We start from the raw sequence: 72,089 nt of genomic DNA, 5'->3' as shown, positions 1-72,089 counted from the left end.
AAGTGTTCCACATATTCCATGCAGCATCACACCATGCATTACATATACACAGCCAGTTGTGGGCTTAGTTCTTTTCAGTTGCATGCTCATTTTTAGCATATCTGACAATTGTGTGCAATTGGTATTTAGTTGTCTTTGCTGCAGAACTGCTTAATTTGCCTGTATATTTGTGATTTAAACCAGGCATAAATGTAAGAGTATAGTTCTGTGAAAAGTTCTGTATGTGGGCCTTTGCCCTTCTCATCCTAGAAATGTAGTCCAAAATAACCTTCTGTTAGACTAACCATCACTGTATATCATGTATTCAAGGAATCTCCCCCCATCTGGAAATGTCATGTTATGGGATTTGTATACTGTCTAAGCATCTTTCAATAATAAAAAATAAACTAATGAATATTTTACACTTTACATTAAATCTTCAAATTTTCACATCTTTACTGAAAGGTAGGACGAGAGAAATGGTTGAGGAAGAAAATGGAATTCCTGAAAGATATTAGTTCAGTTATCTTGTTTAGAAACCCTAGTATAGAATCTTCCATGGTTTAAATGTAATTTATCTGAAACAGGCCAATGCAATAGTAAGTAAAATTACCATTTTAATGTAACTTTTCTTCCACATAAAATTCACACGGGATCTTGTATCATCTTGGATAACCCTGCAAGAGTCTCTGAAATGGTAGCCAAACATTATCAGAGAGCTGTCATTTTATTGGCATACTAGAGTTTATGTCATCAGAACAACAGCATGAACAATGTCTACAAAGGAAATCCCCATTCTTTAGCATACACTAGTATTTCATTTTGTGTCCTTTCTTATGGCTCTGTAAACTTTGTTACTTAGCACAGTAATTCCCTAACAGATCTATAAACGGGCCTGGAACCATCAAGAGACTGAAGGTAAAACCAAGTTCATGTTTTTGATTTTTGTAAAATGAACTGGTTTATTTAACATGATGATCTTGAAGAAGAAGAAGAAGAATTAATAAAGTATTGTCCTCCATCATGGATATGAATACTTATGATTTCTGCAGAGGTTTTTTAAGATTTGTTTTTTGTCATTTTTGAAAAATGGAAAAACAAATTGGTTCTTATTATTCACAAATGATTGAACTACTAGTATACCTACCACAATTCAGAGCATGGCACATGCACCCAAAAATGTTACTAAACCTGAAAATTCCTTTCATTCTGGACAAAAATCAAGGGTCTAAATTCACAAGTTACCAGTGATTTTGGGACAGCCGGGTGGTAGAGTTTGGAACTGATTCCCCTATTTAGAGTAGTCTAGATAACATAGTGTTGCCAGCACAGAGTGCCCGAGGACAGCAACAGCGGGGTTCGTTGCCCGGTGTGCTTCGCGCCAATAAACACACCAGGGGAAGAAGCAAACAAAGTTTATTTGGGATCTCAAAGCGGTGCTAGGAGACAGGCACGTCTCAGATCAAGCACACTAACAGAAACAGTTTTTCTTCTTTTATACATTTTGCAGTTAAGCTTTACTCTTTTTTTCTCTTTCTTTCTACTCGTTTTTTTTTTTTTGTAACAATTACTAAGCAAATAACGATTACATTTAAGCAGTTAAGTCATTCTTGGCATCTATGAGCCTAGCTTGTTAGTAACTTCTTTAAACCGTTATCTTGTCCTTTTTCCCTTCAGCTAGAAACATGCAGGCCTCATTATTACCGCTTGAGCAGGGGGTTGCACACAGATAACTGGTTGCTTACATATTCCAATTGCACCTGGCTTTTGAGGTTGATTAGAGTTTAAACATAGAAGGATAGAGTTTGGTTCACTTAGGCCTAGTGCAGGAAGGCTTCACTTAGTGGCCTTCCACCCTCCCGAGTTACCTAGGGTGATGCCTAGTGACGTCAACAATAGTAAGGGGTTTTAGTAAAAAAAATACCACATATCGAGAAACAGTCTATCATGGATATAACAGTTATTTAGTAACAATAGTAAATACTTAGGGCTATATTTGCAAACTTTATTTAAAGATAGACAAACATAGGTCCTTTAATTTTTAGCAAATATTTGGATAATCAATTTTTGTTCATTAATACTTTGCATGATCTGGTTTTGTGAGGATACCTCTTTGGTATCTCAATGACTAGGTACAAGGAGGCTTGAAAATCAGACTCATATGACTTTTTATTTTGGGAGTGTAGCCGTAACCCTGATAATTTTTTGCACTGAATATAACAAAATATAAGGTTTTTGCAGCCCTACAAATTTAGACAAGAAGAAATAAAGAATACCATACCCGATTGAAATTAGTTGCAAGATGACCACAATGTAGTTACCCAAAGCAGAAATGAGCCCGGTTACTTCTATACTTGTTATAAGCCTTGTGGGAGCTAAGTGGTTTGTCCAGAGCACAGTTTTGAAATCTGGCACCACTAGCTGCACTTTCTCAGATACCCTGCCTGTCCATCCATTCAGAATTAACTCTGCAGGAGTTAACACTATCTAATAAATCACCAGAACCATTTCCTCCAGTGTTTTGTGTTTTCTTTTGAGGTCTCTAATCCTTACAACCCTGATGACCCATGCTTAGGCTGTGATATCTGAGGAAATCGTTGCCCAAATTAGAACTACTATGTGAGCATGTCATTTAGGGTTTACAGCTTTGTGGGGTTCTCCTAGCCCTAGTGGAAATCACAGTTCATTTCAGCATATGGTAGAATGCAGCTAACTCATTGGTATGTGGTAGCATATTGTACTATTCCCAAGAAGGAGAAGGAGGTAGAATGTTTGGGCTTTAGAATAAATCACCTTAGCATTCAATCGCTGCAGTCCTTTGGATAGTAGTTATGTTGGAGAATGCCTTGCTTGCTCTCTGGGGGAATTAGGGTATTCAGCCACACATCACTATGTGAATTTGTTTTTGTTCTGAGGAAATACAAGATACACTAGATGGATGAGCTAAAAAGAGCCCTGGAAAAACTTGGGTAAGCTACACAGACCAGAAAGGATTGAAAACTATTTGACATGTCATTCACCATTGGATTGATACAGGCTGCTGTAATGGCTGCTGCTACTGAAAAAAAATATTGAAAGACAACAGTGTACAGTAAAAAGTATACTTGGTGGACCACTGCAGCTGATGCACAAGGAAAAAAAATAAACAATGATGAATTTTTTATGCTCTAGTAATTTAGACATTAAATTATCGCGTGATTTTACTCACATGGAAATATGTCAGTATAAGTAGGGTCAAACTTTTATTGAATGTCTGAATAAAACCCATGCTGTTTCTAGGAAAACAAATTGTAAAATTCCTCTCCCAGTTTTTCTCAGTAAAGTCAGACAAAACTTTAGTCCACATTTCTTTATTAATGTCTGTTCAATTAGCTGGTTTTCAAGGTAGCTCTTAAATGTCCACAAGAATGTTCTCAAAGAAAGGAGATGGACATTTAATTTCACACTGTAATGCTAGTTTTAATATTTGCTCCATAAGTAACAGCAAATTATTCCACATTAACTGGGAACAGCTTGTGTTCAGAGTGGGCAATGCTGCTCAAGCTTTCATGACCACAGCATATGTTGCACATTGTGGAGCCTGCCCAATGACCTCACATTTCTTGGACTTCTACTGCAGTAAATAACCTGCAATCCAAGAGCAATGTAGCATATAAATAGATGAGTGGATCTGATTAAAAAGCAAAAGGAATATCAGCAGTGGACAAATGCATGAAGTGCATTGCTAGCTGACATAGAATTGCCTTTATTAGTTGAGTTATTTTAATATGTTTGTCAGTGCAACCCAGTGATTCTTCTGGATTTATATTCAGGTGCAGGCTATTAAGATGATCAGGGGAATAGAGAGCCTAAATTACAATGGAGACTAAAAGAGTTTGGTTTGTTTAGCCTAATGAAGGCTGAGAGGAGATACAACTGTGCTCAATAAATACATCAGGGGGTAAAAAACAGGGAGAGAGAAGAGCTTTTTAAGCTAAAGGACAGTGTTGGCACAAGAACAAATGGGTACAAACTAACTATGAATAAAGTTTTGCTGGAAATTAGAAGAAGGTTCTAAATTGTCAGGGGAGTGTGGTCCTGGAACAGCCTCCCAATAGGAGTAGTGGGGGCAAACAGCCTGACTGTTTTTAAGATAGAGCATCATAAGTTTTATGAACAGGATTATATGACAGGGTTGCCTGTAATAGCAAGGGACTGAACTCAGTGTTCCCTTCAGTCCTTTGCCCAGTGAATAATGCTGAATATTTTATATGAACTCACATTAGGGTGACCAGATGTCCCATTTTTATAGGGACAGTCCCGTTTTTTGGGACTTTTTCTTATATAGGCTCCTATTACCCCCCACCCCTGTCCCGTTTTTTTCACAGTTGCTATCTGGTCACCCTAACTCACATACAGTCTAAAATTTAGAATCTCTTGTGAAAGTTACTAGAATGCTATCTCAAAGCTGCAACTTTCCTGAGAATGTATGGGCAGATTCTGATACCCTTACGCATGTTAAATAGCCTCTCGCTCCACAAGTGATCCACAAGTGATCCTGCTGAATTCTGTGGGATGTGTTATGGAGTCCTGGCAATATTCAACATGAGTGAGGATGTATCAGACTCAGTCATTTATTTTGTTTTCAGTGTTTGCGTGCCTCAATAGTTACAGTTTTCATCAAGGATCAGAATCAGAAATTACTAGAGAAACTCATATTTCCTGCCTCAATGACATTAGGAAACAATGGGAATCTCATGACAGAGCCTGATCTTTTAATCTTTTGATTTTCTGAACAGAGGTTTGGAGGTTTAGGTTCAGCTCCTGTAAAGCATCTTTTGGAAATAATGTAGGTGAAGCTCAAATTCTGTTTTGTTTTATAGATGTGAAAAGCATTTGTGTTTTTTTTTTTAAACAAATCATTCAGGGAAAACTTATCAGAGAGAATATTTTTCTAACATCTAGCTTAAGTCATTTTACACTTGTTGGAACAGGCATCTGTTCTCAAAGCAGCTCTCAACTGAATTTCTATTTGTAATCATTAAAACATTCTGATTTATCAAATCACACACATTTGGCCACACTGCAGGAATATTTATTAAATGTACTTAGTAGTGGTACATAGTTAAAGAATTTTTACACACTCTAGAGAGATTTGTTTTTTCAGTAGAAGGGTTTTATCTGCGTATTTTTCACAATGTGCACAGTCAGGGGTAGGGAGGTATTGTATTCTAGTCTGCTTTTATGTGATCAATTAGAAGGTGTAGCCAGCAGTATCTTTTGTTTTGTTTTGTTTGTTCATCTGTTGTTGTCTAGGAGATGGAAACCTTTTCCTTTTCATATGGATTTCACTAGTTATCCATGTCTTTGCACTTCCAGACTGACTACCGTGTACTGTAAATAGATCTGCACCTAAAAACCACTCAGAAGATTCACTTGGCATAGAATCAGGCCCCACTTACTTAGCAGTGTTTCTCATAAAGCATGTTGTCAGCTGTGATCTTTAGTCTGCATTTGAGACCAGTTTGTCCAGATATAGTTTAAAGTAGTTGTTTAAATCCTTAATGGTCTGGGTCCTGAGAGATCGCCTCTCCTTGGTTTCTTCCTTGCCAGTTGACATCAGCAAGACCGTAAGCTCATTAATAGCCCCGACATTCACATTGAAGGGTCCTAAGCTCTGGGTTTCATCAGTCCCCAGCTTGTCCAAAGAGCCCGTGCTTGCTGTCCTTCAGGGTGTGATGTGATCATCAGCTTGGTAGTAGAGTAGAGAAGAATGGAGACATTAAAAGCAGAAGCTAGTTCTGGGGCTTTACACAACAACATTTTGTAACCTGTATATTATATGTGCCATGGATGTGCACTGAATACAGGGTCATGTCCATGCCTGCTGTGCTCATTTACTTGAGGCTCATTTCTTGTTTACTAGAAATTGATTTTCATACTTACATGTAGCACCCATTAATGTCAAATGACTGAAATCGTTCAGCCTGTAAATGGGCTTTGCTCACAGCTATTCCAAAGACAATGGGGGAAAGGGACCCTCCACTCACAGGCCTCAGAACATCCATGCAACACTTTGCATATGCACCAGATTTGCTGGGGGGAAGTCTTGGTAGTAGAGTCACTGGTCACTGCCAGTAGGTCTGCAGGAAAAAAACATCTTTCTCAAAGCCACATTGGTATGTGCCATGATTTGGACTATTTGGAGCAAGGCATTTAGACCCTCTTATCCCTGTGTCAATTGTTGGGTTGTGCTAACTTTTGGTCCTATATTCAGTCAGGATTTGGCCAAGTGTGTAGTGAGCTCCCAGTGAATAGCTTGCTGCTGCTATAAGTAAACAGCCTAACTTATGTTCTTTTTAATCTTAAACATATGTATAGACCCTGAGCTGACTTCTAGTCCTTCCAGTTTTAGCTAAAATTAAAAATAAACAAGATGGATAGGACTCAAATAAAAGCTAGGCAGGTGTCCTGCTCTCCCCAGTGTTATCTCTTGTTATATCTCTGTTTAGGAGCTACATCATTCATTTTGGATCCAATTCTATTTTCATTTCCAGCAAAAGTGGGAGAAGACAAAAGGAGAAATAGAGATAATTTGTGGCATTGCACTGCCACAATAACTGCAGGTGGTTGCTTCAAATAAGTAATTACTATAATTCACCTATGGTTCATGGTACTTACTATTGCCCAAAACAGCTCCTGGGAGCACTTTATAATTCCAGAAAGAGACAGGCACAAGGGCCCTTGTAAATTTACAGTATTTTTTCATGAAATAAGAAAGAGCTTGCTTGTCAACTAAAAATCCTAGAATGCTAGCTAATTATCACAAGGCACAGAGTGGAGCATACCAACTAATTGCTCTTGCAAGACTTGTTAAACTTCAAGAACACTGGAAAAAATGAATGTCATTCTTGCTGTGCTTGATTGTAATCATCCAGATTTAACAGAAAAATATCAATTTAGCTAATCAAGTTAAAATTAAAATATGCAAATTTGAGAGAATAAAACAGTTTCATCTTTGTAAATTATGCAAATGGAACAAAAAAAATCATAGATGGGGAAGATTCTGACAAGAAGTCTTTCAGTGTTATTGGTGATGGATAATACAAGTTACAGAGCATCCTTCAGGTTGGGAGACACAGTTAGGTATAAGATTAATAACTATAATTTAATTAATGTGAAAGCAAATGCCAATATTTATACAATCATACAGAAGACTTACACTTTATCATCTGAAAAGAAAAGGAGATGGTAGGAAATGTAGAAGGTCATAAAAGTCTGAGTTTCAGCAGGATTTCAGCATGGTCTTTTGCTTCTGCATATGCAATTATATATATTCATATACAGTTGCTGAGCTAACACTTTCACATACAGCTGCAAGCATCTAAATCTGGCATGCAAAGGATAAAAAAATATAATGCAAAATACACGGATAAATGCGTTGTGCTTATGAAAATTTTATCACCTATGAAGACAGGTGGTGTTATCTTTCAAATGAACATACACTGGCAGGTGAAAGAATTTGAACAAGGGTCTCCCACCTTTCCAGAGTATAGAATCATAGAATTGGAAGGGACCTTGAGAGGTCATCTAGTCCAGACCCCTGCACTCATTGCAGAATTAAGTGTTATCTAGCCCATCCCTGACAGGTGATTGTCTAATCTGTTGGATTGTCTAATTTTTCCAATGATGGAGATTCCACAACCTCCCTAGGCAATTTATTCCACTGCGTAACTACCTTGACAGGAAGATTTTCCCAATGACCAAACTAAACTGCTCTTGAGGCAATTTAAGCCCATTGCTTCTCGTCCTATCTTCAGAGATTAAGGAGAACAATTTCCTTCCCTCCTCCTTGTAACAACATTTTATGTACTTGAAAACTGTTATCCTGTCCCCCTCATCTTCTCTTCTCCAGACTAAACAAACCCAGTTTTTTTTCAATCTTTCCTCATAGGTCACATTTTCTAGACCTTGAATCATTGTTGTTGGTCTTCTCTGGACTTTCTCCAATTTATCCACATCTTTCCTGGACACAGTACTCCAGCTGAGGCCTAATCAGCACAAAGTAGAGCAGAAAAATTACTACTTGTGTCTTGTACACAACATTCCTGCTAATACATCCCAGAATGATGTTTGCTTCTTTTCCAACAGTGTTAAACTGTTGACTCATATTTAGCTTGTGATCCACTATGACCCTCAGATCCTTTTCCTCAGTGCTCCTTCCTAGGCAGTCATTTCCCATTGTGTATGTGTGCAACTGATTGACTGATCCTCCGTAAGTGGAGTACTTTGCATTTGTTCTTATTGAATTTCATCCTATTTACTTCAGACCATTTCTCCAGTCCAAATCATTTTGATTTTTAATCCCATCCTCCAAAGCACTTGCAATCCCTCCCAGCTTGGTATCTGCAAACTTTATAAATGTACTGTCTATGCCGTTATCTAAATCATTGATGAAGATATTAAACAGAACCAGACACAGAACTAATCCCTGCGAGACCCCACTCGATATGCCCTTCCAGCCTGACTGTGAAACACTGATAACTATTCTCTGGGAACAGTTTTCAAACCAGTTATGCACCTGCCTTGTAGTAGCTCCACCTAGATTGGATTTCCCTAGTTTGTCTAAGTCTTAGATTGCTTAATTATTTGCTCCATTATCTTTCCAGGTACTAAAGTTAAGCTGACTGGTCTGTAATTCTCTGGGTTGTCCTTATTTTCCTTTTTATATACTGGCACTATATTTGCCCTTTTCCAGTCCTCTGCAATCTCGCCCATCTTCCATGATTTTTTGAACATAATCGCTAGTGGTTCAGATATTGCCTCAGTCACATACTTGAGAATTCTAAGATGTATTTCATCAGGACCTGGTGATTTGAAGACATCTAACTTGTCTAAGTAATTTTTAACCTGTTCTTTCCCTATTTTAGCCTCAGATCCTACCTCATTTTCATTATGTTAGACGTCCAATCACTACTAACCTTTTTGGTGAAAACTGAAACAAAAACGTGATTTAGCACTTCTGCCATTGCCACATTTTCTGTTATTGTCGTCCTCCCAACCCTCATTGAGTGATGTGCCTATCTGGTCTTTGGTCTTCCTCTTGCTTCTACTGTATTTGTAAAATGTTTTCTTGTTACCCTTTATGTCTCTAGCTAGTTTAGTCTTATTTTGTTCCTTGGCCTTTCTAATTTTGTCCCTACATACTTGTGTTATTTGTTTATATTCATTCTTTGTAATTTGACCTATTTCCCACTTTTTGTAGGACTCTTTTTTTTAATGTCAGATCATTGAAGATCTCCTGTTTAAGACAGGGTGGTTTCTTGCTATAAAGCCTATCTTTCCTACACAGTGGAATCATTTGCTCTTGTGCCCTTAATAATGTCTCTTTGAAAAATTGCCAACTGTCTTCAATTGTTTTTCCCCTTAGACTTGCTTCCTATGGGATCTTACCTACCAACTCCCTGAGTTTGCTAAAATCTGCCTTCTTGAAATCCATTATCTGTATTGTGCTTTTTTCCCTCCTAACGTTCTTTAGAATCATGAACTCTACAATTTCATGATCGATTTCACCTAAACTGCCTTCCACTTTCAAATTCTCAATTGTTTCCTCCCTATTTGTCAAAATCAAATCTAGAACAACCTCTCCCCTAGTAGTTTTCTCCACCTTCTGAAATAAAAAAATTGTCTCCAGTACATTCCAAGAACTTTCTGGATAATCTGTGTGCTGTATTATGTTCCCAACAGATGTCTGGGTAGTAGAAGTCCCCCACCATCCCCAAGTCCTGTGCTTTGGAAGATTTTGTTAGTTGTTGTTTTTGAGTTTTTTTAAAGCCTCATCTACCTCTTCTTCCTGGTTAGGTGGTCTGTAGTAGACCCCTACCATTACATAACATGTGTTTTTTACCCCTTTTATCCTTACCCAGAGACTTCCAACAAATCTGTTTCCTATTTCCATCTCAACCTCCATCTAAGTCTATACATTTTTATATAAAAGGCAACACCTCCCTTTTTTCCTTTCCTGTTCTTCCTGATAAAGCTGTACCCTTCTAGACCAATATTTCAGTCATGTGTATTATCCTACCGAGTGTCTTTGATGCCATGTCATAGTTATGTTCATTAACTAGCATTTCAAGTTCTTCCTGCTTATTCCCCATACTTCTCACATTAGTATACAGACATCTAAGATACTGATTTGCTTTTTCCCCATATTCTCTCTTTTCCTCTCCCTTATCCCAGCTATAATGGCCCAGATTCCGACCCTTCTTCCAGCTCTCTGTGTTTTTGACTTACCTGTGGGCTTTTGTCACCTGTCCCCATCAAACCTAGTTTAAAGCCCTCCTCGCTTGGTTAGCTAGTCTGTATCCAAATATGTTCTTCCCCTTCCTTGATAGGTGGACCCCATTTCTGCTGAGCAGTCCTTCCTGGAAGAGCATCTCATGGTCAAGGAAGCCAAAGCCCTCACAGTGAGACATTCACCTCCAAGATGTATCTGTTTTTTTCCTCGAGGATTCTCAAGTATTAGTTTTGCCTCCTCAATCTCAGCAGCTCCTTTCCTCTGGTCTCTCTGAGGTCCCTCACCCCCAAGGTTGGCAGTGACTCTGACTCAGAATATGGGGGGATGATGAATTTACAGATACTTTGGGTTCTGAACTCCCTGAGAGGGGATATATGCTATTCATAGGTTTCTGAATTAAACTAAGGGGAAATGTAGAGTAGAGGTGGAAGATTGGTTTCCTAACCTTAATCTATTTTTTTATTGCCAACTTGGTATACTATGAGACGTCTCTGTGTCTGAGTTTGAGACACAGAATTGTTTCAGACTAAAAAAATCTTATGTCCAAAATGTGTCTCTCTTTCCCTATGGAAATGTTGAGGATTAATGGATATGGGAAAAGTTGGTGTTTATTATTTTGAGCTTTGGGGTAGGAGGCAGGTTCTGTGTCCTTTTTCTTATTTTTGTTCTGATAAGTACTGGTCTGATGGATAATTTTGTATATGGCTTTCTGAATGTGAATGGACACAGGTACATTAAAAAACAGATAGCTCTTTTTGAGTACCTGTTCCAGAAAACAATGGACACCTTCATTTTTGCAAGAAATGCACACAGATACAGACAAACTGATTGGATTGTTGATTGGAGCAGGGAGATTTTTCTGCGTGATATTCTGCTGCAAGCGCACGGGTTACCATTCTCTTTGTGGACAGTGTGAAACCTGATTCAATGGTTGTGCAGAAAGTTGTTCCAAGCCATTTGTTCATGGTTCAGCTACTTTTGAACATCATTTATTTTTTTTAAATTAATGTCTGTGCTCTTAGGGAAAGACAGGGTGGTTTTTTGTTTTGTTTTTGTTTTTCAGAATTTGGGTGCTCTCTTGACAAATTGCATGAAAAGCATTGTTTTAATTTTGGGGGGCAATTGTAATTGTATTTTTAGTGAGAAATTGAATAGGAATCATTTGGAAACAGATGCACTATCTATTCGGTGACTTGACACACTCTCTTACAGGCTTCTGACCTGACTGATGTGTGGCAACATTTTCACCCCAATGTGCAGCAGTACACCTGGGGGAGTGCTAATGCCAGATCTTTTTCTATGGCTTGTTTGGACCATTTTTATGTTTTTCTGGTTGTATTGTCCCTACTGGGATTTCAGATCATAGTTTGCTCTTATTTGTGTTGTCTCTTCCTTCTATTCAAGACCATTATCCATATTGGCATTTTAACATTGGCTTTTTACAGGATGTTCACTTTCAAGACTCTTTCAATTATATTTGGGGAGCCTGAGTTGCCTCAAAGGATGTTTTCTCTCTCAATGAGGCAATGGTGGGAGGTTGGTGAAGTGGACATTAAATGTTTTTGTCAGTAGTACACTCTGCAGACAACCTGGGGCTTTCACTGGAGTATGGGGAAGGTAGAGTTGGTGATTGTGGAACTTGAAAAATCTTTTTACAGAAATAATAATGCTGGGTTGCATGAGAGCTTGAAATACATATATATTGCAGAACACGTGGCATAGGAAAGTTGAGTGCACTGGTTAAGGCTTGATTTCAGGGCCTTTTTTTTCCCAAATGGATGCAACTATTTGGTTTTTCTTCACCCTGGAAAAGAAACATGCATGGAGGAGGAGGATTGGCTACTTCAAGATGTCATCGGGCCGAGTGCTTTCAGATCCAGTGAGGATTAGGAACTTTGCTGTGAATTTTTTTCCTCAGAGTTGTGTGCCCATCTGAGGCTTGGCGGGCCCTTGCAGATCTTCCTAGGATTTCAGTATTAGATGTGGATAAACTTGAACAGAACCTATGCAGTATAGTTGTAGCCAATACTAGAAAGCCAAGGTGGGTGACGTAATATCTTTTATTGGACCAACTTCTATTGGTGAGAAAGACATGGCTGGAAAGCTTCTCTCTCTCACCAACAGAAGTTGGTCTAATAAAAGGTATTACCTCGCCCACCTTGTCTCTTGAACAGGATCTGACACTTTCAGAATTGACTTCTGTCCTAAACGGCTTAACTCCAGGGAAGGCACCTGGTATTATCTGTTGAGCCTTTATAAGGTGTTTTGGACCCTTCTTGGGCCTGGCTTGCTTCAGGCTTTTCAGGAGTACATCAAAAAGAAGATATTGCCAAACAGTTGTCATCAAGCAGCTTTTCCTCAGTTGCCCAAGAATGGAGACCTTGGGGAAGTGAAAAATTGGATACCTGTGTCCCTGCTTTGCTTTGACTATAAACTTTTATCAAAGGCTTTGGCAAATAAACTGAAAATTATGATTGGATCAGTCATGCACCCTGATCCCACTTTTGTGTCCTCAACAGGTCCATTTGTTATAATCTTTTCCCATTGCCTCAAAATTTTGGCCTCAAAAATGTTTGATTTGCACATTGAGTTGATTTCTCTTGATTAAGAGAAGACTTTTGATAATTTAGATCATGGATAGTTGTTTTGCACCCTTTGCGCTTTTGGTTTTGGGTCCAGGTTTGCCTCCTGTATTCAGTTACTGTATAATGATATGTCTACTTACAGTAAATAGTGTTTTGAGTACCCCATTTGCAGGATGTATGGGAATCAAATTGGGTTGTTCCCTGACTGGATTATTGTATGCACTTTCTATCAAGCCTCTGTTATGCATATTGCAAAAGTACCTTTCTGGCCTTTCTCTGCCTGTTCCAGCTTGTACTTGGGTGAGCCTCCACATATGCTGACAATTTGACTGTGTTTATTAATTATGATTGTGATATCCAAGTTTTAACTGAATGTCAGCACTCTTGAGCCAGCTTCCTCAGCTTGCATAAACTGGGGGAAGTGCGACACAGTCCTGCTGGGGGCTTGGGTGATCTCCCACCCCCGACTTTGCCAGGGAGGGAGACAAGGGGGTATTGTGGAGCTGGACTGTCTTAAAAGCATGGGAATTATGCGAGGACTGGATGATATTTTGGGTTGAAATTGGGAGGGAGTTATGGAAAAGTTGGAGGGGAGGTTGCAAAATTGGAAATGGTGTTTGCCTCAACTCTCCTTCTGAGTGCAGGTGTTAGAGGCAATTAAATTATTAAAGACCATGTTGTGGCATAAGTGTGTTGTTTTGGATCCCCCTCCCTTCTTTTTAGAAAAAAATTCTGAAGGTTGAAATGGAGTATTTTGTATCTGTCCATTGTGGAAGGGCGTCAAGGTCTCTTTGATCTTTCGAGCAGAGTTGATACTTTTAGATGACAGTCTCCACGGCAGCTGTTTGTGGATGAGCCTGTTCCTGGGAACTGGCCTTTTGTTTTTCTTCGGCGGGTAGGGGGTTATGTTTTGATCAGAATCTTTTTTGGTTGGGTCCTGAGTGTCTCAATTTTAAGGTGTTACTGGGTTTTATCAAAACCTTTTTAACACTCAGATTTTTTTTTTAAGCTGAGGCCACAGGATATGTGGCTGGGGTTCCCATGGATACTTGCTGAACCTTTTTGTTTATAAACCTGCCATGGGGATTCCTAGTTTTGTTTCAGGAGTCTTCACTCTTCCCTTATTGCAGCAGTTGTAACAAAAATCGGTTCATTTAATTGCCTTTACTAGTTTTAAATGGATCTCAGTAGTTATCTTGGCTGCCAAGCTTGGTTTTCATTCCATTTGCTGGGTTTCTTGTTTTTTATCAAAAGTAGAATCAACTCTTCCTAGGGGCAGTATTGCCAGTCTGGACAGTTGCCTCCTTGAGCGAGCCATGGCTGATTATGCTAATGTTTTTGTGTCCTTGTCTGTTGTTCCTGCTGTGGATTGGATTGTTGACAAGCCTGGCAGCTTGCTTGCCTTCAGTGGGTCTTCAGATTTACTTTTAATAGCTTAGCCCCTAAATGACTGTATGTGCTTGTAGTAAAGATTTGTCATTTCATTTTCCAATGCTTGTTGATTATCCCAATACAGTATAGAGAAGACAGCTTCTGGTTGTGGACACCAGCCAGCCAGCCTGTAGAACTATATGCAAGTCTCTGATTGCAAAGAGGTTGGGTGATATCTAATGGAGAACTTTTCATGGAGATATTGCCCCAAACATGTTAGTGCATCGTTTGATTTTCTGGAGGTTGTGATAATCAGGATGGTCCATTTCCAACAGTGACAAGAAGGTGTGAGTAACAGTAGAGGGAACATTAGCATGGGGAAACAGTTTTTACTTTACTTTTCCCCCTACTGTTACGCACATCTTCTTGTCAATTGTTGGAAATGGACCATCCTGATTATCGCTACAAACGTTTTTTTTTTCTCCTGCTGATAATAGCCCACCTTAATTGATTAGTCTCATTAGAGTTGGTATGACAACACCCATTTTTTCATGCTCTGTGTGTGTGTGTATGTGTATATATATATATATAATCTTCCTACTGTATTTTTCACTTCATGCATCCGATGAAGTGGGTTTTAGCCCACGAAAGCTTATGCCCAAATAAATTTGTTAGTCTCTAAAGTGCCACAAGTACTCTTGTTCTTTTTGCTGATACAGACTAACACGGCTACCACTCTGAAACCTGACATTGCTCAGTTCATTTTCAACTGCCACATAAACAAAACACCTCTCCTTTGCATTGATCTACTTTAAATGTGCCTTTGATGATTATATTTTGTCTTATTGCTAGCAGTAAGAATGAGTGCAGCTGTCATGTGCTTAAGCTCACGCGTCAGAGTAGATGGAAGCTATACTCCTATAAAGAACCTTAACTATTTAATTACTACTTCTAATGGAATTTAGTTAATGCTGTGGATTAACATAAGGACATAGGTATTGCTATACTGGATCAGACCTCTGATCCATCAGTACAATATTGTATCTGCAACAGTGGCCATTACCAATGGATTTAAATTTTAAACTTGTGAACTTAAATATGGGGGCATAAAGCAGAATTAGATAGCTAAATACTGTGCTGTTCTAGGCACCTAAACGCTACAATGGAAATTGTTTTGGCTATAATTATTTCACATTGAACATCCATGCTACACCTCCTCCCCAGAAGCACACAGAGGTCTAATGGGATTCATGCACACAGGTTCTAGGAAGTCTGAGGGCCAATTTTTTAAGGTATTTAAGCATGTAAGGATGCAGATAGATGCCATTGATTTCAGGAGTTTGGCGCTAGACACTTTTTTGAAAATCCCATGGAGCATTTATCTGCCTCCGTAGGTGCATAAATACCTTTAAAAATTGTACCATTTAATTTCTTTAGATTATTTACAGTGTTTTTCATTCATAGATTCATTGATTCAAGGGCTGGAAGGGACCTCAAGAGGTCATCGTGTGAAATCCCCTGCCCTCATGGCAGGACCAAATACTGTCTAGACCATCCCTGATAGACATTTATCTAACCTACTCTTAAATATCTCCAGAGATGGAGATTCCACAACCTCCCTAGGCAATTTATTCCAGTGTTTAACCACCCTGACAGTTAGGAACTTTTTCCTTATGTCCAACCTAGACCTCCTTTGCTGCAGTTTAAACCCATTGCTTCTTGTTCTATCCTTAGAGGCTAAGGTGAACAAGTTTTCTCCCTCCTCCTTATGACACCCTTTTAAATACCTGAAAACTGCTATCATGTCCCCTCTCAGTCTTCTCTTTTCCAAACTAAACAAACCCAATTCTTTCAGCCTTCCTTCATAGGTCATGTTCTCAAGACCTTTAATCATTCTTGTTGCTCTTCTCTGGACCCTTTCCAATTTCTCCACATCTTTTTTAAAATGCGGTACCCAGAACTGGACACAATACTCCAGCTGAGGCCTAACCAGAGCAGAGTAGAGCAGAAGAATGACTTCTCGTGTCTTGCTAACAACACACCTGTTAATACATCCCAGAATCATGTTTGCTTTTTTTGCAACAGCATCACACTGTTGACTCATATTTAGCTTGTGGTCCACTATAACCCCTAGATCCCTTTCTGCCGTACTCCTTCCTAGACAGTCTCTTCCCATTCTGTATGTGTGAAACTGATTTTTTCTTCCTAAGTGGAACACTTTGCATTTGTCTTTGTTCAACTTCATCCTGTTTAACTCAGACCATTTCTCCAATTTGTCCAGATCATTTTGAATTATGACCCTGTCCTCCAAAGCAGTTGCAATCCCTCCCAGTTTGGTATCATCCGCAAACTTAATAAGCGTACTTTCTATGCCAATATCTAAGTCATTGATGAAGATATTGAACAGAGCCGGTCCCAAAACAGACCCCTGCGGTACCCCACTCGTTATGCCTTTCCAGCAGGATTGGGAACCATTAATAACAACTCTCTGAGTACGGTTATCCAGCCAGTTATGCACCCACCTTATAGTAGCCCCATCTAAATTGTATTTGCCTAGTTTATCGATAAGAATATCATGCGAGACCGTATCAAATGCCTTACTAAAGTCTAGGTATACCACATCCACAGCTTCACTCTTATCCACAAGACTCATTATCCTATCAAAGAAAGCTATCAGATTGGTTTGACATGATTTGTTCTTCACAAATCCATGCTGGCTGTTCCCTATCACCTTATCACCTTCCAAGTGTTTGCAGATGATTTCCTTAATTACTTGCTCCATTATCTTCCCTGGCACAGAAGTTAAACTAACTGGTCTGTAGTGTCCTGGGTTGTTTTTATTTCCCTTTTTATAGATGGGCACTATATTTGCCCTCTTCCAGTCTTCTGGAATCTCTCCCGTCTCCCATGATTTTCCAAAGATAATAGCTAGAGGCTCAGATACCTCCTCTATTAGCTCCTTGAGTATTCTAGGATGCATTTCATCAGGCCCTGGTGACTTGCAGGCATCTAACTTTTCTAAGTGATTTTTAACTTGTTCTTTTTTTATTTTATCTGCTAAACCTACCCCCTTCCCATTAGCATTCACTATGTTAGGCATTCCTTCAGACTTCTCGGTGAAGACCGAAACAAAAGAAGTCATTAAGCATCTCTGCCATTTCCAAGTTTCCTGATACTGTTTCTCCCTCTTCACTAAGCAGTGGGCCTACCCTGTCTTTGGTCTTCCTCTTGCTTCTAATGTATTGATAAAAAGTCTTCTTGTTTCCCTTTATTCCTGTAGCTAGTTTGAGCTCATTTTGTGCCTTTGCCTTTCTAATCTTGCTCCTGCATTCCTGTGTTGTTTGCCTATATTCATCCTTTGTAATCTGTCCTAGTTTCCATTTTTTATATGACTCCTTTTTATTTTTTAGATCATGCAAGATCTTGTGATTAAGCCAAGGTGGTCTTTTGCCACATTTTCTATCTTTCCTAACCAGCAGAATAGCTTGCTTTTGGGCCCTTAATAGTGTCCCTTTGAAAAACTGCCAACTCTCCTCAGTTGTTTTTCCCCTCAACTTTACTTAATAAAGTACTTACTGTGTGTGCATTGAAAACAAGAATCCCTGCTAATTTGTACATATCCTACCATGACTCACACCTTTCCACACTTGATCTCACATCTCTTTTGCATCTGGAGCAATATGAAGCAAGAAACCAACAAGAGCAACATGCTGAAACTTGAAAAATCCTTATTAGGGGTTGCACACTAGATTTGAAAAGGTGATCAGAGAAAAGCAGACAGGGTTATATGTTGTTGGCTGCAGAAAATTGGAAGGTAAAGAAAAAACATTGATGGATGTAAGAGAAAGGAAGTTAGATTAAGAAGCTGGCAGACTCAGCAGAGAAAGAAGCCAAGAAAGACAGATGCCAAATCTAAATACCAATTTTGCAAGGAGTTAAATCACTTATTCAGCAACCAGACATTGACTGAGTATAATAATTGGCCTGGGTACAATGCTATTGTCTGCTAGCGGAAGAGTTTTTGCATAGTCAGATTGAAATTATTCAGAAGTCAAAAATGGCTGTGAAATCAACTATTTTCTGTTCACACAGATACTACAAGGATCCAGATGTTTCCCCTTCAACAGGTCCTAGAATGGTTCTAGTAGGCCATAAACATAGCTTTTCAAAAACATTTGATCATTTAGATTACTTCCTACTGTGTGATACTTTCCATGGAGTGTGTGTGGGAGTGTGTGTGTTTTATATATATATATACATAAAGTTATTTACAATATCTATTATCTGTATGATATCTTAAAAAGTTATTGAAGGAGATGAGGAGCATTGTAAAAGTTTTGGATTTTCTAACAAGGGGTCTGATCCTGAATTCATTGAAGTCAATTGAAAGGCTGCCATTAATTGGATTTGGCACCAGTGCCCAAGTCATCCTTACCATTTGACTTTGCCATGGATTGAACTTTAATGAGTGAGGTTTGATTTCAAGACTATTATAGAAGTTTGTTAATGGATAGTGAATTATGACACCAGATCACTCAATAGATCAAATAGATTTGAATGAAATATTAACTGTGATGTTTAAGTTAAAATTTGTCTAGGTGTAAGTTAGTGAAATATTTGGGAAATTGGAGCAGTTTTAAGATTTTGTTTAATGTTTAGCAATATTTTGTGCAAAAGTTTTTATGGGACTGCCATGATGGCTATCAAGATTTTGCAGCAAATTGTTGCATTACTATTCAGATGTTGAGCTGGGTTGGTTTTTAATAACCACATAACTTGTATGGTATTGGTGGTAGTTCCTGTTTGGTTTGCAGCAATCCACCACTGGAATAAAGGACATATTGGGATGCAGCCAATGAAGATAATGGAGCGTTGCATAGTCTGCACCACAGGATTCCAATGCATTCCAATGCAATTGGGCTATAAGTCAATATTGTACAAATATTCAGGCTGGGACATTCTGCTCTTGTAATCTGGAAGTCTTTCTTTCTTAAGAGATATGAAACCAAGGCCCTACCAGAGACTTACTGTTCTTGCACAGAAACAAACTGTGCATAGTAGTACAATAACTTATTTTTTTTTCTAGATTGTTTTTATACCAGTGTTATAGAGTTGTTGTCATTACAAGTCCATATTTTCCAACAGTTATCGTATCTGAAATGTGATAGGCATTCTCTAACATCAATGCAGAAAATAAATATTTTATCTCATGCACCACTGATTGGTAAATGTTCACTTTTTAACAATGAACACTGAATAAGATGGAGAATCATAAGAATGTCAAATAAGATGAAAAGCTGTGACCACTTGCAGTCCATACATTTTCCCTGGCACTCTTTGCAAAACTTAGGTAATGTTCCGGCCATATTCCAACTTGCATAGTTCCATTCCATACACATACAATTCTTTTTGCATTTTCATTTTGATATGGTAATCTCCACTGTCTTAAACTATTGTGATGATGTTGCAGAGTGTTGTTAAAATGTTGCCAGGTTTCATTTGAGAGGTGGCTGCAATTCAGGGGCAAGTAAAGTGATTCCAATACTGCATATAATTTTTAAAGTGCATTTGAACCCTTTGAGAGGAAAGATTGTATAAATCTAAGTTATCATTATTATTAATAGTAGTAGAAATAGTAATAATTGAGAGAGAAATAAGGAAATGATATAAAGCCAACGATAAAACAGAGGATTTGGAAGTTGGATACTAAAGTCAGATTTAACACCTTGAAAGGCAGCCAAAGAGAGTTCATGGTCTTATTCATGGGAAAGTTGGCATTACCTATCCTGTCAAGATAAAGAAAAAAGTTTGCATTATAACACTTCATAGAGAATAATATTCCATACTAAAATCTATACTAAGAGATGTTTGTAGTTGCACTGTTAGGATTGCATACACAACCTTTACATGGCACCCCGTAGGTGTGTAAACATGCAAGATACTATACAATCTTTTCTACAACCCCAGATGCACGTTTGTAGTGTCTTGTAGTGTTTGTTTCATTCTTGTATACTTACGCTAATTTAATTGTCCTTATATATGTCCTTTCATTGTCCTCATAAATTGTCTTCTCTCAAAGGTGTGTATATTGACAACCCAAGAGCTAATATACCTTAAAAAAACAAGAAACAAAACAGCACTATAGTCTGTCTTAGGTATAGTTCTTGGGATGGAGCAATTATTTATTAAGATAATCAGCAATTTCATCAAAGAATATGCAATGTTTTTTCCCTGTCCTAAACAATTGCTGATAGTTTTAGTACTGTCACGTTTTCCCTCTTCCCCGTATGAAGGTGCTCTTTTCTATCATCTTCACACTCTATGAACATTTTCTCCTGCCCTCCATGCCTCTGAACATCAGGACTTCTAGTCATTTTCACCTTCCTCTGGTTCTGTGCGGTGCCACTTTTGGACACCGTCACCTTGCTTATTAACAGTACCTTTATCATGACTACTCATGGAACTGATAGATGCTGAAGCTGATGACGCAGCAGTATGGGAAGTCAACTACACAATACCTACAATTGGCCATTCTAAACATGACTTCAGGCCAGATTCTCATCTGAGAGGAAAATTTGTTCCTAAAAAGCCTCCGGTCCACTAGAAAATTCCTTCTTGCCTGAATGAGAACAGAGTAAGAACATCAGGACTTAGCCCTAATTGTGACTACTCCCTATTTCTGGCTGAAGCACACACTGTCAGCTAGCAATCCTAATCTTATCTTAATTTGGTTATGGTATCTTTTGAAATGATTGAAATATTGTTCTTCTGTCTCCTCTAGAGTCCTTTCCCCCTTCATAATAGCTAATATAAAGGCTATTTTATACTGATAAGCTTCCCTTTTTGATAAAGTGCCATTGTCTCTGGCTGGCTTTGGGGCTCCCCATTCTCCAAATCCCAAGCCTCAAGTGGCTTACAGGAAGCATTGGTATTTGTTGTTCTCAAGCTTTTTAAAAGGCAACATTCCAGTGAAGAAAAAGTCTCATTTTCTCTGTCAGGCTTGACACAATCTTCCTTCCACTTCACCTCACTTTCACATACTAAGCTGTCTTGCTCAGCTGTATCTGGGGACAAATATTTGTAGTCAAGAGGTACATCAAGATGCATCTTATCACAGAAGAGACTCAAAGAATAATAACAGAAAAATGAGTGAATGAACTAACTAACAAAAATACCAACAACAAAGAGCTGCAAAGGAATCAGAATGAAATGGGAAGGAATTGGCATCCTGGTCAGCAGTCTCAATACACAGATGATGACTGGTTAGACATTAAGACCTCTAACCTCCTAGAGGTGATCCTTCCAGGACAATGCTGAGGACAGCTGGATGAACAATGTGGGGAAGTTGGCACAGCTTATCCTCCCAAAGAATTTGTTGAACTTGTTCAGTAAATAATCAGACTATTTATCAATCCCTATTAACTGATCCCCTACCTATTAATAGTGGCAACAGGGCTAATATATCTTAGAGACAGTGCAGCAGGACTCACTGCAATGTTCAGCCAACCTTGCTGTTACCAAATGGGTTGTAGGACAAGCAGTCTGAACTTAAAAGACCTTCTCTTTGGATTGGGGGAATAAGTAGGCCCATATACAGTTTTTTCACAGGCAAGATAAAGTTGCCTGGATCCCATGCAGATGATAGAGTAGGGAGAAGGCCACTAGATCCCCAAAGAAGACATCAATGGAAAGAGAGGTGAGCTTTGGTCCTGAGGGAAGGAGGATCGAGGTGTTGGAGTGAACCATCTTCACTCTTCTTCCCCTGGGATGAAGGAAGAGTGAGCCAGGCATCTTCACACACTCTTTGTAACAAAGGTGGCAGAAAAAGAAATCTAGCCAGTGTGTATTTCTTTTCTTCCCTCTTCTATGGGGACCACAAGAAGGGGAGCAGGTGAGGGGAATCCTCTTCTGTCACCTCAGCATGGAAAGTTTATTCTCCTAATATCTTAGAGTCATAGAATATCCGCGTTGGAAGGGACCTCAGGAGGTCATCTAGTCCAACCCCCTGCTCAAAGCAGGACCAATTCCCAGCTAAATCATCCCAGCCAGGGCTTTGTCAAGCCTGACCTTAAAAACTTCTAAGGAATGAGATTCCACTACCTCCCTAGGTAACCCATTCTAGTGCTTTACCACCCTCCTAGTGAAAAAGATTTTCCTAATATCCAACCTAAACCTCCCCCACTGCAACTTGAGACCATTGCTTCTTGTTCTGTCATCTGGTACCACTGAGAACAGTCTTCCCTTTTTTAAAGATGGGCACTACGTTAGCCTTTTTCCAGTCATGCAGGACCTCCCCCGATCGCCATGAGTTTTCAAAGATAATGGCCAATGGCTCTGCAATCTTCTTGTAGAGTGGGAGGAAGAGAAGTGTCCTGTGTAGAGAAGTGTAACAATATGTGATCCTAACTTGGGCCCACTACTGATTGGTATTAAATACTGTTCCTCAAAAGGTGTTGGCCTAAATTTTCAGAACTGAACAATGATTTGGCTTGTCTCAATGTTTGAGTGCTAAATATGAGACACTTATAAAGCCCCATTTTTTAGAAAGTGCTGAATACCCTTATTCAGAAATTCAGTTTCAGTCTCTAGTTGAGCACCCAAAGTCACGTGTATGTTTTCAAAAGTTAGTTTGAGTCCTGTTCCTTATTTCAAACCCCTGATTTTCAAATAGTCTGAGACTCAACATCCTGTGTTCCTCCATCCCTAATCAAGGAGATAAAATCCTGCTACATTCTATGTTACATGCAGTTACAATGTCTGATCAGTACTTTGGATACAGATATGTCTTTGCCCTATCAAATAAAGAAAATATCCTTTTGAATTTGAATGTTTTTTTAGAATTCTAGGTTGGTGTTTCAATGATAAAAGTCAAAGAATGTGGCTGATACAGGAGCTAGTTATATTTAGGCAAAACTCCTGAAGTGGGATTTGGTTCTAAGTCTCATCTGTATTTTTGTTTCTTGCATTGCCTGCCAGGCTTGAATTATATAAAATTAATAATTGAATGCTGGATGTTTTACATTTCTCTGCAATATATGCATGTCAGAGAAAAAGAAAAGAGGGGGAAAAGAGGTTAGCAGCTTGGGGTAATAATGACAAAAGTATTCTTCAATGTGACTGTTTGAAAGACTGAATTGAGCTAGTAGAGATGAAATAATAATTTAAAGTAATTCATCTATCAATCTACCTTTACTCAGTCTTTACATATTAATTCCAGTGCTTCCTCACTTTCAGACATGACCTGTTTTCACCAGCTCCTATTTAAGTCAATGGCAAGCTTCCAATGACTTCAGTGGGAGCAAGATTGGGCTGTTTGTTCTTATTACATTATATGCCATGTAGTGAGGGCAGAAAATAAGCCAAAGCAGATACAAGCTACACAATGCATAGGTATGGTAGCACTGTTGTTCTCTTATGCCTCTCATAGGTGTGTGAAAATATTAGACTGTAAGGGAAATGTACATTCTTTCTTAGTTTTGAGAAATAGAGTCTAACTTTGTTTTGGCAGCTTTGTGAAATTTGTCTAAATTGAGAGTATAGCCTTCACCAAGGGTTGGCTTATTACTGAATCCTATAAAGTAAAAAAAAAAAAAGGCAAAAACCTTTTATGTCCTTACCCTGTTTCCAAGCCACCTACCTGATTTTGCTAATGCTGATCTGTTGTGTATTTTTAATGGCAGCTCCGACTAGCAGCCAGACCCATTCCTGGTCCCTTTAGAGTTGATAACAATGTATAGTGTAGACCCATGGGTCTGCTGTAAGAAAAGTTTAATATGGTACAGCTTTGACTATCCTAACTGCAACAACCGCCCCAAAAAAACATCTCTGGACAGGCTCATGTCCCAAGTCTTTTATTAATTACATTGAAAAATCTCTACAATTTCTGGAATCCCTGTTATCCAAAGCAGCCATACTGAGTCAGACAAGGGGTCCCCCTAATCCAAAATCCTTTCTTTGAATGATGCCAGTACTAAATGTTTCTGAGAAAGGTGAAAGAAGCCTCCTGGTTAATGCCTATAAGTTAGTTTCTTCCTAACTACTAACAACTGCTGGTTGGCTTATGGTCTGAAGCCCAAGGATTTCTATGAATTAACACAAGCCTTTTAAAACCCTTTCGAATGTACCCATGCTCATTATCCATAAAAATGTCCAGCTCTATTTGGAATCCTACTTTATATCTTAAGTATTTATATAGCCTCTACAACTGCACCTCACAATCTTTAAATGTAGTTATCTTCACAACACCTTTCTGAGGTAAGAAGGGACCATTCTCCCTATTTTATTGATGTGGAACTGAGGAACAGAAAGAGCCCATGTCTTGAGCAAGATCACACAAGAAGTCTGTGGCAGAACAGGGAATTTAACCTGCATTTCCTAAGTCCCAGGTTAGTTCTCTAAACAGGGGACCATCCTTTCTACTAAGTGGTGGCCTTACTGCTATTGATGGTAATGAATTGCACAAGTTAATTTGTTTCCTTATTCTATCTCTTGTAATAATGAGAGAGTAAATAGGAGAGTCTTTTTTAACCTCCTCCATACCGTTTGTTACTATGTATTCATCTTTTATATCCACTCTTACTTGTCTCTTCTTTAAGTTACAGTGCTATTTTTTTTTTCATTTTTTTAAAATGCAAGTCAATCCATAGCTCTAATCATTTTTCAACACTCACCATGGAACTCTTTCATTTTCTGCTATAAACGCATCTATATATAGATATATATTTGTAGATTCCAAGGACAGAGATCATTGTGATCATCTAGCCTGACCTGCATCTCTTTTAGAAAAAAAAATCCAATCTTGATTTTAAAAATGATCAATGATGGATAATCCACCATGATCACTGGTAGATTGTTCCAATGGTTAATTATTCTCACCGTTAAAAAATTACACCTTATTTCCAGTCTGAATTCGTCTGTCTTCAACTTCCAGTCACTGGATAGTGTTCTACCTTTCTCTGATAGACTGAGCAGTCCATTAATAAATATTTGTTCTCATGTAGATACTTAGTTTAATCAAGTTACCCCTTAACCTTCTCTTTGGTAAACTGAATAAATTGTGCTCTTTGAGGCTATCACTATAAGGCATGCTTTCTAATCCCTTAATCATTCTTGTGACTCCCCTCTGAACCCTCTTCAATTTATCAACATCCTCCTTAAATTGTGGGCACCAGAACAGGGCATAGTATTCCAGCAGCAATTGCACCAGTGCCGAATACAGAGGTAAAATAACCTCTCTAGTCCTATTGAAGATTCCCCTCTTTATGCATCCCAGGATTACATTAGCTCATTGGCCACAGCATCATAGTGGGAGCTCATGTTTGGCTATTTATCTACCACAACCCGCACATCATTTTCAGAGTCACTGCTTCCCAGTATAGTCCCCCATTCTGGAAGTGTGCCTACATTCTTTGTTCCTACTTGTACACATTTACATTTAGTAGTATTAAAAAACATATTATTTGCTTGTGCAAGTTTCCCAAACAATCCAGATCACTGTTAGTAAGTGACCTACCCTCTTCGTTATTTACCACTACTCCAATTTTTGTGTCATTTGCAAACTTTATCAATTATGGTTTCATATTTTCTTCCAGGTCATTGGTAAAAATCTTAAATAGTGTAGGGCCAAGAACCAATCCCTGTGGGACCCCATTGGAAACACACCCTCTTCATGACGATTCCCAGTTTACAGTTCCATTTTGAGACCTATCAGTTAGCTAGTTAGTAGTCTTTTTAATGTGTGCAATGTCAATTTTATGTCATTCTAGTTTTTTAATCAAAATGTTGTGCGGTACTATGGCAAACACTTTACAGAAGTTTGTTACATCAATCTGACCTTCATCAACCCAACCTGTAATATCATCAAAAATATATTTTTAGGTTGATAGCAACATATTTCCATAAACCCATGTTGATTTGCATTAATTACAGTATGCTCCTTTAATTCTTTATGAATCAAGTCCCATGCAGCCACTCCATTATCTTTCCAGGTATCGATGTCAGGCTGACAGGCCTATAATTACTTAAGCCGTGCCATTTATCCTTTTAAATAATTGGCCCAACATTAGCTTTCTTCCAATCTTCTGGAACTTCTTCAGTACTCCATGACTTATTGAAAATCAATATTAACAGTCAAGTGAGCTCCTCAACCAGTTCTTTTAAAACTCTTGAATGCAAGTTATCTGGACCTGCTGATTTTAAAATGTCTAGCTTAGTAGCTTCTATTAAACATTTTCTTAACTGCAGAGATTACTACTAAGAAGTTTAACTATTTAAAACCGCCACATGGCAACTATAGGTTAATGCTGACTTTTTGGCTGTGACCACTCTATGATATGTGATAAGAAGCAATGCTTGTTAAAGACATGAAGATAAGAAATTGGCTATTTCATCTTACAGTGTCTATTTGTGTCCTGAATCAGTCATATATTTAACCAAATGTGTACGTTTAAGCACACAAATAGTCCTCCAGAAGTCAATGGCATGACGGCTCACATCCTTAAAGCTACCATGGTACTAAAGAACCATGCTGGCTTGGAATCTTTGTTTGTAACTAACTGACTGTGTTTCAATCAGTAAGGTATATTGATTTCCTTTATAAGAGATTATAAAGTGAAATAGAAAGAGGGTTATCATCATATGATAAGACTATATCATCCAATTTCCCCCCCAAATATTTCTAAAATAGGGTGTCCAGAAATGCAAACAGAATTCCAGGTCAGGACATAACACCTTTTTAAAAACTGTTACATTTTCAGGTCTATTATCCATTCCGTTCCTTATACTTCCTAACATTTATCTCTCACTCCCAGTGTAGACTGAGTGACAATATTGTTTGAGTTAGCAACACTAATGGCCAGTTTTTTTCCGGAGTGGTTACAGTTAATTTAGAATCCAGAATATATAGTTGGTAGTTCAAATTATTCCCTGTAACATATTATTTTGTCTGTCTAAACTGTGAATTTTACTTCTTACCGTGCTACCTAACCTGTATTATGTCCTTCTGAACTTCCTTCCAGTCTGCTCTAGTCTTGACTAGGGCTGGCTGGAAAACAAGAACTGCATTTTACAAAGAAAAAAAAAATACAAAGATGTTTTGAGATTTAATTTTTGTTTTTCATTGGAATGAAGCTGAGACTTCAAAAATTGAGAGAGGAAGAGCCAAGTAGTATGTGCATTCACCTGGGCTGTGGCAGACTCTATTTCAAGTCCCCACTCTGCTTGATTCCCTGGGATATTGGCTCTTCTGGGGTCAGTTGTTGTTGGGTTTTCACTAGAAATTCCATCCTGAACCAGGAAAGTGTCACCAAAACCAACACACTTCCACAAAGTTTCAGTTTTGACCAATTGACATTAAAAAAAAAAAAACTTTAATCAAAAAATTCCTGATCAGCTGTAGTCTTGACTAACCTAAATACCTTTGTGTCATCTGCCAATTTTGCTTCCTCATAGTTTAGTTCCTTTTTGTGATCCCTAATAAAAATATTAAACAATACAAACTTTAGCACAGACTCATGAGACATCCCACAGTTAACCTTTTGTTATGTGTAAATTGACTATGTGTTCTTAGTGTTCTTTTGTCTGATAGACAGAAGTTAAAGCCATTCAAGAAAAATGTTCAATACCAGGTATTTAATACTTGGTTGGAAGGATTATAATATTCACTTGAAAGTACAGTACTGCTTCCAGAGTGCAGGTATAATTATAAAAATTAAAATCATACTAAGTTATTGTAATTACCCTTACTCTTAAATTACAGTGTCAGTACTCTGTCTATAAGAATCTCTGGGTTTGATCCTATATTCCTTGTGAAAAAAGAAGTCCCATTGACTTGAACAGGATTTTTTGTTGTTCAAACTGACATAGGGCCAGGCCCTCTGAATATCATAGAGTAGCTTGTGTCCTAATATCCAGTTTTGTTTGCTGTGACCTAACTCTTGTTTTTGTTGCAGTGTATCCATCTGATGATATACTTGCTATAACTAAGCATGTGGTGGAGATACATCTGCTAATGATATTTTTGTACCTGGTGCAAACTAATATCACCACCCTCCAATTTTTCACTTCATTAGCAAAGACTATCAGTGTCTTCCAAACCCAGAAACACAGCAAACTGTGTGCAAACTAGGGCAAACTACAAAATAGAAAGAGCTTGATGGATAGATAAATGGGAATAAAGAAAAGGAGAAAGGTAAAGAAGGGCAAGAGGCAAAGCTAGAATACAAAAGTGTGTGTGTGTGTGGGAGGTAGAATTGAAATTAAAAGGGAGGGAAATCACTTTTGTATGGTAATGTGTCTATTTGTGGCATACACTATGGCAACCATTTTCCAACCCAAATTCATATAAGACTTCATCCTGCTAGGTACTGAGCACTTCCTGCAAGGTCCTCTTCCTCAGTGCCCTCAAATCCCATTGGCTGCATTAGTAGCTGAGAATACTCCACATCCCATAAAAAGCTCCGTATTTTGCAGGATGAGGCCCATAAAGAATTGTTTTCCTAAGGGAATGTAAAATGTACACTACTATATAAGGTGCATACTTTGAAAAAAAATTCTGGGAGATTAAAATCCAGTCCCCTGGAAAGGGAAAATGGCTAGTATAAGAAACCGAATCACTGCAGCCATACATGTTTTAGGGGAGGAAATATTGGTATTACTTTTCTCTAGCACCATTTCATTGCTGTTCAGGGAATGAACCAAAAGGCAACTACTGATCAGTAAGAAGAATATGAGGAAATCATGTTATCCTTCTGCTGAGGAAAAGGAATGCCTTACCTCATGCAGATCTTTCTACTGTACAATTATTTGTGTCTTGTGTGTAAACTCAAGCTGTAGGCCTAGAATTTTTTCTTCTATTTAGTAAATCATGTAAGCTAAAATATCACATACTAAATGCTTAGATCTTGTATTTTTAACTAAATTTCAATAAAACTTCCAAACTTCTCTTAGAAGAGTATTATGACAATGCAGTAATTTCAATTTCCTTTCCTGTGTAAAATATTAGGATTTTGTAGATTACAAATTAGTTACGCATGTAAAAGCTGGTTATTGTTTGTCATATAATTTTAAACATGGGTTTTGATTGTATGTATTTTTCATTTCATTCATCAGATATTTTTCTGTTCAAAAGTTTACATATATGTCATATCTAACATAATGCAAATGACAGAGAATGAAAGCAGTGGAGGTGGCCTGAATGATTCAATAGAAACACTATTCTTCTATGTCCACCTACGGAGGCACTCCCAGGCTATTGTTGTTACCCACACAACTCCTTATCAGTTTATCATTAGGGCAATCCCCAAAGATGCAAAATCATGAATCACATCTCCAACATCATGAGCAGTTTAAAAAAGTAGATTAAAAAAAATCGTTTGGGTTTCTTTTTATTTCCCTTCTGCTTTTTGAGCCCTGACGGGGCACTCAGGTCACATTTTCAACCTTTATTCCTGCAATTGTGAGTGATGGAAACTCTCTTTAAATAAAAAAAGAAAGCTGAGATTCTCACATGAGTCCAGGACATAAACTTTGAACTAAAAGTACAATTATTGAAAGATTTGTGAGAAAATCACATGAGTGGGCAACAATGTTGGCAACAGCTTTGAAACCCAAACCTCATTAGTTTAGGTCTCAGTCCTTCACAGGAAACCTCAAAAAAGTCATCCATTTTGAACTCAGTGGTAATGTTCCTAAGCATAAGCTCGAGCACTGATGTAAGGGTTTGACTAACCTAAAATAGTTGGATCAAAGCTGAAAATAAAACTTAGTTACATAATTATATATTTTTAAATTAGTTTGAAATGAGCTGAACTGGGTTACACAATCCTTGTTTTCCTCCTCTCAGGACCCTCATCACTGGCAAGCAAGTATACTACAGAGGTAATATTTTGGAGGGGCTGAATCCTCTAGGGTCTTGTCAAACTGCTGCACTAGGCAAGCAGACTGCTTCCCTTGCACAAGACTTGAGTTATTAGTCCCTGATTCTGCATCTGATACCATGCAGCTGGACTGCATGGGACCCCACTCTCCATAGAGTTCTACCAAATGCAGCAGTCCACCCACACACCGTCAGTTACAGGATGCGGGGCTCAGTTTTACTTGGAGAAAACTACCATTGACATCAGTGGATATTTTGCTTTGGTAAAGATGTGGCCTGTTGACATCATTTTCAATGACTGTTTGAGGATACTAGAGGGAATTCAATCCTCCATTTCCTGTGTGTTGTGTTAGACTCCAATTAGTAGGTGAACCAGGTAGAATCCTCCTTCAAACTTCTCTACCTCCTGTGAAAGCCGATAGCACACGGGCTGAACAGCTGTTGCGCCAATGTCTAGTTTAAATTAAATTAAAATGGTTCAGATAATGGTGAGGTAAATTTTAACAGAATTTATTTTATAAGACAAATAAAGTGGATGAGTGTTTTTGTTTCTGTAGAGCTGTGGGTGATCACCACCTCTGAAACTCAGGCCCCACATTGGTCACCCAAAACCTGAGGCACCCCAAATCAGTAGCCACTTTTTAAAATTGTTGGCATTGATGTTTAACTATATCACAAATTAAAGTAACTCTTAAAACAGTTAACATTGAGAAAAGTTAGCTTTAATTAAATGATTTAACCTAGCGCCTCTGTGCCTGAAGTCACAAAATAGGTCAGCTGCAAATCCTGCAAATTATAAACAAAGGTTTTATATACACTGCACTGAATTTTGCTTCAAAAGCTGAAAAATAAAATAATCATAGGAAAGGCTATTGTTGTGGGTGACTTTTGTGAAAGAAATACTTGAGTTTCTACTTCCCTCTGAGATTTATATTAAGCAGTTTATTTTAAGTAGTTAGTTGTCAAACCCAATCATCTGTGGTATTTCTCAAGTTACATGGTATATAAAGAGTACAGAGAAATTAATGGTCTATTATGTACATTCCAGATTCATTGTGAGCCATCAGTATATACAAGGCTTGATTCTCATGTATACTAAGATCTCTTCACACACCAATATCTCCAATGAAAGGTGCTTTTAAATGGGCATACATTTCATTTTCTCCCACCTTAAGGCTCTTTGACATTCCTCGAGTGGTGTAAATGAGCATCAAACTCACAGTATTTCAGGCAGAAACGGGAGAAAATATTTTCACCAAAATTCTTTATTTTTTTTCTGTTGAAAATTTTCAAATGTTGAGATTTTTCAAAAATCTCTAGTTTAAGGTGTTCTCTCAAAATGTTTCTAGGCTTTACTTCTGGCCTTCTTGAAACTGTTTTTATCCTATAGAGAAAGTATTCTGGGTTCATAGTTCATAGATTCCAAGACCAGAAGGTACCATTAGATCATCTAGTTTTACTTCCTGCATAACACAGGTCATGGAACTTCCCTGAAATGTAATTTTTTTATTTTTTATTTTTAACACTCTGAACAATCCATTGCTGACAATCTCTTTTAAAACTACATGTGTAAAGCTTACCAAATACATTTTGTTGGGCTTCTGTGCTTAGTTCCCCAGCTACAATTAGCTAACAATATTTCCAGAACTGCACTGACAATATGATTGATGAAGCTGGTAAAAAATAAACTTACCCTCTCCCCTCCCCCTAAAATAAAAAAAACTCACCACTCCATCAAAGATATTTTGACATGATATAACACTATATATATTTAAATTGTTGTTAAACAGAAACGGCCTAATTAATTGTAGCTCCTTTCATAGAAGGGAAAGGAACTTTTGCCTTATGCTGTAGAAGAGAAGTACAGTATTGTCATGTTTGAGAGGGTAATATCAACAGAAAGGAATATTGCAGAATGGACAAAATTAATTAAAATATTAACCTATGCTTGACAAGGTCCCTTACTTAACTTTCTAATTAAAAAGATAGCTAAGCTCTGGAATAGGTTACAGAACACTCATCACTTGAGGTTTCTAAGAACACGGTAGACAAACAACTGTCAGGGATGTTCAAGGTATAGTTGATTCTGCCTCAGCATTAGGGGATGGACTAGATGATTTTTTGAGGTCCCTTCCAGGCCTACATTTCTATTATTTCTATTTTTAAACATTCTTTCTTTTTAAACAATATTGATCCCTCTGTCTTTTATTTGCTTGTAATTCTTCCATTTGCTAATGAGTCATCAATATAGGAGAATCTAACTTTCTTCTTTTTTAGTGCTGTCTCAGATTGGTGACATAAAGAGTACTAGACAAAGTATATAACCTTTTCTCTCCATTATGTCTTCAACAAAACTTCATATCTAGGAAATCAAATAAAATAATGTTTGGGATGTTTGAAACAAGAGACTGATGCAGTTTCTGATGACCTGCATTAAACAATTTACTTTGTGCTTATTGTTTAGCAAAGCAAATCTTGACAGATTAACCTTTAAAAATTTATATTGCAAGGTATTTGATCCCATTTTGGATCTTAATACTTAACTCTATAAACAACATTTGACATTTACCAATAGTAATGTCAGGAACAAACATTCCACTACAAAGTTTTTGGTTGGCATTTTTTCCCCGCTCTTGGGGCTGGGAGGTGACGGAGGGAACATTTTCTTTACTTTTTAGCATATGATGACATAACTGCAGAGATTACTACTAAGAAGTTTAACTATTTAAAACCGCCACATGGCAACTATAGGTTAATGCTGACTTTTTGGCTGTGACCACTCTATGATATGTGATAAGAAGCAATGCTTGTTAAAGACATGAAGATAAGAAATTGGCTATTTCATCTTACAGTGTCTATTTGTGTCCTGAATCAGTCATTTATTTAACCAAATGTGTATGTTTAAGCACACAAATAGTCCTCCAGAAGTCAATGGCATGACGGCTCACATCCTTAAAGCTACCATGGTACTAAAGAACCATGCTGGCTTGGAATCTTTGTTTGTAACTAACTGACTGTGCTTCAATCAGTAAGGTATATTGATTTCCTTTATAAGAGATTATAAAGTAGCATATTGGTCTCAATGCACTGTAAGATACAAATGAAATATCTTTAATCCTACAGTATGAATGCCAGAGAAAATAATAATGCACATTCCTGAAAGGCAGTCTCCTATAACCCTATGCTTGCTATATGCTAATATGTGAAAAGAAGGTAATACATTTGTCTTAAAAGTGAATTCACCAGGATTCAGTGTATATAAAAACTTTGTTTATAATTTTCAGGATTTTCAACTGACCTATTTTGTTACTTCAGGAATAAAGGTACTGGGTTAACTCATTTAATTAAATCTGACTTTTCTCAATGTTAACTGTTTTAAGAGTTTCTTTAATTTGTGATATTTTTAAACACCAAGGCCAACATTTTCTTAAGTGGCTACTGATTTTGAGTGCTTCAGGTTTTGGGTGAGCAATGTGGAATCTGAGTTTCAGAGGGAACTAATAAGGGAAATAACAAGAACCTTCAAATAATTGTGTGGGTTTTTTAAAATCTCGCTTTTTAAGGTGCTCTTGTGATGTTGAAGGTCTGACTCATAATTTTGAATCTTTGGAGATTACCCTACTGATAAGAAGTTATATGTGGGTAACAACAATGTTGCCTAGGAGCACCTCCGTAGGTGGACATAGAAGAGTAGCCTTTCTTCTGAATCATTCAGCCTATCTCCAGTGGTTTCATTCTGTCATTTGCGTTATGAAGTACATGTCAACATTTGAACAGAACAAATATCTGATGAATGAAGTGAAATGTACATTGAACCATAGCCTATGTTTAAAATTATTTTAAAGAAACATCACCAGCTTTTCTATGGGTAACTAATTTGAAAGGTACAAAATCCTAATATTTTACACAGGAAAGGAAATTACTGCATTGCCATAATACTCTTCTAAGAGAAGTTTGGAATTTCTATTCTTTCATTGAAATTTGGATAAAATAAGAGACCGAATAATTTAATATATGATATTTTAGTTTTCATGATTTACTATGTAGAAGAAAAATGTCTAGATCTACAGCTTGAGTGTAAACACAAGACACAAAGAACTGTACATTAGATGGATCTGCACAAAGTAAGGCATTCCTTTTCCTTTGCAGAAGGATAACAACATGTTTTCTTTATACTCTTCTTACTGATCAAGAAATGAGCCAAATGGCAACTACTGAACAGTGATGAAATGATGTTAGATAAAAGTAATACCACTATTCCCTCCCCTGAAATATATACGCTCCAGTGATTTGGTGCCTTATATTAGCCATTTCCCCTCTCCAGAGGACTGGGATTTTAATCCCTCAGAAAAATATTTTTTTCAACATGTGCACCTTACAAAGTAGTGTACGTTTTACTTTTCCCCAGGAAAGCAATTCTTTATGGGCCTCATCCTGTAAAATGCGGAGCATTTTATGGGATGTGGAGTGTTCTCAGCTACTAATGCAGCCAATAGGATTTGAGGGCACTGAGGAAGAGGACATTGCAGGAAATGCTCAGTACCTAGCAAGATGAAGTCTTATATGAACTTGAATTGGATAATGGTTACCACAGCATATGCCACAAATGGACACACTTCCTGGAATACCATATATCTGGAGATTCCCCCTCCCCATTTTTAATTTCAGTTTTACCTCCCACTTTTTATTTTGTAGCTGTGCCTCTTGCCCTTCTCTCCTTTTCTCCTTTTCTTTAATTCCATGTGTTTATACATCGAGCTCTTTCTATTTTTCAGGCAGTTTGTCCTCGTTCGCACACAGTTTGCGATGTGTTTCTGGTTTTGGAAGATACTGTTTTGGTATATTTAATTGCTGATGAAGTGGAAAATTGGAGGGTAGAGGTATTATTACTTTGCATAATGGTACAAAAATATCATTAGCAAATTAATCTCCATCACATAGATTCATAGAATCATAGAAGATCGGGGTGGAAGAAACCTCAGGAGGTCATCTGGTCCAATCCCACACTCAAAGCAGGACCAACACCAACTAATCAGTTATAGCAAGTATTTCATTGGATGTATACATTACAAGAAAAACAAGAGTTAGGGCACAGCAAGCTAAGCTGGATATTATGATGTATGCCTACTGCATGATATTCACAGTGCCTGACCCTGAGTCTACTTGAACACCAAAAAAAACTCTTGTTGAAATCAATGGGACTTCTGGTTGCTGAGATGCTGATAGACTGAAAGGAGAGATTTGACTCTATGATTACCAAGTAAGGATAATTAAAATAGCTTGTAATGTTTTTTTCTTTTATAATATACTCTGGAAGCAGTACTATATATTCAAATGAATATTATAAACCTTCCAATCAAGCACTTAAATACCTGGGTATTGAATTATTTTGAGTGGCTTTAACTTTTGTCTATCAAATGGAAAACAAACAGTAACACCTAATCAATTTTCACACAGCAAAAAGTTAACTGCGGTGAGCCCCATGGGTCTGTGCTAAGGTCTGTGGTGTTAAATATATTTATCAGGGAAAGCAAAAAGGAAATAAATTATGAGGAAGCAAAATGTGTAGATGACACAAAGTTATTTAGATTAGTCAAGACTCAAGCTGGTCAGGATTTGTGTGTGTGTGTGTGTGTGTGTGTGTGTGTGTGTGTGTGAATTTTTGTTGTTGATGTTGGAAAATGTTGATTGGTCAAAACTGAAACTTTGTGGAAGTGCATTGGTTTGCTGACACTTTTTAGGTTCCAGATGGAATTTCTGATGAAAAGCAAAGAACAACTGACCCCAGAGGAACCAATAGCCCAGCGAATCAGGCAAAGTGAGAACTTGAACTGAAGTCTGTCACAGCCTAGATTAGTGCCCATGCCACTTGGCTCTCCCTCTCACTCAATCCTTGAAGGATTTCAGTGTCATTCCAATGCAGAACAAAAAAACAAATTTCTAAACCTTTTTTAAAACAAAACAAAACAAAACAAAACAAACACCCTTAGTTCTTGTTCTCTAGCTAGCACTAGTCAAGACTAGAGAAGACTGGAAGGAAGTTCAGAAGGGCCTAATACATCTAGCTAGTACAGTAAAAGGTGAAATTCACTGTTGAAAAAGGAAAAGTAATGTATGTTAGAAGGAATGAATTGAACTACTAATTGTATATTTTGGGTTCTAAATTCACTGCAACTGCTCTGAAAAAAGACCACACTATTATGTTGCTAGCTCAATTGCTAGCAGTCAAAGAGCCTAATGTTAGGATATATAAGGAATGCACTGAATATTTTTTCAAACATAAATTATGCTCCAAATTGTGCTTGATTTACTCTTGTGAATCTTCCAAATTAAGTCACTAGAAAAGCCTTTGTGAACAGCCCAAAGAAGATTGCACCGTTATATTATCCAGACATAAGAACATAAGACTGGTCAAATTGGATCAGACCAAAGGTCCATCTAGCCCAGTATCCTATCTTCCAACAGTGGCCAATGCCAGGTGCCCCACAGGGAATGAACAGAACAGTGATCCATCCCCAGTCGCCCATTCCTAGCTTCTGGCAAACAGAGACTAGGAACACCATTCCACCCCATCCTGGTTAACAGCCATTGATGGACCTATCCTCCATGAATTTATCTAGTTCTTTTTTGAACCCTTTTATAGTCTTGGCCTTCACAATATCCTCTGGCAAGCAGTTCCACAGGTTAACTATGTGTTGTGTGAAAAAATAGTTCCTTTTGTTTGTTTTAAATCTGCTCCCTATTAATTTCATTTGGTGGCCCCTAGTTCTTGTGTCATGAGAAGGAGTAAATAACACTTCCTTATTTACTTTCTTCACATCAATCATAATTTTATAGACCTTCATCATATCCCCCCTTAGTCGTCTCTTTTCAAAGCTGAAAAGTCCCAGTCTTATTAGTCTTTCCTCATACAGCAGATGTTCCATACCCCTAATAATTTTTGTTGCCCTTTTATGTACCTTTTCTGAGTCCAATATATCTTTTTTGAGATGGGATGACCACATCTGCACGCAGTATTAAAAATTTGGATTTATATAGAGGTAATATGATATTTTCTGTCTTATTATCTATCCCTTTCTTAATGATTCCCTACATTCTGTTTGCTTTTTTGACTGCTGCTGCACATTGAGTGGGTGTTAAAAGAGAATTATCCACAATGACTCCAAGATCTCATTCTTGAATGGTAACAGCTAATTTAGACTCCATCATTTTATATGTATAGTTGGGATTATGCTTTCCAACGTGCATTGCTTTGCATTTATCAACATTAATTTCATCTGCCATTTTGTTGCCCAGTCACCCACTTTTGAGAGATCCTTCTGTAACTTCACAGCCTGCCTGGGATTTACTATCTTGAGTAGTTCTGTATCATCTGCAAATTTTGCCACCTCACTGCTTACCCCATTTTCCAGATCATTTATGAATATGTTAAGACACAAAGCATTAGTGCATAGTTCTTTTATCCTGGAGATATATGGTCTGAGCTTACTCCCATTTGAAATTAATGAGAGTTTTGCTATTGGAATTAGGGGGAAAGGATAGGGTCTTTGTGGGTCTTTTAAAATTTAATATAAAGGCCTTATACTTGTAGGATGTTAAATGTAGCTAAGCTAATTTTTCTTGTCTATAAGGGGAAAAATATGTTGAGGGGTCAGTCTTTTATAGCTGACCAGACATAGTTACAGAGTCCTCTAGTAAATAGTACACTGAACCATGTAAAGTATTGTAACATGTTTGTCTGTGTTAGTATATGAAATAGCAGGAAGGATTTGGATTATTCAATCGGGGTGAAAAGAGGGAAGGACATTAAAAGCTAGCTGATTTAATCAACAAATATTTGTAGTTTTCCCTTCCTTCATTAATTAATATAATTCATGTTATGTAAATTACTTCCAGCCAAAGCAACATTTTCATTTTCACTTCATAGGCATAAAGTAATATAATGAAGAGTATGAAAGAACAATGGCTAGCCACCTACAGAAAGGATGGAAAAAGATACCTTTTTAGCCATAGCAGGAAGAGTTCTTGGGTGAATTGAGTGAATCGTAAAAATTTCACTTGACTAAAACTCATATTAAAAGAAAATCTTCCAGGAGTACATTCTGATTTTTTTCTCTTGACCTTGCTTGTATGCAGTATTTGCCTGCAGACTTACATTTTACATTCTCTGAGGATAAAATCATTTCATCCTCAATAAACATTATAAATTAAAAGGGGTTTGAGTCACCAGACTCCACCATCGCATGCACACAAGTAAAATAATTCATTGTTCAGAGACCATAACAAATTTTAATGTGCATTTTACAGAGTAAACAGAGGGCTGCATTGCCATCTGCAAGGGGTCAAACCAGTGGAAGTGAATGCATGTATTACAAAATCCACACAGTACTGAATTACAAATTAAAAAATAATGCTTCATCAAAAAAGGAAACAAAAATATCTGTTGGTGGCACGACATATAGATAATATTAAAAACTGTCTTGCATGAGGACCATGGTATGTCTACTGTGAAGTTATATCACACATACTGTAAGCAATTTACAGAATTGAAGTTAGTTTTGCATATACAGGAGTTGCAAAATTAGAGAAAACACATTGAAATATAGAACACACACACACAAAAAAATGTATTTATATTACCACCACACAGTCAATAGGGGTTGGCCTAAGTCAGCAACTGCCACCATTGAACAAGAAACAAACCAAGAGAAAAGAGAGGAAAAGGAAGGGGGTAGGAAAAAAAGGAGAGGAAAAAATTCAAAAAAGTAAAATAAATAAATAAATAAAAAACCTCAATAGTGCTTCTTGCTTGTCTTCAGAAACAACGTCCTCTAGTCCTGTGAGTTGCTTTGCAATGTTTGTATTTTTGTTTTGCACTCCCGACCCCCACAAAAAAAAATAGGCTTTTCATCAAAGTTTCTGAGGTGTTTTTTGTCAGAGGTGATGCTGAGTCATTTTGTTTTCTTGGATTTTTTTGTTGGTTTATTTTTTTTATTTATTTATTTTTGGCCACTCTTTGCCTCATGGCTGCCACAGTTCTTTCAAAGAAGGAAACCAAATATCATCCATAGCGAATTTGTATAATACTGATGACTTGCAAGCCAACCCCTGAGCAGTCAAGGATATGATGCTTCTACTTGCTGAAAGAAAAGGAAACTAGGTCTTGCTGTTACAAAATGTCCTGTTACATCATACCCGTTCTCGTCAAATAACTGATCAGTGATACAGCAAAGAAAATAATATAGATCAAGAAAATGTGGTATCCTCTTCGTATATATATTTATATGTTTAAACAATATATATATTTGTTTGTTTTGTTTTTTTGTACTTCCTGAAGGTGCTCCATGTGTAGAGAATTAGAGTACATTGGGTGCAGAGTGGTGGTTGGAGGTTAGGGTCAACTTTGCTGTCCGCTCCGTGGATTTTACAGGCGATTTGCTCTTTGCTTTAAGAAGAGAAAGTGATATTGGAAAAAGTCAGCACTTTTAGATTAAAGCAAAGCACCCTTCACAAAGCCACAAACAAGAAGCAGGACAGAAAGTCCATGGCTTGTAGCTATCCTCGCACCTGCGGAAGAAGTTATAAGATATTCGCTCATCTTGCAGATTTCCAATGCTCCTTATAAGGCTGTTTAAACACATACATTTTATATATTTAATTAGCTCGCCAGCTTGGCTCTGGTGCCCATGAATGTCTTGGCATGCACTGCAAATAACAACACATACAAAGTATTTCAGTCCCAGGGAGGTTCTTTTTTTTTTTTGTATGTCTTTTTAAACAATGTAATCCAATTACGATATACAGAGAAAAACAAATCTAAACACCTTCCACCTCAAAGCATTCCTTACAAAATAATTTCTAAAGTTGCTCAGTAATGATGGTATTTACTTACTAACAAAACAGTCTATTGTTGGCTGCAAAATATTTGCTTGCAAAATAAAAGCAATGCTAACGAACTTGGCGGAATGGCAGTGCAGTGTAAGGGAAGAAATGTATGCTAAACTCTTTGAAGTATATTTATTTTTGAGTAATCAGATCTTCCAATTATTTTTTCTCTTCAGAAACCTAAGAGAATGATGGTTAAACTGTGACACTAGATTTAATGTAAGATCCCTTAGAACTATGCTAATTAAAATTGAAAAGGTGGCATAGCAAGTATTTTTGAGTTCTCGATGTGTGACATGCTGGGTCTTAAAGTGTGAGACCACTGCTGTACATCATAAATAAGTGTTTTCAGAAAGTGCAAAAGGACTTACATTACTTTAGGGGAAAGTTGTAAACTGAATGTGGCCATACTCTTCTTTAAAGTTCTGTTTATAAAGGGTTATTAAATGATTGATTAGATGTTACAAATACGATCAGCATGTGTTTATAGATGTCGGTCAGGTCCTCTGTAGATAGCACTGTCAATGCTTATAAGCAACATGTTGTGGTTTTGAACTCCAATAACTGATTTAACATTGAGAAAAACATCTACTAAGCCTTTATAACCTATTTACATATAGAACTTCAATATCAAGTGTGACCCTGAATTTCCTTACAACAAAAAAAGTGCACATGTGACTTCATAAAGCTATAATATGTATTATTAAAAGTCAAACGAAGTTAATGATATCAAAGATGCTAGGACAAGTGGGTTTTTTGCCCCTTCAGCTTACAGATGTCTGTCCAGTTAAATATCTGTCCTCTTTTGCCTAGAGAATATAGTTTTAGGTAAAGCCAAAAATATTTGCTTTCCTTTCCGTTAGAATGGAGATCAAATTAAATTCCAGGTCCCAATATACTGCCTCCTTTTGCAAATAAAAGAGTGGCTCATAGTACATGGAATTAATATGAGTAACTGGCCGAACTGTAACTTTTATATACAGAAGTTGCCATTACAAGGATTTTTACCCACTGTAAACACACAAGGCTATCTGAACTAACTGAAGTATTGCAAGTACCCATATAGGGATAGAACAAATGAGGACTTTGTAATGATACCCACTGCAGTTTATACATGGGATTTCCAAAAGGGGCTAAGGAAGCTGTGTGCCCAACTCCCATTGAAAGTCAAAGGGAGTTGAGAACATAAGAACGGCCATACTGGGTCAGACCAAAGGTCCATCTAGTCCAGTATCCTGGCTTGTGACAGTGGCCAATGCCAGGTGCCCCAGAGGGAATGAACAGAACAGGTATTCATCAAGTGATCCATTCTGTCGCCCATTCCCAGCTTCTGGCAAACAGAGACTAGGAACACCATTCCACCCCATCCTGGTTAATAGCCATTGATGGACCTATCCTCCATGAATTTATCTAGTTCTTTTTTGAACCCTGTTATAGTTTTGGCCTTCACAACATCCTCTGGAAAGGAGTTCCACAGGTTGACTGTGCGTTGTGTGAAAAAATACTTCTTTTTGTTTGTTATAAACCTGCTACCTATTAATTTCATATGGTGCCCCCATGTTCTTGTGTTATGAGAAGGAGTAAATAACACTTCCTATTTACTTTCTCCACACCAATCATGCTTTTATAGATCTCTACCATATCCCCCCCCTTAGTTGTCTCTATTCCAAGCTGAAAAGTCCAAGTTTTATTAATACCTCCTCATACTGCAGCCGTTTCATACCTATAATGATTTTTGTTGGCCTCTTCTGAACCTTTTCCAAGTCCAATATATATTTTTTTTGAGATGGGGCGACCACATCTGCAGCTAATTTAGACCCCATCATTTTATATGTATAGGGGGGATTATGCTTTTCAATGTGCATTACTTTGCATTTATCAACATTGAATTTCATCTGCCATTTTATTGCCCAGTCACTCCGTTTTGAGAGATCCTTTTGTAGCTTTTTGCAGTCTGCCTGGGACTTAACTATCTTGAGTGGTTTTGTATCATCTGCAAATTTTGCCACCTCACTGTTTACCCCTTTTTCCAGATCATTTGTGAATATGTTGAATAGGACTGGGCCCAGTACAGACCCCTGAGGGACACCATTATTTCTCTCTCTCCATTCTGAAAACTGACCATTTATTCCTACTTCTTTGTTTCCTATCTTTTAACCAGTTACTAATCTATGAGAGAACCTTCCCTCTTATCCCATGACTGCTAACTTTGCTTAAGAAACGGTAGCCTAATTTCTTTATTGCCATTTGAATGTCTCATATACAGTAGAATATAATATTATATGGTATTAAGGACCTGATTCTGCACATGAGTAAATTTGCTCACAGGACTGCAGTGGATCTACTCCCTATGGATAATTGCTCAAATCCACAACTGTTTACAAATTGGACTCAAAAGCCACTGCAACTCAGTTTTATTTGTTGCTTGTAGTATCTTGTGTACATCATTTCTTTTTATCATGTTATTTAGCCTTTCTTAATATGCTTTACATTATTTTAAATCAAGCTTATGGTTCATCATATTTTCATGAGATTTTCCTCTTTTCCTTAGTTAAAGGAGGACTTTTTCTACAGTCAGATTAGCTCATGTTATTTTTATATTTGCAAGCATTTTTACTATCATTTTGTGATCTTTGCCTCATCCATATCATCCTATTTGAACTGATCTTTAAAAAGTCATAGAATCACACCTTCTCTGCATGAAATCTACCACACAGTTTAAGGACAAATGTTCACAAATCCTATGTGGATATTTTTTAAAAGGGCCTATTTTGAACAATTATTTAATGATGACATAACTTGACAGTTTGAAAACCATAACATGATGTTGAAGGAAACTACTACCATACAAAATGAAACTGACCTAAGTGTTTCAATTTTTGAAAAGGCAAAACTGTAATATTTGCGACCAATCTTTTCTTTTCAGCCACCATTTTTGTAGAACCCAGAACTGATGATGCACTGCATAATCAAGATGGCATCCTTTTCTCTCAACCATTGCATAAATGTATCCTCCAGATTATATCATTTCCAGCACACAAATTGCAGGTTCTTCTGCCTGTGGTGGGGTGGTTTTGTTTGTTTTTTCAAAGATTTTAGATCAGGTTTTATACAGCATGTGCACGTTAAAGCTTAAGTGAGCTTATTGGGAACAATCCCAGCATTAAAATATTTCAAATTTCTTAATTAAAAGAGGCTGTTAGGAATATCTGAGATTACTTTAGTTATGTAACATGGTCATCATGGGCCTGCATCAGAATCCTTAAGCCATCTCAGGGTTTGACCCTGTAGCATCCCAATGCAATATTTGAGTCTTACTTGTTCTAAGTAGTTTTATTTCTTTTCAAAATGCTCATCCAATCATGACAGCCACATTTCTAGTAATATTTCCTATCAAATAAAATTGATTTCTAAGCTACAATGAATACGAATGAGTATGAATGGTGGTGAAGATTAAATGCACTTTTATCTTTTCAAAGATCCCTTTGAAATACGGTAGGAGTCTAAATGTAGTCAGATTTTTCACTGAAGCACTGAATAAGTTTCTTCATTCTCATATTGGCTCAAACAGTTCTCTTCCCTATTTGGGGGTAGTGGGAAGCATATACAAAGTACAGAACACATCAAAGCAATAAAACAAAAAGCAACTGTTAAAGTTTCTATCCTGTTTCTTTTGAAGTCACTGATGGAAGCTATTTTTTATTCCTCTCAATTTCTTCTTTTTATGATATGATAAAGCACTATGTAACAGAAACTGATGTGGTTCAAATTTCAAATCCAGATCTCGATTTCCCAAAAGGTCAGAGGCGGGTTAATCTGGCCTTTTGGTTCAACACTTCATATAGACTAAAGCCATATGCAAACTTCATATCTGGATCCAGATCCAAATGTTCCCAAAGTTCAGGATGTTCAGATCCAGGGCTTTGGTTCAGATGGACTTCTAGTGTACGTGTCTGGCCAGAGCATGAGGAGCACCACTGGAACTGTGAGCACAGCAATGCGAGTTACAAACTGTTTATCTGGTTGTGGATTTCCAAAGTTTATCACTCATATGCCTGCCATTTCTAAAAGTTTTTTTTTCTATAATTAACAATTAACAGCTAAAAGAGGTTTTATTGCACAACACAAGTGCTGTGCAAAGCTTGAGTATGATTGTCAGGATCCAGGATAGTGGTCTGCAGAAAAAAAGGGTATATGTGTGCACTATTGCTATATTACTAAAGAAATGCTACTTAATATTTATACCAGAGAGTCTCAAACTGTGGTCCTTGAACCACTGGTGCAGAGCACTTGCTAGTAGTGAGAGGAGAGCTGGCTGGTTGTGCTAGGTCTTCTTTTTGTTCCAGCTGCTAAAGTGCATTGAAAGCAGTGAAACATACATTAAATATTTTCCTAACATTACTTTTCCATGTAGCCAAATATTCTATTTGCCACACAGACATGAGCGTGAATGGGAGGAGAGGGTTCCATGGGAAACTCTTAAAATGTGGCACACACTATGAAAACTTTGAGAAGCCCTTTGATACAAATATGTGGTTTTATTTAAATGCCGGTATGGTGGCAGGGTGTTGAACAGTGTTCCACACACTTATGAAAAATAAAAATTAACAAATTTTGGCCTTAGTGTTGAAAATAGTAAACCCATCTTTAAAACTAACAAGCACAGATAAAACCTAAATGTGTACATATATACTAGTGAATGTTAACTTTATTCTGTAATTACTATTTTTGTTAGACTGTTAACATTTTAAATGTTACTTTTCAGCAGAAGGGATGATTTCAAAAGTATAACTGCAGAATAGAATTGGTCAAAAAGGTCAATTGGTCATGTGACTCATGCTAGGCTGACAGTCCTGATAATGAGTAGAGCCTCCAGCTTCCATTTGGTTATTGATCAGATAAAATTTTACAGACAAAATCAAATTTTAACAAAATCTGTTTCTTATCAACTGTTTTTGTTTTCCCTTAAGGTTGAAAATACCATTTATGTAAAATTTGCAACTGTTTTAGCTCCTCCTAGTTGCAGATATATTTGCTCAAAGTCCCGAAAGTGCTTACCTAGCTGAGGTGTAAGGCAGTCTGCTTCTAGGAGCATGGAACTTCAACAAATTTAGTTAGGCACACCCTTAGGAACAGCTAGCCGCTGCAGAATGCTTGGGTATCTGAGTGCCTTTCATCCGCCCAGCTCTTATTACCTTGCAGATATACTCAATTCTAATGGTCAGATCCTCTTAGTACTTTACTCACAATGAATAGTATCCTACTCCACAGACAGTCCCACTGAATGCAGGCTGGTTAAGAATGTGGCCTTCAGGATTTGGAATGTCAGACTAAGTCTCAGATTAATGAGCAAAGTGCAGGTTTGGTGCTCAGAGATCAGGACTAGTACAATTAAGCACAAACTTTTCAGTTCATCATGTGGTCTCAATACAGATCACGTGGCTTTCAATACTACATGTGTATATACATTTATAAAGGTTTTTTAACTACACTGAATGTCTTGTATTCTTCTGATCATCTAAATCAGTGTTTCCCAAACTTGGGATGCCGCTTGTGTAGGGAAAGCCTCTGGTGGGCCGGGCCGGTTTGTTTACCTGCCGTGTCCGCAGGTCCGGCCGATCGCGGCTCCCACTGGCCATGGTTCGCTGCTCCAGGCCAATGGGAGCTGCTGGAAGTTGCGCGGGCCGAGGGACGTACTGGCCGCCGCTTCCAGCAGCCCCCATTGGCCTGGAGCAGCGAACCACGGCCACTGGGAGCCGCGATCAGCCGGACCTGTGGACGCGGCAGATAAACAAACCAGCCCGGCCCACCAGAGGCTTTCCCTACACAAGCGGCATCCCAAGTTTGGGAAACACTGATTTAGATGATCAGAAGAATACAAGACATTCAGTGTAGTTAAAAAACCTTTATAAATGTATATACACATGTAGTATTGAAAGCCACGTGATCTGTATTGAGACCACATGATGAACTGAAAAGTTTGTGCTTAATTGTACTAGTCCTGATCTCTGAGCACCAAACCTGCACTTTGCTCATTAATCTGAGACTTAGTCTGACATTCCAAATCCTGAAGGCCACATTCTTAACCAGCCTGCATTCAGTGGGACTGTCTGTGGAGTAGGATACTATTCATTGTGAGTAAAGTACTAAGAGGATCTGACCATTAGAATTGAGTATATCTGCAAGGTAATAAGAGCTGGGCGGATGAAAGGCACTCAGATACCCAAGCATTCTGCAGCGGCTAGCTGTTCCACAAGTGGCATCCCAAGTTTGGGAAACACTGATCTAAATCTTAAATAGAACTGTGTGAAAATTTGGCTGTTTTGCATTGCAAAAATTTGTGCTGGCATTTTCTTCAGTTCACAGTTTTCCGACTTGGATCCTCCTTCACGCCTTTCAATTTTTCTTTGAGATTTGAGTTTCATATAACCAAAGTCTAAAAGCCAAATCCAGTCAAAATTCTGCATGATTTCCATGTAAAATAAATCTAGGATAATTTAATATTTGCCCTAAATTCATTCAAACTATTTATGAATCTTAAACCAGGTGTATTGAAAGATTGTATGAGTTTTGTGTTTGTAAAGTCTGTTCAAACTAAGAAGGTTCATTTAATTTCAGCTTTGATTGTGTATTATTTCACGCAGTCCTGAAATGAATAAATTCCTTCTCTGTCCTCATTCTATCCATCATTATCCTTGTTCAACTGTGGAAATCTCAACCCTCCCTATGTTTTTTCTGTACAGTAAAAATTTTTGAGATATAAATTTTTTTTCCATCCTGAATCAGGCCAAAAAGTGAAAAATCCCAATGTTTTCAATGAACCAGTCCAAAACTGGCAAGGAGAAACTTATGTAAGGGGTAATGATGAAAGGGAGCTAGGACTGATTGTGGCTGGAAAATAAGGCAGCCATGGATAATCTGCTCTGCTTGCAAATAAGACTAGTGCAATGTTGAGTTATATATACAAGACATAAAGTTAGTCAACCTCAATGTGGCACTGCCAAGACCGCACATGGAATATTACTTTCAGTTCTGTGAACATTAAAAGGAAATTAGAGAGGACCAACAAAATTGACAAAAGGCTTGGAAGGATTGCAGCCTTGGTATTATTTTGGGGTTCTCCCTTGCCCTTAGCCCATGCATGCGGGCCACATCCAATCATGCTGCTTCCTCCTCCACAACATCCTATAGATGCATCCTTTTCTTTCTACCTCTTCAAGCAAAGCTCTTGTTCATCATTCATTATTTCCCTTCTTGACTATTGCAGTATCCTCCTAACTGGGCTTCCAGTCACAAACTTCTCCCTGCCCCCTTCCAGTCCCTGCTTCCAGTCCATACAAAATACTGCTGTTCAAACAATCTTTCTTGCAGATCAGTTTGACTGTGTCATCCCACAGGCTCTGGCTGTGGAATAATCTTGTAAGTGGAAGAAGCTTCATCACTTGGGACTTGTCAGACTAGACTGGACAAAACCCCAGAAAATATGCTGGGTGCAATCAGGTATTTGCAGGAAGATGGGCTGGACAATCTAATTGGCTGTTCCATGTCTAACATATATTATTTTATAATTCACTGTATCCATTCAGTTTTGAACCCCAAAATCACTGTTTGCCCTGTTTCATTTTAAAATGTATATTGTTTTATACTATATTACTAAACTATATATCACTAGGCAAGGTTTTTGCCATTAGCATGATCAGGAGATCTTGACACGAAATGATATAATGAAAGTACATTTACCCCATGATATGTGGCATTCATGTGTGTTGCTGCTAATGATGTGAACTCACTAGGTTCAGCACTCTGTTCAGATACTTATGAGAAGCTTATCTAAGCTTTTTTTGGTCTGGAAATGAGGCCAGAAATCTTGCAAGGACAGATTTTTTTCCCAATGGAATACTACTACTTTGCATGTCTATAGTGCCTTCCATTTGAGAATCTCAAATCAAATATAAAAACATCAAAGACCCCTAGCAATCCTGTGAGAAAGGTAAGTAGTAGTGTCCCCACTGTACAAATTGGTACACTGAGACCCAGATAGATTACCAGTGATGTGCCTGAGTTTGTGGAAGAGCAAGGATTAATGGTCAAGTCAGTATTGGAGACAAAGTGTCCTGTTCTCAAGCCCTGTACTCTAACCACAAGAATATTTTTCTCTCCCGGATATTTATAGGCTTTAGCTGTCTTAGGAACTATTGTGAGGCTAAGAGCTTGTCTACATGAACATTTAGTTTGCTGCAAGCTGGGGTGTGAATCTACCCCTCACAAGCCTGCTGCACACTAATTGTCCGTGTGGACCCTTCTGCCATGTACTAACAGTTCCTTAGTATGGTCTGACCTGCCCTAATTTGAAAGGGAATAGATAAAAGTGCACTAAAGAACTGTTAATGTGTGGCAGCAAGCTCCACACAGACCATAAGTGTACAGCAGGCTAGTACGGGGTAGATTCACACCCCAGCTTGCCATAAACTAAATGTTTGTGTAGACAAGACCTAAGTGTTGATGCATTAAAAAAAAGAGAAACTCGAAGTTTTCAGAGCTCAGAAAAGGTACTGGGTTGAGCTCATTCCAAGTTTTGAGCAAAGGATCTATTCAATTCTTGTATAATCTACTAGTCACCATTTTACTTCAACATGGATGGTCCAAGCTATATATTTAGTTTGTTGTCACTCTTTATTTTATCCTTCTATTTTTGTGTGGATCTTACACTTGACCCACTTCAGACTAACCAGAGTATGAGGTTGTGTATATCAGTAGTTCTCAGTCATGAGTAGATATGTTTGTACTTCAGCCTTTTATGACCCATATCTGACTTCCCTTCCCTAATTTAGGGTCTGATTGTATAATGTTTTCCTCACACTGAATATCCTTCACTCATATAACTATTCCTATTGATTTCAACAGTCTACTTGCATGAGTAAATATTTCTCAGGGAAAGGGTTGAGATATAAGTGGCCTTTGTGTAGTGGCCTCTGAAATGTCGCTGCTGGTTACTCAAACTGGATTCTGGAACAGCCCAAGATCCAGTGTTGGTATGAATAGGCAAGGCAGGTTGCAGGCTCTGGTAGTCCAGCTAAAATCCTAACAGTAAATTGGTAGGATTAATATTTGGTCCTAATATTTGGGAAACATGGACAGCATGTTCTGTGAATATTCTTATTTGATTCCTTGTGCGCTGAATAGTGTTCTTCTTTGCTTCCACACTGGAAACAGTGGTCTTAAAATATCTTAGACATTTTTTTAAAAGCATGATAGAAAAAGGAATAAACCAGTGCTTTAATGCTGCTTGCTTACCAATGACCTAGAATTGTTTGAACTGACGTTTTTAATTGTTGAGAGCTGACGGCTGATCAGCTTCCCAAACTTTATCTTAACTAAGAATGGCTGTCACACCTTCTTATACCTTAAGCCCAAACCAAAATAACAATACAGCTTCTGGCTGGTTAATAGACCTTCAAATTATCCACAAAAATGTGAGTCACATTTCAGAACTTAATTGCACCAGTCTCCTTCTTCTACATACCACTCATCCATTCCTCAAAAAAAAAAAAAAAAATCCTAACTAGGATTGGCCCTAATACTATCTCACAAGCGTTCAGAAGCACTTCCATAAAAAGAACATCTGCAAAAATAAGCTTGTGTGCGTCACAGACACTGAAGAATTATTGCTCATTATAGAGAAATAGCTCTGTGCTCGGTAGACAAGCCACAGGTCACCTTTTGCCCCCAGCTGGCAATGTTCAGCCTCATCTTTTTGGCTGGCCTGATTGTCCCCTCATTTGCACTGGTGTAAATTGGAAGTAACTCCATGAAAATCCATTAGGTCATATTGGTGTCAAAATGGAGTGATGGGAGAATCAGGCCTAGAGAGTTTCTCTCAATGTTTTAATTCCATCCTCCCACGGATTCTAAATCACTGAGCTTCTCTACCATTCCCTTTAAATATAATTTTCACGCCCCCCCCCCACCAGGGTGTTGGAGGTTGGGGTGGTTAGAACCATGGGTTGTCCTTTGCCAGTATTCTATTGGTAGACACCTAGCGCATAGCATGGTCACCCTCAAATATTTTTGTATATGTTTCAAGAAATAAATAAATGTGTGAGTTGTTATTTCAGCAGATGGAAATTCAGGCAGGTACAGTACTATAATATTTAAGGCCTGGTATAAATCAAAATTGCTCCATTGAAGCCAATGGGCCTACATCAGCTGAGAATCAGACCCTTAATGATTTAGTGACAACCTACTGCTTTTTCCTCAGTTCTTAATTTTTGCCCCCACTCCAACAAATCTTATAATTTTAACATTTTGTTCAGTGGCACAGGAGGAATTGGAGGAGGGGGAATACAGCAGATCTATTGTGGTGTTCAGCAGTGTATTTTGTTTTTCATTGTGTCAATGGGCACTGCTGTTCTGCAGGCATTAGTTTGCTGGACAGTTTCTCCAGGGACACTGTGCATGGAAGCAACATTAGTAGTCGACGTAATAGCAACAGTAGCAGCAGAAGAAACAACAGCAACAAAATGGTTTTCTAACTGTGTTTTAGTCACTGTTGCAGAGCATGTAGAGTCTGTATGAGTAGTATCTACAATTCAGGCTGTGGCCATTATCTTTCAATTTTATGTTTTAACTCTTTTCATTATGTTAGACAGCTTTGTTCCAGACAAGCAGCATTTGCCGGTAGGTAGGGGTCAAACTTCAATGATCTCTCTCTCTCTCTCTCTCTCTCTCTCTCTGTAGCAAATTGCAATAACAAAAAAGTGTGTCAGAGGCACTTTGTGAATTAAATGGTAAAATGAAAAGGGGAAAAACCCCAACACTCTGTGCATGGTGCAGAGAGAGACCATCGTATCTTCTTCAAATGACATCCAACTTTCTAAACAACCGACCAGGATTAATAATTTTTATTATAGCTACTACTCACACCCAGAGAAGGGTATCTGATGTTAGCATTGCTGTGCCTTATGAATGATTTAGTCCAATGAAAAATCTCAGCGACTGACTAATTACTAAGTGTGCAGTGTTTTAGACCAGACCAGGGCTAAGCTTTCAGAGTGAATTGCCTAGGAAAGATTCCATCTAGGGGGAAAAAATAAACTCTGACATAATTCCAAATAGCTATGTTCTTTTTTCTTTCTTTCTCGTCTTTCAGTTCCCAGCCAGCTTGTTATGCCTCCCCACCTGATATGAACTGGTAAAAGCCAGGACTCTCCACTCTCACCCCATTCCCCTGTGTAACATTAAAATACATTTACAGGGGCTTACTTCTCTGTTCGTATAAGCAGATGCAGCTCTGTTGACTTCAGTAGTGTTTTATCCATTTAAGCCAGCAGAGAATTTGGCCCTTTTTTTAACATTGTAAATTTTGTAAAGGGAGTGGGGTTTTCCATCAAAGAAAGGAAGTTTCCTGTTTCATATCCCAAACCAGGCAAAAATGCCTTCCACATTGCTGTGTATTTGTCAGGTAATGGTTTCTTAAGAAAGGAAACCCCATCCATTATTCTAAGGGTGTCCTATCACATGCACTGCAATTTCCAATGTCCTGGTACAAGACACCAGATTGAGCAGCGATGAGAAGTACTTTGGATGAACAGACAAACAAAACTGCATGGCCTATGTGTATTCTTCCCAGTGGTTAATTAGCAATTGTACCAGAAATGTGGAACTGAATTATTTGCTCTATGCTCCCTCTACTAACGAGATTCCTCAGAGGCTCCCCCAGGAAATTTATCATTTTTGTCTCTGGAGGCGAGGTAAGCCATAGAGGTTAAAGCATTTTTTTAAATGACTAAAAAATAAGTGATACACTTAAGAACATACACGACAATATCTATAGCTAGTTAGGTAGATGGATCACTAAATGTGGTATGTACGTATATAGGATAGATCTAAATATAGGTGTGTGTTGGTAAATATTATTGTTGTCACTGAAAGGGTGAGATGAATTTCTGAGCATGGGAAGGTATTTCAAAATGAACATTTCCATTTTCAGCTCTACTATGGCCCCACCATACTGAACTGGGTTTAGGGGAGGCAACTATCCAGTGCTGAGCCCACAGAACAATGCAACTGATATTACTTTCCACGCTTGCCTCAGAAAAGTAATCCTCTTATAGGGCTCAACCCTGTAAGGTGCTGAGCACTTTGGCCCACATCCGGCAACGTACTTAAGCATGTGCTCAACTTTAAAGCATGTGAATACTCTCATTGACTACAGTGGGACTACACAGGTGCTTAAAGTTAAACATGTGCTTATGTGCTTAATGGGATCAGGTCACAGAGCTCACCACCTGTCAGGACTGAGCCCTGCAATTACTAGAACATTTAGAAAATCACCAAATACATAGAAATGCAGCTGTTGTTGTGTACATTCTTCTCAGGTATCAAACCAGTTATCTCTATTGGGAATGTGAGGGGTGGTGAGATTTTTGTTTTATAATATTTTCTTACTGACTGGCGGTTGTATGGAAGGCTGGGGGCAGTTGCTACTGTTTTAATATATTTATGTATTTTAATAGGCATCAGGAGATGAATTCCTGGCCTCACTGAAGTTAATGGGAGTTTTGTCATTGATCTCAGTGGGACTAGGATTGCCCCCAGGGTGCCCAAAGCCTGCAATAGGCATATATACAAAATAAATTAAACTGGGTTTTTCAAAGAACCCTAAGGATGTTAGCAACTTAACTCCTGTTCTCTCTTTTGAAAATCCTAGCCTAACAAAAATCTCATCATCAAAATTTACTTTAAGGTAGAATTTGGAACAAAAATAGTCTCACCCTAGACATAGCTTTATAATACAATTTATAGACACTTCTATCAATTTTTTAATTACTGTATACCATTCTGCTTTGCTTTAATCAGAATGAATGGTATACAGTAATTAAAGCAAGTATAGTAAAATGTGATGGGCCGGGCATATAGCTAGACTCACTGACAATCAATGGACTGCAGCTGTCGCTGAGTGGTACCCACAGGAACTGAAACAACCACTCGGCCAACCTCCAAAAGAGATGGGAAGATTTTATTATGAAAAGGCATGGCTGCACATGGGGAAGGAAGGCCAGGATAAGAGAAGAATGGAAGAAGTGTTGTGATCATCACAATCTATATGAGTGCTGAAGGTGATCAAGGTATACCATTCAAATAGAAAAATATGATTCCCTGGACCACACTTTATTTCATAGAAAAGAGTGTGTAGAAGTGTTTGGAGTCTGTTATGTCACTCCTTAATTGAGAAAGGTATGGGAGCTGAAGGCATTTAGCGCTTTGCAGATTGAGGTCCACATTTACTGAGTATCAACTAATAATTTCACTGTTTATTCTGTTCTTTGAGATTAACTAAAAATAATTGTTGTTTTCGGAAAAGGTGAATATGCAAGTCTTTTAAGTAAAAAAAAAAATTAAAGATGATGCTATGTAAAAATATCTAATTGTAATAGATAGTAGATAGCCTATTACCTACACATTATCTTATTGATGGAATTATTAATAGATATAGAAAAGGTTTAAGAAAACAAAATCAATGGTGCTCTTTATTTAACACCAAATATGTATGATCCTGATTTTCTGCAGTGCTGAGCACCCACGGCTACGTTGACTTCAGCTGGTATTGTGGATGCTCAACACTTCCAAAAATCAGCCTCAAAGGGTCTGATCTTGTTCCCAGTGACATCTGTGGGAATTTTGACAGTGACCTCAGTGAAGGCTGCAGGCTTTTTGTAGGCTGACTATATATGGAGATCTAATATATAGACAGAAAGAAAAAAATGTTGGTGAATATTCTATAACACTACAATTTGGGCATAAAAGTGTGTCTTGCATTCAAAGCTGGTAGATTCAGAACTACGGACTCTACAGACCCAAATGGTGGGAGGGACACATCCATTTACCAGAATCAGCAGATTCCAAGAATGTTATTATTTCCTCCCTTTGTCCTCCTACCTGGTACTGAAGTTTGCTGTGGGTCTTCCTGATTCAAGGAATTCAGTTGGTGCTACAAGATGCAAAGACCCATCTTCCCCTGCTTGCTCCCTCCCAGGTTACATACTGAACCCCCAGCCATCAAACGAGTTGCTCTTCACATATCTCCTTTCTAAGATGGCAGAAGGGTTACTAAGATGTAGCTAGTTCTGTGTTTGAGTTAGTGAATCCTGAGAAGCACACAGGTTTCCTAGGAATGTTGTCCCAGATTTTTGGAGTGGGAGTAATATCTGGGATATGCACATTTTCAATGGGTCAGCTATACTGGTGTAAATCTAGACTGACTCTACTGATGTCTGTGGTGTTACTCTGGATTTACAGCAATGAAATGACAAATCTGGCCCAGTACCTCTAGTTCATTTGACTCCCCTTTGCATAGAACCAAATTCATTTCACAGTTTGCCCCTAGAAAATTACACCATTACCTATAGTTATAAGACCTTGTGATATATGAAATGTGTAATTTTACCTTTGGAATATGATACACTCTTATGAATTATGCAGAGAAAATGTCTATCACTCCACCTACATATGACATTTTTTCTGAATATATGCATATTAGGCTATAATATTAGTCAGATTGCTCTTATGCCCTGATGGCAGACTTCATTTGCAGCAGCCCAGGCATATGAAATCAAAGGGTCAAGCTATGACAGCTCTGACTTTTGCTTCCCTGTTTGTTTTTTTTATTTTAAAATAGACCTTAATACTTCTTCAGTGTATTTTTTTAATGCATGTTTTTGTTCTTTCTGGTGCACCCTCTCTCTGTCTATTCTGTATCTGTTTTTATAATTATAATACTTTGCACGTATCTATAGCATTTTTATTTAAACATTTCATCGTGCTGTGTGGACTTTACTAATTAAGATTCACAACATCCTGTGAGATAAATAACGGATATACAAGAGCCACAGAGATATATAAAAGCCCATAAACCATACATACAAAATAAGCCATCAAAAAGTTATCATTTACCAACCACTGCTATACAGTCCCCTCACAGTTACCACAAATATTCTTTCTCCTGAGTATAGGGGGAAATTATGGTAACCTCGGGTACTTTAAAATGGTAATAGCTGGCAAATGCTTTTTTTTTTATGGTAACGACTGCCCTTGGGTTGAGAAATTATTCTCTAGTGCTACTTTTTAGATCTCTATTGCCAACTGAAAGCTGACACTTAAAAGAATGTTGGGTGAACATGAGCAGTGAAAAGGTTCAACAGACCAGATTTCTTTGCAATGTGCTTATCAATGCAATGAGAAAATTAACTGTTGGTCATAAGGTAAAACAACCCCTACTCTATTATTGGACTAAATTCTGACACCATTACTCACACTGAGTGAAACTTTATTCTGCAAGCAGTCCCATTGATGTCGAGGTACTACTCAACAAAAGTAAAGGTATCCCGGGGTACCCCATTGTATGAAATATAATCACAAATATTTGAATTATGCAGGTATATTTTAATTTGTAACAGTGTTTCCATTCTCTAGGATAGGTTCCTTCACTGCATAAAATTGAATGAAAAACGAAAATATCTGTCTCTTGCCAGTTTCTGTATTTGAGCACTACATTGCGATATGGGAAAAGAGCTTAATTTTCTTTTGAACCACATAAGAAAATTAGGGCAGACACATGTTGATTAATTGCATTAGTAAGAAAGATCATCCACAATGTGCCTGCCTATGACTATTATCTCTGTTCTGCCATTCTGATGTCCCGAAATTGAATGCCTCCTTTTCCTCAGTTGGAATCACTAGACTTGTAGGGTCAAATTCTCCACTGTCTGGTACCTTGTGTAGGCATTTACACCTCTGTAAAGTGAATTCAAAGTGGGTCTAAAATATCACCAAATCAGACTGAAAGTAAAAATTAAGGCTCCAGTCTTCTCAATATGAGGAAAATCGATCTTGATCCTCAAAAGTTAAACTATTGGTGCAGACTCCACTGTCAGTTCCAGTATGGCTCTTGCGTGTTGATTAGGAGAAATCAACATAAAATATATTGAGTCAAAATCAGTACTGGTGAAAGTCAATTTTCCTCAGTAGGGGAATTTGGCTTTGAGAATGGAGCATGAAACTTTGATCCATCAGAAACCACACATGAATATAAAAGATTAAATTAATAATACTTTATTATTAGAACTGTCTGTACTTGGTCTACAATGAATATCATGTTGAGAAAATGTTGAAGCATGAAGATAAGCATACTTCTTGCCCTCTGAGAGTATGACTGAATGTTATTTTGATTTTGGAATGCCCGTAACAATCAATGAGAGGTTTGCTTCCAGATCACTGGCAGGACACAGCCCTTACAGGGCAAAATGTTGGATAAATTATTGAATTAGTGAATTTTTTATACCTGAAATGCTACCAGAATAGTTTAATGGATTACCTGCTGCATCCACACTCTGGCCAAGGTGCTTAAATATGTGTCTACCTTTAAACTTCTAACTAGTCCCATTGACTTAAGTGGAATTACTCACAGATAGAGCTGTTTGAGGATTTCAGGTTCTGATTTGCAGGAAATTCTGTGATTTTGAAATTAGTTTTGTTCTGAATCTGAATGAAAACAAAGGATTTCTAAAATTCCTGTGACATGAAATTTACAGGAAAAAAATGTAATCATGTCAATCAAAACACTTTGTTTCAATAAAATTGAAACATTGCATTTCAATGTTTACATTTTTATTATATATATATATAAAATAAAAGAAATTTCTTTATTTTATTTAAAAATCAATACATTCTGTTCCAAAAATGTCACAGTGAAATGTATTGACTTATCAAAATACTTATTTTTCCCAATTTATTTCCCAAAAGGGAATTTCTTTGGAAATCAACACATTTCCGTAGGAAGTTTCAGTTCCAATGAAATGACATTTTCTGATGGCAAAACATTCAATTGGAAAAAAATTTGAGCAGCTTTATTTACATGGTTAAAGTTAGGCACATGCTTAAGAACCTTGCTCAACTTCATTCTTTTTCAGTAAATTAGATGTAACCCAGATAATCATAGGAATGTAGGACTGGAAGGGACCTCAATAGTTCATCTAGTCCAGTACCTTTCAAAGAGGCAGGAATAAGTATTACTAAGAGCCATCCCTACCAGGTGTTTGTCTAACTTGTTCTTACAAACCTCCAATGATGGAGATTCCACAAACTCCCTAGCTAATTTGTTCCAGTGTTAGCTACTCCTACAGCTAGGACATTTTTTCCTAATGTCTAATCTAAATCCCCTTTGCTGCAATTTAAGCCCATTACTTCTTGTCCTGTCCTCAGTGGTTAAAAAAGAACAATTTATCACCCTCCTATTTATAACAATCTTTTACATACTTAAAAACTGTTATGTCCCCTCTCAGTCTTCTCTTTTCCAGACTAAACAAACCCTTTTTTCATCGTTCTTCATAAGTCATGTTTTCTAGACTTTTAATCACTTTTCTTACTCTTCCCTGGACTTTCTCCATTTTTTCCACATCTTTCCCAAAATGTGGTGCCCAGAACTGGACACAGTACTCCATCTTAGGCTTTATCAGTGCTGAGTATAGAGGGAGAATTACTTCTGGTGTCTTGCTTATAACACTCCCACTAATATGTCCCAGAATTATGTTCTCTCTTTTTTTGTATTACATTGTTGACTCAAATTTAGTTTGTGATCCACTATAACCCCTAGATCCTTTTCTGCAGTACTCCATCCTAGGCAGTCATTTCCCATTTTGTGTTTGTGCAATTAATTATTCCTTCCTAAGAGTCGTACATTGCATTTGTCCTTATTGAATTTCATCCTATTAATTTCAGACAATTTCTCTAGTTTGTCAAGGTCATTTTGAATTCTAGTTCTGTCATCCAAAGCACTTGCAACCCCTCCAGTCTTGGCATTATTTGCAAACTTTACTTTCTATGCCATTATCAAAATCATTTATGAGGATATTGAATAGAACCAGACCCAGAACAGATCCCTGCAGGACCTCACTCGATATGTCCTTCCAGCTTGACTGTGAACCATTGATAGCTACTCTCTAAGTATGTTTTTTCCAACCAGTAGTACAACCATGTATAGTAGGTTTGTCTAGGCTATATTTCCCTAGTTGGTTTAAGAGACGATCGTGCGAGATAGTATCAGAAGCTTTAACTTGCACAGCTGAATTTTCACAACTTTTTTTTTTTGGTCGTTTTGCATTTCCAAAGAGCTTGTTTTAATCATTTGTGTGTTCTATTTCTTCATTCCCTCACTCTCACCGTCACTATCATGTAACAGTGGAGGGTCACACTGTATGTATAATTGTAGCATTCACCATTGTATATTAGATGGCAAACACTCACGCCAGTGTAGGTTATTCATAGCTTCCAAATAAAACAGAGGTTAATTTCTGTGTGACAGAAAATGAGGCATTGCCATGTTAGTGTCTTCACTCTGATGACTGACTAATGGCAAATGCATATTCTCTGTTCAACCATTCCTAAAGCATACGCAGTGCAACATTTTCTTCAGCATTTATGTGACTTGGGAGTTTAAGTCCCATTTTCAGAAATGAGATAAACACTAGGGACCAAATCCTCAAATGTCTGTAGGCACCTAACTCCCACTGATTTCAATGGAAGTTGGGTGTTAAATATCTTTGAGGATCTGGTTTTAGAAGCCTACGTCCCATTGACTTCCAATGAGATATAGACTCCTAAGCCTCTAACACATTTTTGAAAATGTTTCCCATCATATTTAGTTTCAATTACTTATGCTTGGCATATTTATGTATATATTGGGCACCAACCTTTCCCTATCACAGTGATCCAGTTTGAGTTAACCTCATGTTGCATGCTGGTTAGCAAGACATTGAAATGCTCAAAATGCTTATCATACCTGATTGTGGACTCTGTTTTGGGATTTTAGCTGCTGCTTCAGGGCTGGTGGTGGAGCGCATTCGCTGATTGGAAGAGTTATGGACGCTACTGGGAACAGCTGCTGAGATGTTCTTGCGAGGTTTCATATCTTGCAACCACATTGGGGATGCTTCAAAGGCCTGCATTCGCCGAGAGTGGCTGTTAGCATTGACTTTGAGAAATGCCTGGGCCTTGTATTCCTGAAGGTCTCCATAGTTGGCATCTGTCACCCTGCACTCATACAAGCCTTCATCCTTTTTCCTCACTTTTGAAATCTGCAGCTTGTGGGAGATGTCATTCCCTTGTACTTTCACTGTCTGCAAATTTTCCAGGAACAAAAAATATCAGACATTACCATTCTGACATTCTTTCTCTATGAAGAATATACTGACAGACCGAATGCAGCTATCCTAAGGGTATGTCTACACTGCAGTTAGACACTAGGGACTGGCCTATTCCAGCTGATTTGGGCTTACAGGACTCAGACTGCAGGCCTGTTTAATTGCACTGCAGACTTCTGGGATTGGGCTGGAGCCCTGGCTCCAGGACCTGCAAGGTGGGAGGGTCCCAGAGCTCAGGTTGCAGCCTGAGCCTGGAAGTCTACACTTCAATTTATCAGTCCCAAAACCCGAGCCCTGTGACCCCGAATCAACTGGCAAAGGCCATCTGCAAGTGTCTAGCTGCCATATAACAGATCCTAAAAGACCATGGGCCAAACCAATGTGATGTAATTTTGCTTATTTCAGTGAAATTACACCAAAGATTAATTTTGCTTTCTGTAGGCATAGGGACAACTGGTGACTTAATTCCAAATCTACTTAGATGGTTTTCTCTGAAATGTTAATTGGCCTCAGACAAACAACCCAGTCTCCCATGCTCTTTAATTAATTCTTTCAGATCATGAGCATTCTTAATGAGCTTTCTTGCATGAAGCTGATGTCAGTGCATTTCTTTGGTTAAACCTTTCCAATTAGATGACTTTATTGAATCATTCAGATTTTGAACCACTGCATTAAACAGCCTTATTGAAGATGTTTGCCAATGTTTAAATTTCTTTATCACTTTATTAGATTATCTTGTAGTCTTCATTGTTTTAAAAATTATCACTTGACATTAAATTTGTCTCCTTCAGGCGTGTGCAAGACATTTGCTAACTGTAATGCTAAGGCATCTGGTGACATGTAGCCAGTCCCCCCCCCACCCCCGCCCCCTTTATTTATAGAAGCATGTGCTTATTAAAATATTGTGACATCTCTGTGATTTGACAATAGAAAATAGCTCATACTCTATGTTATGTTGGGAGGCATCAGCTAATACCAAGACATGCAATGTATCCTAATCCTAAAGCAGCCTAACACATTTTTCACCTTGTATAATTAATTTAAAAGCACAAATTATTTATTTTTGAAGACGTAACAAGACATTGCAATTTACTCATAAGTGAAAGGTACTAAGAAACGCTAGCAAAAATAGCAGATTTTTTTCTGTACACTTCTTTCCTTATAGTCATTTATATTTAATTGTATATTACTTGATATCTGTGATACCAGAACACTTTTTCATTTATGGATTGCCCTAACAGCAAGCCAGTTTGAGGGTTCATCATCATTGAAAGCTATGAGTTTTAGGGAGTGCCCTTAATTCTGCTGCCTATATCCGTTATATAAATTCAGATGCAAATGTAGCTTCATTTCATGTAACTACAGAAGATTGAAGGCAGTATGCAGTAGAGAAACATTTGGATAATGAAGATGTGACAGATCTTAGAAAAGGAAAAGTATTACACTGCAACCAGGTATATGTTATTTATGATTATTCAACATAATGTTCCTGACAACTTGGCATATCATAGTCACCGTTTTGGCAAAGCCCTTATCCTGCCTGTTGTGTAATTTGCAGGGCAATACTTGTGGATACATGACTGCAGCAAGAAATGTGATAGACTTTTAAGCATACAATGTTATTGTTCCCAGCTCCGCATATGAATTATTTTATATGGCAAACTGTACTCGCGGTATAAATTAAATGTTTCAAGCATAATGTAAGCAACATTAAATCCACAGAAAGTGCTGGATAGTTAATCTTAATCAATAATAATATAATACCTATACTGATCCAGTTATCAAAAAAAAAAAAAAAGAAAAAGAAATTGAAAGGGCAGTCAGCATGTAAATTGTCTCTGTGGGCCAAATTCTGCTGTCATGAATCCCCATGCAACATCAACAAAATCAATGGTGTTCCAGAGAAGTAACTGAGTGACAAATTTGTTTTCTCTTTAGCCATTTCTACATTTTAAAATGCAAAGAAAGCATGCTTCATTATATGGTGTTTCTCTTCCAAATGACATATTCATAGATTCTAAACCCAGAAGGAGCCACTATGATCACCTAGTCTGACCTCCTATATAACACAAGCAATAGAAGGTCTCCAAAATAATTCCTATAGCATATCTTTTAGAAAAAACACCCAATCTTGATTTTAAAATTGCCATGGAGAATCCACCATGACCCTTGGTAATATGTTCTAATGGTCAATTACTCTCACCATTAAAAATTTACACCTTATTCCAGTTTGAATGAGTCTTATCTTCAACTTCTGGCAATTGGATTGTGTTATACCTTTCACTGCTAGATTGAAGAGCCCATTATTAAATATTTGTTCCCCATACACGTACTTATAGATGCATAGGTGCTGGAACTAGGGATGCTGGGGGTGCTGCAGCACCACCTGGCTTGAAGTGGTTTCCATTACATACAGAGTTTACAGTTTGGCTCAATGGTTCTCAGTACCCCCACTATAAAAATTGTTCCAGGGCCCCTGTATAGACTGTAATCAAGTCACCCTTTAACCCTCTCTTTGTTAAGCTAGACAGATTGAGCTCCTTGAGTCTATCACTATAAGGCATGTTTTCTAATGCCTTAATCATTCTCATTATTTTTCTCTGAACCCTCTCCAATTTATCAACATCCTTTTTGAATTATGGGCACCAGAATTGGACAAAGTATTCCAGCACCAGTTGCAGCAGTGCCAAATACAGAGGGGAAATAACCTCTCAATTCCTACTCAAGATTCCCCTGTGTATGCATTCCAGGATCACATTAGCTCTTCTGGTCACTGTGTCACACTGGAAGCTCATGTTCAACTGATTATCCACTATAACCACCATGTCTTTTTCAAAGTCACTGCTTCCCAGGATAGAGTTCCCCATCCTTATATATGGCCTGCATTCTGTGTTCCCAGTTGCATATGTTTACATTTAGCCGTATTACAATGCATACTGTTTGCTTGTGCCCAGTTTAACACATGATCTAGATCATTCTGAAAAAGAGACCTGTTCTCTTCATTATTTATCATTCCCTCAGTTTTTGTGTCATCTGCAAACTTTATCAATGATGAAGTTATGTTTTCTTCTAGGTCATTGATAAAGATGTTATATAGCATAGAGCCAAGAAGCAATCTCTGTGGGACCTCACTGGAAACAGACACACTCATTACAGTTCCTTTTTGAAAACTATCAGTTAGCTAATTTTTAATACATTTAATGTGTCCCATGTTAATTTTATATTATAGGTTTTTTTTATCAAATGTTTTGTGGTACCAAGTCAAACACTTTACAGAAGTTTATGTATTTTATATCAACACTATTACCTTTGTCAACCAAACTTGTAATCTCACCAAAAAAAAAAGATATCCAGGTAGACAGGATCTATTTTCCATAAATTCATGTTAATTTGTATTAATTACTTCACCCTCCTTTAGTTCTTCATTAATCAAAACCCTTAACAGCCACTCCATTAGCTTTCCAGAGATCGATGTCAGGATGACATGCCTATAATTACCCAGGTCATCCTGTTTACCCTTTCTAAAAATTGGCCCAACATCAGCTTTCTTCTAGTCTTCTGGAACTTTCCTGGTGCTACAAGACTTATTGAAATATTAACAGACCAGTGAGCTCCTGAGTCAGCTCTTTTTAAATTCTTGGATGCATGTTATCTGGATCTGCTGATTTTAAAATGTCTAACTTAGTAGCTTCTGTTAAATATCCTCCAGAGATACTAGTGGAATCGAAAAAGTGTTTCTCCCCAAAATACAGAAGAGAAATATTTATTGAACAATTGTATCATTACTGATAATTCTAGCATTTCCATCTAGTAATCGAACAGTACCATTGTCAGGATTATTTTTATTCCTAATACATTGAAAAAATTCCTGATTGTTTTTAACTCTGCTGGCCATAGATTTCCCCTCATGTCCCTTGGCTTCCCCCTTACCAATTTTCTTCAGTTCCTAACTTCTGATTTATATTCTTTACTATCAACTTCCCCTTTCTTCCATTTGTTATATTTTGTTTGTTTTATTTTTTATAGTTGTCTTCATTTCCCATTAAACCACGTAGGTTTTGTTTTTGTTTTTTTAGCCCGGGCATTCTTCTTCAGTTGTGAGATTGTGACTTTTGAGGCATCTAGTTAGGTGATCTTAAATGATTCCCAATTATCATCATATTTTTCTGATTATATTCTTTCTCCCAGCTGATTTGGTTCATAAATGTTTTTTTTTCAGTTTTTGAAACTGGCTCTATTAAAGCATGTATAGTCTATATATATTGCTGGTCTGAACTTAATTCTTCTTGCACTTTTTAAATGTCATCAAGTCATGATCACTTGTACTTAAGTTACCATTAACTTTTAGTTCTGTGATCAGTTCCTCTGTATCTGTTAGGTAAAGGTCTAATATATAATTTCCCCATATTGGCTGAGTTAGGACATTGTCATCTATAATGTTTAGAAATTTCAATGATGCCTTATGCTGGATTTCTCATGCTGCCTGTACTATGTCACTCAAATTGAAGTCCCCTATGATCAATTTTTTTCCCCCTACGCATTATTACTCAGTGCATGAGGAGATGGTCATCCTGTTCCATAGTGTGAATTAATAGTCTGTAGCAGACACCAGCTCATGTCCCATATTGTGCTTTATCTGTTAGGACATTGATCACCAGAAATGGTGAGTTTCAACACTGTTAAAAACCCAGCCCTTACATATTACCATCTCTTGATAAGGATTTACCAACCACAGTTAACGGTTTATTCTCCATTTGGTATGGATATATTCCATTAATGCTAATAGGAATTCTATTCATGCATCCAAAAAAGGCTCCTTTTATAGCAAGTATATTTAGAATCCCACTATAATGTAGACAACATTTTTTATTACAAATATAAAATATCTATTACACAAGCCTATAAAAATATTGGGCTGTATAATAGAATGGCCTGGCTTTATATCAACACACATAATAAGAGATACTTTTAACGTGAAAGGCCTGAACTGTTACAAAGATGAGCCAAATCCTGTAGTTCGTATTCAGTCAACATTCCTATGGGCTTTGATGGAAGTTTTGAATGAGTATGTTCTGAGTAATTAGTGAGTTTATTGGTAATGGTTGTATTTCTACTGCAATAGTGCACAAATACCCAAATCAGGGGTCCATCAATCCTCATCAGAACAAATGGTCCATTCCATGAAGGGTTTACAGGGTAAAGTGACAAGCAACATAGGAAATGTGAGTGAGAAGGCTGTGGACAAAATGTGTACAGTGTTTAATATAATGTATATACATTAAAATGTCACTTCAACTATGGCCAACTGCCCTTCAACCTAACATTAATTAGTTGGCTAATTATTTGTAGGGACCAGAGAAGAAGGGAGTGAAGGTTTTAACATGCATGATTATCATATATTGCTGATTAATGTGGTTGTTGCTGATTTAGGGCCAGACTGTGCCTGTGTCGGACTGCACTGCCCCAGTGGGAGTTCAAGATAGATTCTGTCTGAGAGGCAAAATCCCTCTGGAGATCATGTGAGATGTGTACACTGCAGTATTTGTTAAAAATGAACAATGGTCATATCTCCTTAAATCTCTGGGGTACTGGAAGGGAGGTCCTGTGCCCTGCTACCAGGTCCCGCACTGTCTGACCCATAATTGTGTGAAAACTTTAATCTCCAAATGGAAGATAGTTAATTCCAGTACTATAGAGTCTAACCCTGAAGGCTTGACACAGAGAGCATACCCAATAAAATCAATAGAGTTATTGCCATAGGAAGAACTGCATCCCAGCTCTTATCAGGTCAGATGCCCTCTCAGCAGCATCAATGTCTGTTCTCTGCCAGCTTTAACTAATTTCTGAAATCACCCATTTAAATAGCTACATATTCAGCTGAAGGGAAATGCCATTCCAGGGCAAACTTTCAGCATTTATTCCTCATTTAGAATTCTGGGACTGGATCAACCTCTCCAGGGATCAACCCCTCAGGAGGGGCTAATTGGGGGTGGGACTCTGTGCCAGATGAGAATAACCTTGAGGAGTTGCCCCATTTTCAGAGTGGAAGAGGGCATAGTGAGCTTTTCTCCTGTTGAATAAGCCAGAGGGTGCACCCATCAATTTAATGGATCACCAGATGGCCAGGGCCATCCAAAGGAAATCCATGTACTTCTGTCAGCCCTGGATCCCCTCCATCTTGTCCTGTCACTCATGGTTCCAATGGAACTGTGGTAACAGGGCTTCCCCAGCACCATCAAAAGAGGAGGAGAGGGAGAGGGATCTTGCCACCAAGAGGAGACTCCAAAGCAAAGCTAGTACAGTTCCAGGCAGGAAAATCTGGGAGGAGGGGGGCGATTTGCATGGCACTGGTACAGGAACCTCCAGTCTTCACCACTAGCCAAATTGTGCCTAAACCACTGCCCACCTTTGGCATGCTCAGTTCCCCACCTGCTTTCCCCCCCCCCCCCCCCCGGCAGATCCTAGCCCCATGGAGAACCTTCTGCAGGGTCTTGGGAAGTAGGTCTGGGGTGATGTGAAAAGGGGAGCAGTGCTCAGGAGGATACGGATCCACCTTTCCTTGCAGGATGAGGAATATTTGGGGCAAGCATGCCCTGGCACTTGATTTTGCTTTTGTTGAGGAAATCTGTACCAATGCAGCTTAATGAACCCATTGGGGCTATATTGTTTCTGTGTTAATGTGTACTGCGCTAGGAAAGGTTTCAGAGTAGCAGCCGTGTTAGTCTGTATCCGCAAAAAGAACAGGAGTACTTGTGGCACCTTAGAGACTAACAAATTGCATCTCTTTCTGAGTCTGTCTCTCATCTTGTAGTAAACAGCTTCAGAGCGGGTGGGAGGAACAGAGAAACTAAAGTAAGCTCCATGACTGTGATTAGTTGGTTGCCCACAGGCTTTTGGGTGCATGTTAAATTAATGCCAAACGTAAAGTAGGAATGCTCTCTATTTTTTTTTTTCAAATACTTACACTTATCTTTGTTCCGTCATTGTCCAAGTCTCTCTCTGGTAAGAGCTCCACCTATTGGGAAAGGATAACATTTGTGAGGAGCTGTTGCCGTGCAGTGCTGGGCTACTGGCCCTTGTGCAAAATAACCACTAAAGCGCAGCAGATTATTTCAGCCAGCCTTTCTCCGAGAACACTTGCATGCTAAGTGTGCCACCTATAGGCAGAACCTCATTGGGAGAGTTGAACAGACTGAATTTAGCTTCAGTTCTATACAAGTGCTATTGCGGCAACCAGCATTATAGGATTGTGGCACACTGAAAACACTGTATTGAAAACAAGAACAGATGCGTAGTGTCTTCTTGTAAGACTAAACTGTCATTCTCCATCCTATTACGATCAGGCTTCAGGAAGAATCCTCAGTATAAAACTCGTGTGGACGGCTTAGGAGGATTAAAATGTTAGAGAGAATGATTCCCCCCCCCCAATCCTATCTCAGGGAAAATGTTCAAGGTAAAGGGAGAGTTCCTTCTCCCTTTTCTTTGCATAAGTAAGGGCTGAGCCCAGTGGATGCTTGTGTGGTTGTCCTGAAATCCTAAACTGATTCCTATTAGAAAGATATTTAATCTTTTCAGTGTAACTATCAATCAGAAACAAAGCAAGGGGGAAAAACCGAGGTTCTGTACAGTAAAGAGTCCTCGACACTAGACTTTGAAGGCTACAAGAGTGTTTTTGTTGTTTGTTGTTTGGAAGCTGTGAATCCCCAAAAACAGCTTCCCCCCCCCACACACACACCCATGCCTGCCGAATGAGATTTACAGATTCCAGTGCCCCAATGGCTAATAAGAGATTGTTGTAGTATCTTGACACTTGGGAAATACACTCCTGCAAGCAGCAACTCTATTAACATAGGATTTGTTTGACGAGAGAATCAGACTTGAGAAATCCATGTCGCTTTCCTAAGATGTGAAGCTGAGCTAGGGGAGTGGCAGGCATCCCCTGGGGTGGGCATTTCTCCCTGCAGCCTGCTGTGCTACAGTTCATGGGTAGCCTTAAGCCTTCAGCGAAATCCACTACCCCCTCCCCCCTTTTTTGGCGTGCTTGGGTGGATTGGCCTCTTGGAGGGGAGGGGGAAGCCCAGTGGAGGCGCATCGGTACCTGAGTGCCTGTCACTTCGCCTCCAGCCTCCTGCTCCTCGGCTGCTCGCAGAAACCACCACTGGATCTCGAGGTACACCGAGGCGGAGCCGCTCTGGAAAGCGCACGACATCTCCACGTTCTGCCCTTCAGTGGCTGTGACATTTCGGGGGAACTCGGTGAATTTTGCTGCAAAACAAACGCAAACAGCTTATTGGGATCTCCCTCTCCTTCTTCTCTCCCCTTCCCCCCCTCCATTTTCGTCTTTTTTTTTCTTGTTCTCTTTCTCTCTACCTTTTCCCCTCCCTGTTTCCTTGTCCTTTTCTCACTGCCTCCTTTTACATTTCCCCATTTCTATCGCTCCCATTTCTCTGTTCCTCATCTTTTCTCACTCCCTTTCCCCATCCCTATTCTCCTTCTCTTGCCCCCATCCCCCGCCCCCCGCTTTGTCTCACACATTTATATATTTTCGCCAATCCGCACAACTCCTGCTCTTGTGCTCAAGTCCCGCTAATGGGAAAGCTAAGTACCCCCTCTGATCGCTCCCCTGGGTTAAGAAAGTTACATATAATTAGATCCAAATATCCTTGGGTGAATGCAGTATTTCACCAAACACACTGAGGGATTTCAGTGAAAGGCAATTTGGAAAATCAGCACCGCTCATGCATTGCATTTCCTAGGTGAGTGCATGTGAATGATTAAACTCTACATGGTTAACTGAAATAGATATTTAGAATGTGTAATGTGCTAAGAGGTGCGTTATGATCACTCATCAAAATGCACGTTTCAAACACATTAACTGAGTCACGTATTTCTTTTATGATAATTTATGCTCTCACAGTGAAACGAATAAACAGTGTTTCTTATCATTCTTCATCCTAGCAGACCCACTTTCCAAAACGAACAAACACCTCCTCTTTAAATATGACTACTCCCACCTTACCACACCATTCTACGGTTGAGCAAAATTCCTACAAATGCACACAGTGCAAGACACCAATGCTTCTTAAAAGTCACCATCGAGCCTCCCTATATGTTCCTTAGGCTCGTGTGTAGCTCATTTAAAAATCGAGCAAACTTGATGATAAATCTTGTAGACCCCATCCTGGCCAGTGAAAGAAAAAAAATAAACCTCCTGGTTCAAAACTAAGAAACACTGGACAGGAACAGACCCATTGCTCAAAGAATTCCACAGCCAGTTATCCATTCCCAGCTGTGTGTTGTTATAGGCTGACAAAGCTTAGGAGGGAATGTTTGCAGTGTGCCCCTTCCTCCCTAATGCGTCCAAGCTCGTTATTTGAAGTTTATTTGTGGGGTGATTTGGGAATATACCGAACCCCCTTTTGCTTTCTAAACACTTGTACTATGAGACAGAGGCATAAAAAAGCTGCTATTTCTTTTATTTTACAGTGCCTCCTCCCCCCACCACGCGACATTCTTTTTAGTCAACGCTAGCTATTCAGCTAGTTAACGGGCAAAGTGACTCTTCACTCTGCATGCTCACGGATTGAAAGAAGTTTTCCTCCCTGGTCAGTGTTAAAAAAAAATATATCAAGACAGGAGTTGTGTTTGCAGAAATGATGCAGCGTTCAGCGGGCAGCCTGAGACGCTCTGTCCATGGTGCTGAAATGATCACTGCAGCCCTCAAAGTCCCAAACAACTGGATTCTGCAGACCTGGGGCTGCTTGGAATGCAAGAAGCCCTTTTTAGTGGGGTCTTCAAAGAAGTCGATCTTTTTTTTGAGATCTATACATAATCACTAAAGGGAAACAAAGGGCTGAGACTGAGGATCACGGAAAAGAGTGGAAAAGGAGCCAGATCCTATATAGATTGCAATATTTAATGAAGGCACACGATTTAGCCATCTTATATTATGTGTGCATGTAATAATTATGTATGCATGGGTGGGTATTCGCTGTAAACATACATATATACCCAACCCAAACACGCGTATGTATGCATTCATTACAAATATACACTCAGCATTTTCGTCCGTTCAATGTATTTCTCATTTTCCCTCCTTGCAATCTAGTATGAGCAGTCCGTTTAGGGGTAAACTTCTCCCCTCTTTTGCTGTTTGTAATTTCTAAGGCTTGGAATCTATATTCTCTTATGCATCTTTTTGGGAGCCCTGCTTCGGATTTTAGGGAGTACACACACGCACACACATTTGACAAAGAGCGATCTTACCTTGGGTAGAAAGTCCTTGTTGAATATACAAAACGGAAAAGAAAATGCATCCAACATAAGCCAGAAAGATCCCCATCATTCCAAAGCGAAGCAAAAGTCACATCAGGGTAACAAAAACCAAAGGTGCCCTCAAAGAAAGGAATCACACACACACACACATAAATTTACAGAAAGGCTCTGCGCTGTAGCCCTGGCTGCGACACTGCGAGCATTCTGCTACTCAGTGGAATCTTTTCTTTGGGAAGAGAGGGTATTGCAATACACTGAGGGTTCAGATGAGCTGGCTCGGGCGCTGTGATGCTTGAAGTCCAGACCCAGACTAAAAAAAAAGAAACGTTGAAAAGTGGGTATCAGCTGCCTTCTCTGCCTTTTTTCAGCTACCTGGCAGCTCCGTCCAACGTCAGCTCCAGCTGCTCAGGATTGCGTGATGATGACTGCCCTCCCTAAACGCTGATCCGGCTTAGGAAGTGGGGAGTGGGGGGAAAGGGAGGGGAGGAAGGGAGAGGAGTCTACTGTGCTTGCATTGCTTCAACTTTTCCCTCTAATGGCTGCGATGATGCCTTTAACCCTTCACGCCTTCTGGGTTCTCCATACCTCTCCACCTGCTGTTACTTGGGCTGGGTAACATGCTGGAGGAAAGCCGACTTTTGCTTATGACTGTGGAACCTAGGAGCCTTTATTGTACTGATACAATCTCCAGTCTGGCATCTCACATCGGTCAGAGACTAAGAGGGCAATGGAGTGGTTTGTTTTTTGGTGGGTCTCTCTCTCTCTCTCTCTCTCTCTAATGTAGGAGAAAACAGTTAAATATTAGTTAATATTATGAGTATGCTGTTGAACTTCTTGTTCACTGTCCCAAATAACTATGATCACCTAATCTTTTTCATTCAAAATGTTGTTGATCAGCTTTTTTTTCCAAAATAGATTAACAAGATTTAAAAATAATCAGTTGCTCATAGGATACATGTATTTATATATGTTGTTAGGATATATATGGGGAAATACCTATACTCACTTATACATGTGTATGTGTGATTTGCCCAGAAAAAAAATCAGTCTTTGACACTTTGATATTCTATTGATGTGTCATAACAAAATTTATATAACTATAGTACAGAGAGATTTTTAACTACATAAAGAATTTTTCCTTCCAGACTGTATTCATTGCACATTCCTTGTATCGACCGGGATTCATAAGACTATGATACCATATTGCAGTCAAGAGGCAACCCTTGACTATAATAGGTGTTCAAAGAGTCTTAAAAAGACCCCTCTGTCCAAAATATCCTGCTGCCTATAGGAAAGGGCCATCCAGAAAGTATTCCTGGCACTAAGGAAACAATAAATACCTTTCCATGGATATCAAAGACTACGAAAAAATCAGGACATGAAGTGGATATATGACAAGTAGTCAGACTGTCAGATCGTTTATATCATTCATAGATATAAGCTAAAAACTAAACATTTAGAGCCATTTAGGAAAGAACTGTAGCCATAAAATTACATTATATCCATATGGACAAACTGTTTTCCCATTGAGTGAAACGTTGGGGGGGTCTGTCATTTAAAACAATGGAAATGCAGCAGTTCCACAATGGTTAAGGAGCAACTTTTGCTTTACTCACTGCACCAATCTCTCTCAGATAAAGTGATTATATCTACATCAGACATTTGACATAAGAAAAATAACTATTTAGAACCTGAACATGGGATTGAAGTGTCTCCAGCTTTAAAAGTGATTTCACCTCACCATTTATTTATTTTACAAATGTCAGACTTCCCCTCAATATTTATATAGCAGAAGGAGATATTTCCCCATGATAATGGTCTGTTCCACTGATGTCACCTTTTAAGTATAGCGATGGTTTTTAATAAAAAAAGAGTACAGTATAAATACTCAAAAAATGACTGTAGATACAGCAAAAGTACTTAATTTGGAAGGCCTTATTCTGCTATAGAGGTTGTTCTTATGGAGGTCATGATAAATGTATCGAAAACCAGAGAAAAGTCTACAAAAAGAAGGAAGAGAAAAACAAATCCTTAAACATGATAAGACTGAATTTTCAAAAGGAACTAGTGATTTTGACATCTCAGTTATTAGGTACCCAACATGAAACACCTGATTTTTCAATGGTGGGATCTCAGCATTTTCTGAAAAGTCAGGCACCTTTCAGGTGTCTCAAGCTGAGCAGCCAAAATCCCTACTCACCTTTGAAAATATAGGCCGACTGATTATATGCTTCAGTTTAACTACATACGTGTCATCAGTAATCAATGTAAATGACAAATTACACATACATTATCAGCAGTCAAACTGAATGCAAACTAGATTGAAAAAAAGATTTTATGCAGCATCACCTGGTTTGGAGGGAAAGAGGGAACCATAAATAGAGCAATCTTTTTCCAATCCAGACAAAATTTAATTTTTGCAATTTGCAATTCCAGGTGAAAGCAAATAGATTTCTCAGAAAGGTCTTATAATCAGCTGAAGTAACTAAAACTTGTGCTACCATGATAGCAAGGGGATTCTTTACTGAATATACAAAATAACATCTATCCTTATTAATTTTAGAAAGCTAAAATAGTGAAAAGAATCCTAAAACTTGGACTATGGTCAGTATATTGCTTTATTCACACAATGTAATAGTGTTATATAA

General features: G+C 38.2%; 1 protein-coding gene across 4 annotated transcripts; it reads right to left on the bottom strand.

Moving 5' to 3' along the window:
- Window positions 1-19,284: 19,284 nt before the first annotated feature.
- Window positions 19,285-70,085, bottom strand: VSTM2A (V-set and transmembrane domain containing 2A). Of its 4 annotated transcripts, XM_005304418.5 has the most exons (6): window positions 69,433-69,984; window positions 67,265-67,431; window positions 66,131-66,181; window positions 58,806-59,142; window positions 20,229-20,323; window positions 19,285-19,997 (listed from the first exon to the last, which is right to left on the bottom strand). In XM_005304418.5, the coding sequence occupies exons 1-5, from the start codon at window positions 69,509-69,511 to the stop codon at window positions 20,268-20,270; spliced, it is 690 nt and encodes a 229-aa protein (XP_005304475.2). In that variant the 5' UTR covers window positions 69,512-69,984; the 3' UTR covers window positions 19,285-19,997; window positions 20,229-20,267. The 4 variants fall into 4 exon arrangements, with proteins under 4 accessions (XP_005304475.2, XP_005304473.2, XP_005304476.2 ...); XM_005304416.5 differs by lacking the exons at window positions 19,285-19,997; window positions 20,229-20,323 and adding an exon at window positions 38,355-39,652 and having other exon boundaries at window positions 69,433-70,085; XM_005304419.5 differs by lacking the exons at window positions 19,285-19,997; window positions 20,229-20,323 and adding an exon at window positions 38,355-39,790.
- Window positions 70,086-72,089: the final 2,004 nt, after the last annotated feature.

This window comes from Chrysemys picta, chromosome 2, assembly GCF_011386835.1.
Source record: "Chrysemys picta bellii isolate R12L10 chromosome 2, ASM1138683v2, whole genome shotgun sequence".
In the NCBI taxonomy this organism is placed as follows: domain Eukaryota; kingdom Metazoa; phylum Chordata; order Testudines; family Emydidae; genus Chrysemys; species Chrysemys picta.
The sequence above is the reverse complement of the archived record's forward strand: the minus strand, read 5'-3'. Positions and strand labels throughout refer to the sequence as shown.

Bases quoted from the DNA above. Each gene is read 5' to 3' on its own strand.
- VSTM2A (XM_005304415.5), bottom strand. From the start codon at position 69,511: ATGATGGGGATCTTTCTGGCTTATGTTGGATGCATTTTCTTTTCCGTT. The intron at 59,143-66,130 runs GTAAGTATTTGA...GAAAATTTGCAG, and splicing joins ATGACGGAACAAAGATAAGT to ACAGTGAAAGTACAAGGGAA. The intron at 39,531-58,805 runs GTATGATAAGCA...CTCTTCTTAAAG, and splicing joins AAAACAGAGTCCACAATCAG to CAAAGAGCAAATCGCCTGTA.